The 72,089-nt window shown below is 38.6% G+C and overlaps 1 protein-coding gene, 1 long non-coding RNA gene, 1 other non-coding gene and 1 pseudogene across 5 annotated transcripts in view; 1 reads left to right on the plus strand and 3 right to left on the minus strand.

Moving 5' to 3' along the window:
• Positions 1 to 14,754, minus strand: part of ASB12 (ankyrin repeat and SOCS box containing 12) — a 103,159-nt gene extending 88,405 nt beyond the window's left edge. For 2 of the 3 annotated variants that reach the window (XM_049644648.1, XM_049644651.1), the window contains exon 1: positions 13,236 to 13,324. The gene's annotated coding sequence lies outside the window, so the exon portion shown is untranslated. Of the gene's footprint in view, positions 1 to 13,235; positions 13,325 to 14,664 lie in introns of those variants that run through there. The other variant, XM_049644649.1, reaches the window with a different exon arrangement.
• LOC125932505 (U4 spliceosomal RNA) lies at positions 783 to 922 on the plus strand. Its single transcript, XR_007460650.1, has one exon. It is a non-coding gene; the product is annotated as a U4 spliceosomal RNA (small nuclear RNA).
• LOC125932181 (protein kish-A-like) lies at positions 4,733 to 13,240 on the minus strand (annotated as a pseudogene).
• A 29,508-nt stretch (positions 14,755 to 44,262) lies between the features above and the next one.
• LOC125932187 (uncharacterized) lies at positions 44,263 to 53,807 on the minus strand. Its single transcript, XR_007460546.1, has 2 exons — positions 53,668 to 53,807; positions 44,263 to 46,260 (listed from the first exon to the last, which is right to left on the minus strand). It is a non-coding gene; the product is annotated as an uncharacterized LOC125932187 (long non-coding RNA).
• Positions 53,808 to 72,089: the final 18,282 nt, after the last annotated feature.

The following is a 72,089-nucleotide window of genomic DNA, read 5'->3' on the forward strand; positions in this document are numbered from 1 at the left end:
ACACCTCAATATATTACAGGCAATATGTGAAAAACCCACAGGTAAAATCATAATAGTAAAAAAAAAAAGTGAGAACTTTCCTTCTAAAGTCAGGAATAAGATAAGGATCTCCACTCTAAACATTTTTATTCATTGTAGTACTGGAAGTCCTAGCCACAGCAATCAGACAACAAAAAGAAATAAAAGGAAGCCAAATTGCTAAGGAAGGAGTAAAACTGTCACTATTTGAATATGACATGATACTATATATAGAAAACCTGAAACACTTCAACAAAAAAGTCCTAGAACTGATAAATGAATTCAGTAACATCTCAGAATACAAAATTAATATACAGAAATCTGTTGCGTTTCTACATACTAATGAAAGAGCAGAAAGAGAAATTAAGAAAACAATCCTATGTACAACTGCACCAATAAAATAATAAAATACCTAGGAATAAACTTAACAAAGAAGATAAAAGAACTGTACTCAAAAGAAACTGAAGATGACACAAATGGAAAGATATTCCATGAACATGGATTTAAAGAACCAATATTGTTAAAATGTCTATACTACCCAAAGTCATCTATAGATTTAATCCAATCCCTATCAAAATGCCAACAACATTTTCCACAGAACTAGAATAAATCATTCTAAACTTTTATGGAACCACAAAAGACCTCGAATAGTCAAAACAATCTTGAGAAAGTAGAAAATAGCTGAAGATACCACAATTCCAGCTTTCAAGATATACTACAAAGCTGTAGTAATTCCAACACACATTTATAGAAAAATTAACATCAGCTTTGTACAGTGGCAGTATCATAGCCAATGAGGTTTATCTGAGGTGCGATTATTGCTAATAGAAGAATTAACATCAGTACTTTTGAAACTCTTCAAAAAAATCGAAGAAGAGGAAACATTTCCTATCTCATTATTGAGGTCATCATTAGCCTAATATCAAAGCCAATCAGAGACACTCCAATAAAACTACAGCCATGGCACCTGGGTGGTTCAGTCAGTTAAGCGTCTGACTTGATTTTGGCTCAGGTCATGGTCTCATGCCCCTAAGGTCAAACCCCACATCAGGCTCCATGCCCGGCATGGATTCTTTTTCTCCCCCTGCCCCTACCCTAATCTCTCTCTCAAAAAATATATAAAACTACAAGTGGATTTTTAAAATATTTTTTTAATTTGAATTTTAGTCACCTATCATAAATTGCACTATTGGTTTCAGGAGAACAATTCAGTGATTCACACTTACATACAACACCTAGTACACATCACAACATGTGCCCTCCTTAATATCCATCACCATCTAGCCCCTCTCCCACCCACCTCCTTCCATCAATCCTTAGTTTGTTTTCTATTATTAAGAGTCTCTTGTCTTCTCTTTCCCCCACCTTCCCATATGTTCCTAAATTCCACATATGAGTGAAATCATATGGTATTTGCCTTTCTCTGATTGAGTTATTTCACTTAGCCTAATACATTCTAGTTCCATCCATGTCGTTGCAAATGGAAAGATTTCATTTCTTTCATGGCTGAGTAATATTCCAGTGTGTGTGTGTGTGTGTGTGTACACAAACACACATATATACCACATCTTCTTTATCCATTCATTAGTCAATGGACATTTGGGCACTCTCCATAGTTTGGCTACTGTTGATAAAGTTGTTATAAACATTGGGGTGCATGTACCACTTCAAATCTCTATTTTTGTATCCTTTGGATAAATACCTAATAGTTAAATTGCTGGGTCATGGGGTAGTCCTATTTTTAGTTTTTTGAGGGACCTCCATACTGTTCTCCAGAGTGGCTGAACCAGTTAGCATTCCCTTCAAAAGGGCAAGAGGGTTTTCTTTTCTCCACATTCTTTCCAACACCAGTTGTTTCTTGTATTGTTAATTTTAGCCATTCTGACAAGTGTGAGGTGTTTTCTCATCCAAGTTTGGATTTGTATTTCCCTGATGATGAGTGATATTGAGCATCTTTTTCTATGTCTGTTAGCCACCTGGATGTCTTCTATGGAAAAGTGTCTATTCATGTCTTCTGCCCATTTCTTAACTGGGTTGTTTTTTGAGTGTTGAGTTTGGTAAGTTCTTTCTAGATTTTGGATACTATCCTTTATCAGATATGTCACTTGCAAATATCTTCTCCCATTTTGCAGGCTGCCTTTTAGTTTTGTTGATTGTTTCCTTCACTGTGCAAAAGCTTTTTATCTTGATAAATACCTAAAAGTTCATGTTTGCTTTTGTTTCCCTTGCCTCCAGAAATGTGTCTAGTAAAAAGTTGCTCCAGCCGAGGTAAAAGAGGTTGCTGTGTTCTTGTCTATGATTTTGATGATTTCCTGTCTCACATTTAAGCCTTTCAATCATTTTGAATTTATATTTGTGTATGGTATAAGAAAGTGGTCCAGTTTCATTCTGCATGTCGCCATCCAATTTTCCCAACACCATTTATTGAAGAGAGAGTCTTTTTTTCCATTTGATATTCTTTCCTGCTTTGTAGAACTTTAGTTGACCATATAGTTGTGGGTCTATTTCTGGGTTTTCTATTCCATTCTATTGATCTATGTGTCTGTTTTTGTGACAGTGCCATACTGTCTTGATGACTATAGCTTTGTTATAATATAGCTTGAAATCCAGAATTGTGATGCCTTCATGTTTCTTTCTCTTTTTCAGGATTGCTTTGGCTATCTGGAGTCTTTTGTGGTTTCATACAAATTTTAAGATTGTTTGTTCTAGCTCTGCGAAAAATACTGGTGTTATTTTGATAGGGATTGCATTGAATGTATAGATTGCTTTGAGTAGTATTGATTGACATTTTAACAACATTTGTACTTCCAATCCATAAGCATAGAATGTTTTCCCATTTCTTTGTGTCCTCTTTAATTTCTCTCATATGTGTTTTAGTTTCCAGTGTACAGATCTTTTGCCTCTTTGGTTAGGTTCATTCCTAGGTATCTTATGGATTTTGGTTCAATTGTAAATGGAATCAATTGATTTCTTTTTCTGCTGCTTCATTATTGGTGGATAGAAATGCAACAGATTTCTCTATGTCGGGTGTGTCATGTAACTTTGCTGAATTCATGCATTAGTTGTAGCAGTTTTTTGGTGGAGTCATTGGGTTCTCCATGCAGAGTATCATGCTATCTATGAAGAGTGAAAGTTTCACTTCTTCCTTCCTGATTTGGATGCATTTTATTTCTTTTTGTTGTCAGATTGCCGAGGCTAGGGCTTTCAGTATTATGTTGAACAACAGTGGTGGAAGCAGACATCACTGCATGTTCCTGACCTTAGAGTAAAAGGTCTCAGTTTTTCTGCATTGAGTATGATATTAGCTGCGGGTCTTTGGTATGTGGCTTTTATGATGTTGATGTACTTTCCCTCTCTCCCTAGTTTGCTGAGTGTTTTTTTCTCAAGAGTGGATGCTGTACATTGTGAAATGCTTTTTTTGCATCTATTGAGAGGACTGTATGGTTCTTATCATTTATTTCTATGATATATCACGTTGATAGATTTGTGAATATTGAACCACCCTTGCAACCCAGGAATAAATCACCATTGATTGTGGTGAATAATTGTTTTAATGTAGTGCTGGGTTTGATTTGCTAGTATTTTCTTGAGGATTTTTGCATCCATATTGATAAGGGATATTGGCCTGTAATTAGACCCACTAAAATTGGAGTTTTTGGTTTTTGAATCAAGGTAATGGTGGCTTTGTAGAATAAGTTTAGAAGTTTTCCTTCCATTTCTATTTTTTTGGAAGTTTCAGAAGAGTAGGTATTAATTCCTTTTAAATACATGTTAGAATTCCCCTGTGAAGCCATCAGGCCCTGGACTCGTTTGTTGTGAGATTTTTGATTATGGATTAAATTTCTTTGCTGGTATGGGTCCATTAAAATTTTATATTTCTTCCTGTTTCAGTTTTGTGGTTTATATATTTCTAAGAATTGATCCATTACTTCCACATTGCCCAATTTGTTGGCATATAATTGCTCATAATATTCTCTTATAAATGTTTGTATTTTGGTGTTGTTGGTTATTATCTCTACTTTTTCATTCATGATTTTATTTATTGGGTTCTTTCTCATTTCTTTTTGATAAGTGTGGCTAAGGCTTTATAAATTTTTTTTAAAATTCTTTCAAAGAATCAGCTCCTAGTTTCATGGATCTGTTCTACTAATTGACTTTTTTTCTATTGTTTTGTATTCTCTATTTTGTTCAAAAATGCTCTGAACTTTATTATTCCTTCTGCTTGATTTGATTTTAGTATGTTCTTTTTTTATTTTACTCTTAAGGTGAAAAGTTAAATTGTTGATTTGTAGTGTTGTTTCTTTTTAAATGTAAGTATTTATACCTAACATATTACTGCTAAGCACTGCTTTTGCTGCATAAGTTTTGATATCTTGTGTTTTTGTTTCCATTTATATCCATGTATTTTCTAATTTCTGTTAACATTTTTGTTCATTAAACTTAATAAAAGTGGTTAGAAGACTGTTCATTTCAAGATATCTTGAGAAGGAATATGAATATCATATCTTGGTCTTTAGACTCTCACTTCTCTAATGTATTACCATACAGTGAGAATAAAAATAAAACAAAACCCAAAGAAATAGATCAGTAGATTTGCTTTCTCAGTGAGGCATGAAATGTAAAAGTTATTAGCCCCTAACTTCTTTTCTCTGAAGTTTTTTTTAAACATTTTTGTCTCATAATGGAATTTTTCAGGTTTTTATTTTTATCTTATTTGTTATTCAAACATAATCAACATACAGTGTTATATTACTTTTAGGAGTACAATAAAATGATTTGACAATTCTATAAACTGCTCAGTGCTCATCAAGATGAGTGCATTTTTAATCTCCTTTATCTATTTCACCCATCCCCTGCTTCCCCTTTGATAACCACCAGTATTTTCTCTGTATTTAAGAGACAGGTTTTGTTGTTGTTGTATCTTTTTTTTCCTTTATTTGTATGTTGTTTCTTAAATTGCACATATAAGTGAAATCATATGGTATTTTTCTTTCTCTGACTGACATATTTCACTTAGTATGACACCGTCTGGGCCTATCCATATTGGTACAAATGACAAGATTTCATTCCTTTCATGCCCGAGTAATATCCCATTCTGTATGTGTGTGTGTGTGTGTGTGTGTGTGTGTACCACATCTCATTTATCCATTCATCTATAGATACACACTTGATTTTATCGGTATTTGGGCTATTGTAAATGACACTGCAGTACACATATCTTATTGAATTAGTGTACTGTTTTCCTTGGGTAAATACCCAATAGTGAGATTACTTGATGATGTTAATTCTCATTTTAACTTTTTGAGGAAACTCCATGTTTTCCAAAGTGGCCACACTAATTTGCATTGGTTGATTTTGTGTATTTGAACCGTTCTGTCATTCTAGAACTAAATTCCACTTGGTCATGGTGCATAATCCTTGTATTATGCTGTTGAATATTTTTTGCTAGTACCGTATTGAGGAAATTTGCATCAGTAGTCATAAGAGATATTGGAGACAGCAGTTAAGATGGCAGTGGAGTAGGGAGATCCTAAGTGTGGGGAATAAGCTTAGGAATCCCCCGGGTTTACACCAATGTGTTAACAAGGCATAAAAAGTACAAAGCCATAGGATGCTCACACCCGAGTTTGGGTAAACAAGATTAGCACCCCAAGAATAAGGAGATCAAAAGGCACCCCAGGATAGAGAGGGGATGCAAATGCACCCCATAATAGAGAGGGGGTGCAGAACCCCCACAATAGAGAGGGAGGGGCAAAGGCCCCAAAATAGAAAGGGGTGCAAGTGTACCCAATACAAAGATATGTGAGGTAAGCAAGATTAGGTGTTCAGTGCAGAAGCATCCCCCAATTTAGTACCACAGCAGAAAGCTGCTTTCACAGGAGGGAAGGACCAAGTTAGGCAAACAGGTAAACTGGATTATAGACCACTGCAATGCAGGTGAAGCAGCCCAGAGTGGAAATGGTTAACAAAAGAAAAGGTGCCTTGTTAACCCTGAGGTTATTTCCTCTCCTACCTTATCCCCTAGGCTAGCTAAGAAAAACAGACACAGCACCTCCTGTCTGCATTACCAACCATCTGCCCATCTGCTCAGTGCCAGGATTTTGTTTTATACTGAACCAAACCCCAAACACCATATATCTTCAAACCCCCCTTTTCCCTCACATCCCCAAGTTAATGTTCACAGTTTGTCTCTTTGTGCATGCCTATCACATTTGTAAGCCTTCTGACCCTAATAAATATGGGGCAAGGACCCTTATTCAGGGCTCTTGTCTTTTCCCAGGTATTCGCCATCTCTCACTTTTTATTCTGTGTCCAGCCCTCTTGCTAGACAAGACAGAACTTTAGACCTGGAGTCTATGATACCTAAGCTTGTCTTGTCCTTGAACACAGCTAGATAGTTATCAAATCATTCTGAACACCAAAGAAAAAAATTGGAATTTTGAGAGAAGTGCAAGACTACACGAGAAAAGCAATCACCTTTTGGAAGTAGGAGGTGCAAAGAATTTACTGCGGGAAATGTTGCTTAGGGTAGGGCCACGGGGAGGGAGCCTACTTGCAGAGGCTACCACAAAGTAATATAAGCAGCAGAGTGCAAAATCTGAACTTTTAGCTTTCCACTGTGGGGCATGTGCCTGCCTTAAAGGTGCTCAGGTGGTGAAGTGGGGCAGAATCTCAGGAGTGACAGCATGGTATGAGGATCCCTTAGGTGACAAGAAAGACGTGTCCCACCAATATGCCGTGCTGCTTACAGGCTTAAGAGAGGGGACTTGCTCTAGCTGAGGACAGTAAGCAGGGATGCCAGTTTTCTCCTGTTTTGAAATAAATTCTAAACAGCTGTAAACATATGTCACTTTTTTTTCAGGGGCCAGAAAAGGCATGGCAAGACTCTCCCTCAGGAACAGTGCAGGTCCATGCCATAGGAATCCCTAAAATTTGGAATTTTGCAACTCAGTTGCATGCCTGAGATAAAGAAGCTTGGACACAGGCAGGATGAACATAGGGTTCTGACAGAAACCAATGACAAAAGAGGGGTGATTAATTAACCTTAAATGAGGCTTCCCTGAAGAGTGGGGGGCATGAACTTTCAGCTCTGGGGCTATAGAGCAGGGCACTGCCACATTCATTATGCCCTTCAGACTTGAAAGCATTCAGGGAGCAAACTGACCCCAACTAATGGTAGCCAGAGCCACTTAAACCAAGCCCTGCCCCCCTGCACCTTGTTTCCATGGAAACAAGTCAGCCTGAGAATTAGTGCAGCAGGCCCCTCACCCAGAAGACTAGCACAAACAACTTGCTTGCATGAATTCTAATGATCATAGACTTCAGCTCAAGGTGAAATACGATCTAACTTCCATTATACTCTTATTCTTTATTTTATATTATTATTTGTCTCACTTATTTTCTTATTTTTTCAACTCTTTTTTTAAATTTTGCAGTTATTATTTTTTTATGTGTGCATATATTATTTTATTTTATTTTATTTTATTTTATTATTTAATTTTTGGAATAATATTCTTTTAACAAGCAGGCCAAAACACACCCAGGTTGTAGTTTGTTTGTTTCTTTGTGTTTTTGGTTTTTGTTTTTTCTTTGTCTTTTTTTTGTTTTTTTTTTTTTCCTTTCTTCTTTTCTTTTCTGGAAAAAAAAGACAAGGAGAAACTCACCCCAAAAGAAAAAAACAGAAAGTTGAACTCATTGTCAGTGATTTAATCAACATGGATATAAGATGTCTGAGCTAGAATTTAAAACCATTTACAGGGATACTAGCTGGGGTTGAAAAAAGCATAGAAGACATCAAAGAATCCCTTTCTGCAGAGGTAAAAGAACTAAAATATAGTCAGAATGAAAGTGCTATAACTGAGATGTAATCTTGAATAGATGTCATGATGGTGAGGATGGACGAAGCAGAGCAGCACATCAGTGACAGAGATGATAAAATTATACAGAATAATGAGGGTGAGAAGAGGGGGAAAAGGCACAAGATCACGAAGGAAGACTTACAAAACTCTGTAACTTATTAAAAAGGAATAACATTCATATCATAGGAGTGAATGAGAGAGAAAAGAAGATGAGGAGAGGGAAAAAGGGGCTGAAGTTTAATGTGAGCAAATTATAGCTGAAAACTTCCCTAATCAGGGGAAGGGCACAGACATCAAAATCCAAGAAGCACAGAGAACTCCCATTAAATTCAATAAATGCTGACCATCACCAAGGCATATCATAGTCAAATTCACAAAATACACAGACAAGGAAAGAATTATGAAAGCAGCATGGGAAACAATCCTTAACCTACAAGGAAAGACAGATGAGTTTCACAGCAGAGCTGTCCACAGAAACTTGGCGGGCCAGAAAGGAGAGGCAGGATCTATTCAACACACTAAATGGGAAAAAACATGCAGCCAAGAATTCTTTATCCAGCAAGGATGTGATTCAGAATAGAAGGAGAGTTACAGTTTTCCAGACAAAAACCCTAAAGGAGTTTGTGACCACTAAAGTAGCCCTGCAAGAAATTTTAAGGGGGACTCTTTGGAGGAAAAACAAACAAAAGACCAAAAGCAAAGACTAGACATGACCAGAGAACATCACCAGAAACACCAACTATACAGGCAACATAATGGCACTAAATTCATGTCTTTCAATAACCACTCTGAATTCTACCAGACATGTAAATTTTTAAATGTTTTTATTTTATTTTATTTTTGAGACAGAGAAAGAGAGAGATAGAGAGGCAGAAAGAGAGGGAGACACAGAAACTGAAGCAGGCTCCATGTTCTGAGCTGTCAGCACAGAGCCTGACACAGGGCTCGAACCCATGAACCATGAGATCATGACCTGTGCCAAAGTCCACTGCATAAACAACTTAGTCACCCAGGTGCCCCTTCCAGACATTTAAAGAAAAATTAATACCTATTCTACTCAAATTGTTTCAAAAAATATAAATGGAAGGAAAACGTCCAAACTCATTCTACAAAGCCAGCATTAACTTGATTCCAAAACCAAAAAAAAAGTCCACACTGAAAGGGATATTGTTACAGAACAATATCCCTGATGAACTTTGATGCAAACTTTCTCAATGAGACACTAGCAAATCAAATTCAACAGTACATTAAAAGAATTATTTATCATGATCAGGTTGGATTTACTTCTGAGCTGCACGGCTGGTTCAATATTCACAAATCAGTCAATGTGATACACCACATTAATAAATGAAAGGATAAGAACCATATCATTCTTTCAATAGATTCAGAAAAAGCATTTGACAAAACATAGCGTCAATTCTTGATTTAAAAAAAACACACAAGAAAGTAGGAATAAAATGAACATACCTCAACATCATAAAGGTCATATATGAAAGACCCACAGCCAATATCATCCTCAAGGGGGAAAACCTGAAAGCCTTTCCCCTATGGTCAGGAACAAGACAAAGATGTTCACTCTCCCCATTACTATTTAACATAGTACTGGAAGTCAGAACCTCAACAATCAGAGAACAAAAATAAATAAATAAATAGCATACAAATTGGCATGAAAGAAGTCAAACTTTCACTATTTGCAGATGACATGATACTCTATGTAGAAAATCCAAAATACGTTTTTACTCTTTCTGATTCTTTTTTTTCCCTGACTAGATAATTGTCTTTGACTTATCTTTGTTTTAATTGACTCTTATTTTTAGTCTAGTCTGCTGTTGAAGCTCAGTTCAGTCACTATATTCTTTAGCTTTAGGATTTCTGTTTTCCTTTTTTTAATTTATTTTGAGATAAAAAGAGACAGTACAAGTGGGGGAGGGGCATAAAGAGTGGGAGAGAGACAGAATCCCAAGCAGGTTCTGTGCTGCCAGCACAGACATGGGGGTCAAACTCATGAAACTGTGAGATCATAATCTGAGCCGAAACCAAGAGTTGGATGTTTAACTGACTAAGCCACCCAGGTGCCCCTCTGTTTTTTTGTTTTGTTTTGTTTTGTTTTTGTTTTTTTGTTTTTTTATGATTTGTTTCTTTATTATATCTCTCATTTTCATGGATTGTTTTCCTATTTCCATACAGTTGTTTGTATGTTCTTTCTTGTTCATTGAGCTTCTTTAAGAGGGTTGGTTTCTTTTCTGTATTTCATGTCAGTTTATAGATCTCCATTTGTTCTTTAATTGAAATATAATTGACACCTAATATTATATTTGTTTCATCAATAGAACATAGTGATTTCACAAGTCTATACATTATGCTGTGCCTACCACAAATGTGCTATCATCTGTCATGATATAATGCTATTACAATACCATTGATTATATTCCCTATGCTGCCCCTTTTATACACATGGCATGCATTCCATAAGTGGAAGTCTCTATGTTTGACTCTCCTTCATCCATTTAGCCCATCCCCCATCCTTCTTCCTTGTGGCAACCTATAGTTTTTTTATTTTTCAAGATTGTTTTGGCTATTCAGAGTCCCTTGAGTTTCCAAGTGAATTTTAGGATGGAATTTTTCTTTCTGTAGAAACACCATTGAGATATTAAAGAGATTGTTTTATATCCATAGATCACTTAAGTAGTACTGCCATCTTAACAGCACAATTGGCCCTTGAACAAGGAGGTAGGGATGTCCTCCCTCCAATTAACAGTCAAATATCTGCATATAACTTGACTTCCCAAAAATTTAACTAGTAGTAGCCTACTATTGATTGGAAGCCTTATCAATAGGTATTTAGTTGATTAACATATTTTTGTGTCATAAATATTATATATTCTACTCTTAAAGAAAGCTAAACAAAAAAAATGCTATTAAGATAATCATAAGAAAGAGGAGACACATTTATAATACTGTAGATGTATTTATTGAAAAAATTGCATATAAATGGACCCATGCAGTTCAAATTCATGTTGTTAAAGGGTCAAGTGTATTGTCTCTCAATCTATGAATAGGAAACATCTTTCTGTTTATGTGTATCTTACTTAGTTTTAGCAACATTTTATAGTTTTCTGTGTCCAAGTTTATTGCCATCTTGGTTACATTTATTCCTAAGTATTTTATCCTTTTTGAAATATTGGAAATAGAATTGTTTTCTTATTTACATTTCTGGATGGTTTAGTGTTAGTACATAGAAATGCAACTGATTTTTTTTGTGTGTCATTTTGAATGCTGAAGCTTTGCTGAATTAATTAGTTCTAAAGTTTTTTTGTGGAATATTTAAGGTTTTCTACATATAAGATCATGTTGTATGCACCAAAGGTAATTTTACTTCTTTCTTTCAATTTAAAAGCCTCTAATTTATTTTTGCTACCTAATTGCTTTGACTAGGACCTCCAGTTTTATCTTTCCTTAAAGGGCCAAGAGTGGGAATCCTTGTCTTTCTCCTAAGAGAAAATGCTTTCAGACTTTTATCATTCATATAACACCTTGATTACATTGAGGTACTGTCCTTTTATTGCTATTAAGTTTAGTGTTCAATCGTGAAAGTGAGTTTAATTTTATCAAATGCTTTTCCTGATGACTGTGTGTTTTCCCCCCAATGACTCGGTCAATGTAGTGTATTACATTGATTGATTTTGTGTATGTTGAACCATTCTTGCATTCTAGAACTAAATCCTACTTGGCCATAGTAACTTAAACCTTTCTTTTCTTTTCTTTTTTTTGAAAATTATTGAAGGTCTTTCTTTATATCAAAACTCAAAGACCCTTACCATCATCTACTGAGTTATACAACAGATTCTAGTTCAAATTGACACACAAAAAGTAAACTAGATTTAAAGTGTTGTATTTAAAAACAAACAAAAAATACGGTTTGCCTTGTGAGGCAATTAAAATAAGTGGAGACCTGACACTATAAAGAATTAGAAACACATACAGGATAATTATTCTGTCTTATTTAGAGAATTACAGTTAGCTGGTCAGATTTATGTTTAAGATATTTATCCGTACTCATCCAGACTTTTCAGAGGCTACTATACTAGTCTACTATTCTAAATTCTTTTATGTTAAATATGAACACTTTCCAAATACTACTGTTAAGTCACATCTCATTTATCTTCCTCCTTATTAACTGCATAGGCTTGTCTTAAATAGTTGAAACATCTGTAATATACTACAGAGTTTGCTTAGAGGTACTCTGTTAATATACTCGTGTGGCCAGAGAAAAAACAAGCATTATTAAATATGAATGCAATCCTTAATAACACAATTGAACATTTTTTTCAATGAAAAAGTCCAGAAAGAAGGTCTCATTCTATAAAGATTTATCATTTATAAGTCACAGTGAAAGGAACTTGAGTGATTTACCAAGTTTTCTACTATATACATTAGAGATACCTCACTAAAAACTGGTATCTCACACAACAGAATAACATTTGCTGAATGTAATACTGTAGTGACAGTACTGAGGTTGATTGTTAGAGACATGGGTTCAATAACAAAAATCAAAAATAACAGCTGGAAATTTATCTCATTCAATGTTCAGAGATAAAAGGGTTAAACATTAATTCCATTATTTTCTGCAGATTTCTTTTTTTATACTGAAATCTGATTGCAATTAAATTCTGATATTTTTCCAAGCTACTGTATGAAGAAAATGCTGAAGGCCATCACTATACAGCATATTGCAACATAAAGACTCGTCCATTCACCAATTCTGGCACACTTGGAAAATATACCCAACAATCCAGTTTTATTTCTGTTCAGGGGGCTGTATGCCAAGGATAGGATATAAGCACAGGTACATATAAACAGGAATATTACTTACAGTCAAAAGACTCTGAAAATTGAAAATGGCAGACATAGTGAGACTGGCAAAGCTCAGACTCCACCAAAAAATTTGCTAGAACTAATACAGTAGTATGTGAATTCAGCAAAGTTGCAGGATATAAAATCAATGTGCAGAAATCTGTTGCATTTCTATACACATTCACCACTGAAAACACCAAATAATATCTATTCATATAACAATTTCACCTGAAGAACTGAGGGCCAGCTGAACAGCTTCTACATAATAAAAGACAGAACAAGCAAAAAAGAACACTAAGATAGATGGAGGCATGGTAACAAAGGGAACCCATACACCTGATACTGTATAAACTGCAGTGAAGAGGGATAGTACTGAGGGACTGGGAATAGATTCTTCTGTCCTTGGTCACACACACACACACACACACACACACACACAAACACACACAAGGATGAAGTTTAATAGATTAACTAGAATATAAAAGGGACAGCACTAGAACTCACCAAATGGCAGAGGACCTGTGAAAACGTTCTCCAGACCAAAGGGACTGTCTCGCTGCCTCAGGAGCCCTGGGTCTGCAAGCCCACACCATGCCCAGTCATTCTGGGGCACAGAAAAAAAAATCTATGCTTTAAACATGTGGAGAGCTGCAGGAATATTCTCTGGGTCAGAGGGACCAGTTTGTTGCCTCAGCAAGCCCTGGTCCACAAGCCCAGAGTTATCAGCAGCTCCGGTAACTATAGGGCACAGAAAAAAAAAGCCACATTTTTCTCTTCTCTTCTTTCTTTAAAAGCTATAGCTTCAAAGAGCAACTAGTGTATAAAAGAGCCAACCCTAGAACTCTGCCAAATGGCCAGGGGAGCTGCTGGAATGCTCTCTGGGTAGGAGATGACAGACACGGTCTACACTCCTTTTTTCATCTTGAAATCACACACAAGTGCACAGTTCCAGCACCCTAACTGGCCTGTCCCCTCAGTGAGCCTGGGGCTCATAGCGCATACAAGTCTCAGCCTTCTCACCAAGATGGCCACAGGGTAGTGCATACTGGGACACTTCTGGTTGGTGCTCACTATATCACCAACCTTCACACCAAAGTGACACAGGTGCAAAGCACCCCAGAATACTCCAGGCCACACCACTTTGGCTTCAGTTGGCTTGCTGAGGCACCCTTGGTGCAGAATGCTCCAAAACCACTTGGCTGACAGCTAATTTAGATCCAACAGCCCTGCCAGGTTGCCACTGTGCAGAGCAAAACCCAGAGCATACTTGCATCAGTTTCAGCCACCCTGCCAGGGTAACCCTATGTGGAGCACCCCAGAACACACTAGAGTTGGCTCCAGTTGCCCAGCCAGGGCAACCTCCTTGTTGAGCACGTTGTGACACACCAGCTTGCATCCAAGTCAGCTTCAGTTGTCCTGACAGTTCAACTTCACTGTGAAGAGCCCAGGGACTACTTGGCTTGCAACCGCTTCAGCTTCAGCTGTCCTTTCAGGACATATTTTTTGCAAGAGCCCAGGGACCACACCACCCCACACCCATTTTAGCTTTAGCTGTCCTGCCAGGGTACCCCTATGCAGAACACCCAGGACCACTCAGCTTTTACACTGCCTCAGCTACAGCTTCCCTCTCAGGGCAACCTCTGTGTAGAGAGCCCTGTAATACACTGGTTTATATCCATTTCTGCTAATTCTGTTAAGGTGACCTCTGCATATAGTTTCAGATATCTGGCCATGGTACCCTCTGTGCAAAGAGCTTGGGGACTTGCCCACACACTGCTGAGCTCCCAGACCACATATTTCTTCAGCTCTAGCTTCCCAGCCAGGACAACCCCTGCATGGAGCACCCAGGGGCATCCTGGCTTGCACCCACTTCAGCTTCAACTGTCCTGCCAGGGACAGAACATCAGAACACCTCAGCATACATTGACTTTACCTGTCCTGAGAGGGTGGTGGCTGTGTGGAAAGTCCCAGGACACCCAGACCATACCAGCCACAGTTCCAGCCAGCCAGCAAAAGTCACCAAGCACACACAGTCTACATAGGGGATGACCATACACAAGATTATTACTTCAAGTTTAGGAGAAGTAGCTGTTCCACATAATCTGTAGAAACAAACACAGAAACTCAATCAAAATGGAGAGACAGAAGAAGCTTCAAAAGAAAGAATAAAACAAAACCTCAGAAATATTATAAGTGAAAGAGAGATAAGCAATATATCTAATAAAGAATTTAAAGTAATGATCTTAAAGGTGCTCACCTGGCTGGAGAGAAGAGTAGATGAACTCAGTAAGACCTTCAATAAAAACATAGGAAATATAATTAAAAAAATAACCAATCAGAAGTGAAGAATACAATAACTAAAATAAGAAACACACTGGAGGGAATCAAGAGTAGACTAATGCATACAGAAAGATGTATCAATGATCTGGAAGACAGGGTAATGGAAAACACCCAGGCTGAACAGCAAGACAAGAAAATAATATTTAAGAATGAGGATAGGTTAAAGGATCTCTTGAACAACAAATGAACAAACATTTTCATTACACAGATTCCAGAAGAAGCAGAGAGAGTGAAAGGGGCAGAAAACTTATTTGAAGAAATAATAGCTGAAAATTTCCCTAACCTAAGGAGGTAAATAGTTATCCAGGTCCAAGAAGCACAGGGTTCCAAACAAGATCAACCAAGGAGGTTCACACTATGACACATAATAATTAAAATTTCAAAGTTTAAAGGAAAAGAGAATTCTTAAAGCAGCAAGAGAGAAGCAAAAAGTCAATAAATAACTAATGGGTCAATGAAAAAAGCATCAAATTAAAAAAATAGATGGAGATAAACGAAAATGGAAACATAATGGTGCAAAACCTTTGGGATGCTGAAAAGCAGTTCTAAGAGAAAAATATACAGCATTACAGGTCTACCTCAAGAAACAAGAAAGAGGTCAAATCAACAGCTACCTTTACACCTAAAGGAATTTTTTTAAAAAGGGCAAACAAAGCCCAAAGTGAGTGCAAGGAAGGAAATAATAAAAATTACAACAGAAATAAATGACATAAACAATTTAAAATAAAAAAAATCAATGAAACAAAGAACAGGTTCTAGAAAAACATAAACAAAATTGAAAAACCCACATCCAGACTCATAAAACAAAAGACAATAAGAGAAAAGAGGAGAAATGACCCAAGTAAATAAAGTCTGAAGAAAAAGAAATTAACAACTGACACCACAGTAATACAAAGAATTATGAGAATACTATGAAAAATTATATAGCAGCAAATTAGACAACCTAGAACATGTGGATAAATTCCTAAAAAACATAAAAAGCTTCCATAACTGAATTAGGAAGAAAAAGAAAATCATAACAGATTACTAGTAAAAAAAAAAATGAATTGGTAATTTTAAAAATATACTAAAAAATAAAAGTCCAGGACCAGATGAAGTCACAGGAGAATTCTACTGAACATTTAAAGAAGAGTTAATACCTATTCTCCCCAAACTATTCCAAGAAATAGGGTAAGAAGGAAAGCTTCCAGATACATTCCACAAGGCTAGCATTACCCTGATAACAAAACCAAAGACACCATAAAAAAAAAACAAAACTGCAGGCCAATATTCCTGATGAAAACAGACGCAAAAATCCTCAACAAAATATCAGAAAACTGCATTCAACAATATATTAAAAGGATCATTCACCATGATTGAGTGGGATTTATTCCAGGGATTCAAGGATGATTCAATATTCTCAAATCACTCAATGTGATAAATCACATCAACAAAATGAAGGATGAAAATAATATGATCATCTAAATAGATGCAGAAAAAAACCTGAAAAAATATAACATCCATTCATGATAAAAACTCTCAATAAAGTGGGTTTAGAAAGAACGTACCTCAATATAACAAAGGCCTTATTGAAAAACCCACAGCTAACATCTTACTGGTGGAAAAGTGACAGCTTTTCCTCTAACATCAGAAAAAAGACAAAGATGTCTACTCTCGCCACTTTTATTAAACATAGTACTGGAAGTTTTAGCTGCAGCAATCAAACAAGAAATTAGAGGCATCCATATTAAAAAAGAAGTTGTTAAATTGTCATTATTTGCAGATGACATGTAGTATACATTGAAAATCCTATAATACAAAATCAAATACTTACTAGAAGTAGTGAATTAATTCTATAAAATTTCAGGATACAAAATTAATACCCAGATATCAGTATCATTTCTATATACTAATAATGAAGTAGCAGAAAGAAAAAGAAAACAATTCCATTTACAATTGTATCAAAATAATAAAATAACTTTCTAGAAATAAACTAAATCAAAAGGTAAAAGAACTGTATCCTGAAAAACATAAACACTGATGAAAAATTGAATTTGACATAAACAATAGAAATATATTCCATGCTCATGTATTGGAAGAATATTGTTAAAATCTTACTACCACCCAACACAATCTACAGATTTAATGCAATCCCTATCAAAATACCAAAAGCATTTTTCACAAAACTAGAACAAATAATCCTGAAAATAGTATGCAACCCAAATTGACAACGCAATCTTGAGAAACAAGAGCAAAGCTGGAAGTATCACAATTCTGGGCCAAAATATATACCACAAAGGTATAGTAAATAAAACTGTATGGTATTGGCACAAAAACAGACACATACCTGAATAGAATAGAGAACTCAGAAAAAATCCCACACTTATAATGGTCAATTAATCTATGACAAAGAAGGCAATAGTATACAATGGGGAAGAACAGTGTCTTCAAAAAAAAGGTGCTGGGACTGTTGGTGGGAATGCAAACTGGTGCAGCCACTCTGGAAAACAGTGTGGAGGTTCCTCAAAAAATTAAAAATAGACCTACCCTATGACCCAGCAATAGCACTGCTAGGACTTTACCCAAGGGATACAGGAGTACTAATGCATAGGGGCACTTGTACCCCAATGTTTATAGCAGCACTCTCAACAATAGCCAAATTATGGAAAGAGCCTAAATGTCCATCAACTGATGAATGGATAAAGAAATTGTGGTTTATATACACAATGGAGTACTACAGGGCAATGAGAAAGAACGAAATATGGCCCTTTGTAGGAACGTGGATGGAACTGGAGAGTGTGATGCTAAGTGAAATAAGCCATACAGAGAAAGACAGATACCATATGGTTTCACTCATATGTGGATCCTGAGAAACTTAACAGAAACCCATGGGGGAGGGGAAGGAAAAAAAAAAGAGGTTAGAGTGGGAGAGAGCCAAAGCATAAGAGACTCTTAAAACCTGAGGACAAACTGAGGGTTGATGGGGGGTGGGAGAGAGGGGAAGGTAGGTGATGGGTATTGAAGAGGGCATCTTTTAGGATGAGCACTGGGTGTTGTATGGAAACCAATTTGACAATAAATTTCATGTATTAAAATAAATAAATAAATAAATAAATAAATAAATAAATGTTTTAAAAATAAATAAATAAATAAAGTCAATATTCTCAGAGTGCAGCACATTTGAAAAAGACCCATCCTCTTACCTGGACTTAGACTTTGGAGAAGTGGGTCATACAAACAGAAATAAATGGAACTTCCATTTCAACTCAGAAGCCTACATGTATCTAAGGTGCCAACGTAGATATTTCAGACCTAATTTGGGTAACTTAGACACATATTTGAATGGAAAGAATTCACCTCATCTCTACTTAGTCTTGTCAAGTGTGACACTAATAAGCCACCTCACCAATAGCCCTGCTAAGTGACAGCTTACCAATCTCCTTTCTACTAGATATTAAAAACTGTATTACCAGAAAGGCACAATTACTGTCTTTTTATGATAGTAAAATGCTGGAAATAAAGATCCAACAATTCATAGATAGCACTTAAACATCAATGACTCCCTATGCAGAAAATTATCACAAAAGGCCTAATTGCCATCCTTAGATAGTCCTGCTTGCAAGGCTAGACCTTTGCCTGGTGCCTGGGAACCTGGATTTTGGAAGTGTTCCCACCATTCCCTAACTGATAATAGTGATTCTCTGTGTAAACTGTACAAATAATGTGGTTTATTCTTTGCTGAACACTTGCTTTCCTTCTGGGCATCAGGAACTTTGGTACACACTAAACAGAGAGTGCCTATGTGACCAGGCCCCAATAAAAATCCTGGGCACTGATTCTCCAATAAGCTTCCTTAGTAAATGACAGTTTTCATATATTGTCACAATTTGGTGCTAGAGAAATTAGGCATGTGACTCCACTGGGAGAGGACTCTGAAGCTCATGCCTATTTTTTTTTTTTTCTGGACTTCACCTGTTTTCTCTTTGATGATTTTGTTTTATATTCTTTTGCTATAATAAATCACAGCCACAAGTGTAACTACACGTTGAGTCCTGTGAGCCTAGTGAATCACTAAACCTGAGGGATGGTCTTGGAAATCTCCAACACATAGAAGTCTCCTAGACTTCTATTTTGGCCCAGAGATCTTTCTTAATATCCAGAATCAAATGTTTGATATCAAATACTTGATATCTGTTAATCACCCTGAACTCAAGTCTAAAACTGAAGACACTGTGTTTCCCTCTTCTTAAGTTCCTTATCTTGGCTAACATATCCATTATCCACTTGGTCATTCAAGCCAGAAAGCAGGAAACCTGGGATGCATACTAAACTCCCTCTATCTCCCAGCCACATTAATCTGTCACCAGGTTCTTTCAATTCTACCACCTATCTCTTAAAACCATGTCATCCTCTCCATCTATAGTTATTGCCTTAGTTCAGGTTTTCATCACCTCTCATATCATTCTCCTGCATTCTTAGCTCAAGCAAATTCTCCACACCAATACCAAAGTTATCTTTCTAAAACACAAATATACTTACATGCCCTTCTAGCTTAAAATATTCTAGTGGCTCCTGTCTTCAGGATAATGTTCGAATTCCTTAATTAGGCCATGAAGCCCTTCATGACCTGGATTCACTTCCTGACTTTCTTCTTTCTCTCCGTATATAAATTAGGATAGATTTCCTTCTCCAGACTATTTCCCAAAGCATCAAGCTGTTTCTGGCTTCACAGTCTGAATTCCATATCCTTCATCTATGCTCCCATAGCACCCTATGCTTTAGACTATGAAAACTCTGATTCAGTGTCTTCAGTGAAGTAGGTACTTAATAAATGCTGGTTGAATGGCTTAATGTTAAATTAAAAGGAGAGATTATAAATGATTTTTCTCTTTTTTCAAAAAGTTGTTTATAGATTTGAATACTAGCCCTTTGTCTGATATGTCATTTGCAAATATCTTTTCCCATTCCATCGGTTGCCTTTTAGTTTTGTTGATTGTTTCCTTTGCAGTGCAGATTTTTATCTTCATGAGGTCCCAACAGTTCATTTTTGCTTTTAATTCCCTTGCCTTTGGGGATGTATCAACTAAGAAATTGCTGTGGCTGAGGTCAGAGAGGTTTTTTCCTGCTTTCTTCTCTAGGGTTTTGATGGTTTCCTGTCTCACATTCAGGTCCTTTATCCATTTTGAGTTTATTTTTGTAGCAACGTGGATGGAACTGGAGAGTGTTATGCTAAGTGAAATAAGGCATACAGAGAAAGACAGATACCACACGTTTTCACCTTATGTGGATCCTGAGAAACTTAACTGAAGACCATAGGGGAGGGGAAGGGGAAAAAAAAAGGTTAGAGAGGGAGAGAGCCAAAACATAAGAGACTTTTAAAAACTGAGAACAAACGGAGAATTTATGGGGGGTGGGAGGGAGGAGAGGGTGTGTGATGGGTATTGAGGAGGGCACCTGTTGGGATGAGCACTGGGTGTTGTATGGAAACCAATTTGACAATAAATTTCATATTAAAAAAAATTGTTTGCTGATATTCTTCTGGCTTAATTAAATGGATCAAAAGGAAAACAATGACAAAAATACCTCATAGTTTCTGTTGGTTTCTGTTATGATCCAGTACCTGTTGGGTATTCCCATACGCCCAAAGTCTGATATTGGGTCAATCAGTTTCCACCCATTTTCCTTCATCTATTTTGAGGATTTGGGATTATAAGAAAAAGCATACAGATCTTCAGGTAATGCTGGAGGAGATAAACATGAAAACAAAGTAATAATGAGTGAAACTTAAAGAACAAATAATGCTAAAAAAAAAGTCTAGATTTCCTATTCCTAAAGAGAATGTGTATGAAACAGGGCAATGACTTGTGTACAAGGTTGGCTTTATGTGAGGAATAAGAACTGGAATATTGCTTCAAAGCCTTATTTTAAAAATGTTTTAATTTTTTGTGATACTAATACAAAGCAGGAACATACTTCCTGGTTTCCTGTGAATTGCTGGATAATGGACTGAACCAAAACTTTAGGGTTTCACATGCTGGGAAAGTGGTCCTTACCAAAAGTTTTTAACTGAGCTTCAATGACTTAATTGCTTTGCTTATTGTAACATGTTGCAAAACATTTACAGTGTTCTTGTATTCCAACTGTTAGGCCAATACCTGCTTCTGGTTGATAAATGGCCATTTTTTCTCTTCTTCCTGTCAACCCCACTTCCTCCCTTCACAAGATTAAACATTCAATCAATAATGCATCTGACCAATTTATGTGGCAAGAACTTTTCCAGAAATGGATAGAGTCTGCCAATGCCTTATAAGGTGTTGAGTTGACTGACAGTTAACCTCTATCAATAAAATTCCAGCAAATTCTGAGGAAAGTGTGGAAGAAAATGGGAGGGAAGACACAAAAGCATGGAAATTCCACAGAATAAAATCAGAGGTAGCTTATGAGTTAGCCACATAGGCATAGGGCTGGGGGATGAGACTATGAGACTGGATGAAACAGGGATAGCTGCATTATTAAGGACTCTGAAAAACTGCCCTAGTCTTCTGAGTGGAACTGAATGGAGGGATAGGAACAGTGGGACAAACATAAAGCTTGCAAGACAATAGGAAACAAATTTTGATCCAAAGCAATCTTCCTGAATTGACAAATAATTTATAAGTTGATACTTAAAAGGAGGGAGGGAGAGAGAAGACAATAACATCTATTACACATCTATATACCAAGTAGAGAGTAAAATGCACAAATGCATCTAAACTTCCAAACAACCCCCATAGGGAGCTTACACTATCACTACTTTTTTTAAAGATTATCTGTGGTCAATAAAGAAAAAAACCTCCATATATTAAAAAAAAAGATTATAGAGTTACTAGGAAGATGGCGGCATAGGAGGACGCTGGGCTCACTGCGCGTCCTGCTGATCACTTAGATTCCACCTACACCTGCCTAAATAACCCAGAAAACCACCAGAAGACTAGCAGAACAGAGTCTCTGGAGTCAAGAGCAGAAGAGAGGCCCACGGAAGAGGGTAGGAAGGGCAGAGAGGCCGTGCGCGCTCCATGGACTGGTGGGAGGGAGCCGGGGCAGAGGGGCAGCCTGCCGGGAAGAAGAGCCCCTAGTCTGGCTTGCAGAAGCGGAGAGGCCAGATGGAGTGTGTTCCCACAGCAAGCAGGACTTAGAACCTGGGAGGTCATAAGTTAACAGCTCTGCTCCGAAAGCGGGAAGGCTGGAGGACAAAAGGAGGGAGAGTTCCTGAGCCCCGGGACAACAGAGCTCAGTTTGGCTGGGAACAAAGGCACTCGCCAGCACCATCTCCCTCACCCATCACCCAGCCAAAATCCCAAAGGGAACCAGTTCCTGCCAGGGAACATGCTCGCTCTGCCCAAACACCCAACACTGTGCTTCTGTGGAGCCACCCCTCTGGCAGCGGGTCTGACTCCCTCCTGCTGCCACAGGGCCCCTCCTGAAGTGGATCACCTAAGGAGAAGCAAGCTAAGCCTGCCTCTCCTACCCCCGAGCACCTTGCCTACCCACCCCAGCTAATACGCCAGATCCCCAGCACCACAAGCCTGGCAGTGTGCAAGTGGCCCAGACAGGCCACGCCACCCCACAGTGAATCCCACCCCTAGGAGAGGGGAAGAGAAGGCACACACCAGTCTGACTGTGGCCCCAGCGGTGGACTGGGGGCAGACATCAGGTCTGACTGCGGACCCGCCCACCAACTCCACTTATACACCACAGCACAGGGGAAGTGCCCTGCAGGTCCGCACCACTCCACGGACTATCCAAAATGACCAAACGGAAGAATTACCCTCAATAGAATCTCCAGGAAATAACAACAGCTAATGAACTGATCAAAAAGGATTTAAATGATATGACAGAAAGTGAATTTAGAATAATAGTCATAAAATGAATCACTGGGCTTGAAAAGAGTATAGAGGACGGCAGAGAATCTCTTGCTACAGTGACCAAGGGACTAAGGAACAGTCAGGAGGAGCTGAAAACTGCTTTAAACGAGATGCGAAATAAAATGGAAACGTCCACAGCTCGGATTGAAGAGGCAGAGGAGAGAATAGGTGAACTAGAAGATAAAACTATAGAAAAAGAGGAAGCTGAGAAAAAGAGAGATAAAAAAATCCAGGAGTATGAGGGGAAAATTAGAGAATTAAGTGATACAGTAAAAAGAAATAATATACGCATAATTGGTATCCCAGAGGAGGAAGAGAGAGGGAAAGGTGCTGAAGGGGTACTTGAAGAAATAAGGCTGAGAACTTCCCTGAACTGGGGAAGGAAAAAGGCATTTAAATCCAAGAGGCACAGAGAACTCCCTTCAGACGTAACTTGAATCGATCTTCTGTACGACATATCATAGTGAAACTGGCAAAATACAAGGACAAAGAGGAAATTCTGAAAGCAACAAGGGATAAATGTGCCCTAACATATAAAGGGAGACCATTAAGACTCGTGACTGATCTCTCTACTGAAACTTGGCAGGCCAGAAATGATTGGCATGAGATCTTCAATGTGATGAACAGAAAAAATATGCAGCCAAGAATCCTTTATCCAACAAGTCTGTCATTTAGAATATAAGGAGAGATAAAGGTCTTCCCAAGCAAACAAAAACTGAAGGAATTCGTCACCACTAAACCAGCCCTACAAGAGATCCTAAGGGGGATCCTGTGAGACAAAGTACCAGAGACATCGCTACAAGCATAAAACATACAGACATCACAATGACTCTAAACCCGTATCTTTCTATAATAACACTAAATGTAAATGGCTAAATGCACCAACCAAAAGACATAGGGTATCAGCATGGATAAAAAAACAAGACCCATCTATTTGCTGTCTACAAGAGACTCATTTTAGACCTGAGGACACCTTTAGATTGAGAGTGAAGGGATGGAGAATTATCATGCTACTGGAAGCCAAAAGAAAGCTGGAGTAGCCATACTTATATCAGACAAACTAGACTTTAAATTAAAGGCTGTAACAAGAGACCAAGAAGGGCATTATATAATAATTACAGGGTCTATCCATCAGGAAGAGCTAACAGTTATAAATGTCTATGCGCCGAATTCGGGAGCCCCTAAATGTATAAAACAATTACTCATAAATATAAGCAACCTTATTGATAAGAATGTGGTAATTGCAGGGGACTTTAACACTCCACTTACTGAAATGGATAGATCATCTAGACACACGGTCAATAAAGAAACAAGGGCCCTGAATGATACATTGGATCAGATGGACTTGACAGATATATTTAGAACTCTGCATCCCAAAGCAACACAATATACTTTCTTCTCGAGTGCACATGGAACATTCTCCAAGATAGATCATATACTGGGTCACAAAACAGCCCTTCATAAGTTTACAAGAATTGAAATTATACCATGCATACTTTCAGACCACAATGCTATGAAGCTTGAAATCAACCACAGGAAAAAGTCTGGAAAACCTCCAAAAGCATGGAGGTTAAAGAACACCCTACTAAAGAATGAGTGGGTGAACCAGGCAATTAGAGAAGAAATTAAAAAATATATGGAAACAAACGAAAATGAAAATACAACTATCCAAACACTTTGGGATGCAGCAAAGGCAGTCCTGAGAGGAAAATACATTGCAATTCAGGCCTATCTCAAGAAACAAGAAAAATCCCAAATACAAAATCTAACAGCACACCTCCAGGAAATAGAGGCAGAAGAGCAAAGGCAGCCTAAACCCAGCAGAAGAAGAGAAATAACAAAGATCAGAGCAGAAATAAACAATATATAGGAGAGTCCGGAAGATGGCGGCGTAGGAGGACGCTGGGCTCACCGCGCGTCCTGCTGATCACTTAGATTCCACCTACACCTACCTAAAGAACCCAGAAAACCGCCAGAGGATTAGCAGAACGGAGTCTCCGGAGCCAAGCGCAGACGAGAGGCCCACGGAAGAGGGTAGGAAGGGCTGCGAGGCGGTGCGCGCTCCACGGACTGGCGGGAGGGAGCCGGGCAGAGGGGCGGCTCGCCGGCCAAGCGGAGCCCCCGAGTCTGGCTGGCAAAAGCGGAGGGGCCGGACGGACTGTGTTCTGACAGCAAGCGCGACTTAGCGTCTGGGAGGTCATAAGTTAACAGCTCTGCTCAGAAAGCGGGAAGGCTGGAGGACAAAGGGAGGGAGAGCTGCTGAGCCCCCGGACGGACGGCAGAGCTCAGCTTGGCGGGGAACAAAGGCGCTCGCCAGCGCCATCTCCCCCGCCCATCCCCCAGCCAAAATCCCAAAGGGAACCAGTTCCTGCCAGGGAACTTGCTCGCGCAGCGCAAACACCAAACTCTGTGCATCTGCGGAGCCAAACCTCCGGCAGCGGATCTGACTCCCTCCCACTGCCACAGGGCCCCTCCTGAAGTGGATCACCTAAGGAGAAGCGAGCTAAGCCTGCCCCTCCTGCCCCCGTGCACCTTGCCTACCCACCCCAGCTAATACGCCAGATCCCCAGCACCACAAGCCTGGCAGTGTGCAAGTAGCCCAGACGGGCCACGCCACCCCACAGTGAATCCCGCCCCTAGGAGAGGGGAAGAGAAGGCACACACCAGTCTGACTGTGGCCCCAGCGGTGGGCTGGGGGCAGACATCAGGTCGGACTGCGGCCCCGCCCACCAACTCCAGTTATACACCACAGCACAGGGGAAGTGCCCTGCAGGTCCTCACAACTCCAGGGACTATCCAAAATGACCAAACGGAAGAATTCCCCTCAGAAGAATCTCCAGGAAATAACAACAGCGAATGAACTGATCAAAAAGGATTTAAATAATATAACAGAAAGTGAATTTAGAATAATAGTCATAAAATTAATCGCTGGGCTTGAAAACAGTATACAGGACAGCAGAGAATCTCTTGCTACAGAGATCAAGGGACTAAGGACCAGTCACGAGGAGTTGAAAAACGCTTTAAAGGAAATGCAAAACAAAATGGAAACCACGACAGCTCGGCTTGAAGAGGCAGAGGAGAGAATAGGCGAACTAGAAGATAAAGTTATGGAGAAAGAGGAAGCTGAAAGAAAGAGAGATAAAAAAATCCAGGAGTATGAGGGGAAAATTAGAGAACTAAGTGATACACTAAAAAGAAATAATATACGCATAATTGGTATCCCAGAGGAGGAAGAGAGAGGGAAAGGTGCTGAAGGGGTACTTGAAGAAACTATAGCTGAGAACTTCCCTGAACTGGGGAAGGAAAAAGGCATTGAAATCCAAGAGGCACAGAGAACTCCCTTCAGACGTAACTTGAATCGATCTTCTGCACGACATATCATAGTGAAACTGGCAAAATACAAGGATAAAGAGAAAATTCTGAAAGCAGCAAGGGATAAACGTGCCCTCACATATAAAGGGAGACCTATAAGACTCGTGACTGATCTCTCCTTTGAAACTTGGCAGGCCAGAAAGGCTTGGCACGAATCTACAGTGTGCTAAACAGAAAAAATATGCAGCCGAGAATCCTTTATCCAGCAAGTCTGTCATTTAGAATAGAAGGAGAGATAAAGGTCTTCCCAAACAAACAAAAACTGAAGGAATTTGTCACCACGAAACCAGCCCTACAAGAGATCCTAAGGGGGATCCTGTGAGACAAAGTACCAGAGACATCACTACAAGCATAAAACATACAGACATCACAATGACTCTAAACCCGTATCTTTCTATAATAACACTGAATGTAAATGGATTAAATGCACCAACTAAAAGACACAGGGTATCAGAATGGATACAAAAACAAGACCCATCTATTTGCTGTCTACAAGAGACTCATTTTAGATCTGAGGACACCTTTAGATTGAGAGTGAGGGGATGGAGAACTATTTATCATGCTACTGGAAGCCAAAAGAAAGCTGGAGTAGCCATACTTCTATCAGACAAACTAGACTTTAAATTAAAGGCTGTAACAAGAGATGAAGAAGGGCATTATATAATAATCACAGGGTCTATCCATCAGGAAGAGCTAACAATTATAAATGTCTATGCGCCAAATACCGGAGCCCCCAGATATATAAAACAATTACTCATAAACATAAGCAACCTTATTGGTAAGAATGTGGTCATTGCAGGGGACTTTAACACCCCACTTACAGAAATGGATAGATCATCTAGACACACAGTCAATAAAGAAACAAGGGCCCTGAATGATACATTGGATCAGATGGACTTGACAGATATATTTAGAACTCTGCATCCCAAAGCAACAGAATATACTTTCTTCTCGAGTGCACATGGAACATTCTCCAAGATAGATCATATACTGGGTCACAAAACAGCCCTTCATAAGTTTACAAGAATTGAAATTATACCATGCATACTTTCAGACCACAATGCTATGAAGCTTGAAATCAACCACAGGAAAAAGTCTGGAAAACCTCCAAAAGCATGGAGGTTAAAGAACACCCTAGTAACGAATGAGTGGGTTAACCAGGCAATTAGAGAAGAAATTAAAAAATATATGGAAACAAACGAAAATGAAAATACAACAATCCAAACGCTTTGGGACGCAGCGAAGGCAGTCCTGAGAGGAAAATACATTGCAATCCAGGCCTATCTCAAGAAACAAGAAAAATCCCAAATACAAAATCTAACAGCACACCTAAAGGAAATAGAAGCAGAACAGCAAAGGCAGCCTAAACCCAGCAGAAGAAGAGAAATAATAAAGATCAGAGCAGAAATAAACAATATAGAATCTAAAAAAACTGTAGAGCAGATCAACGAAACCAAGAGTTGGTTTTTTGAAAAAATAAACAAAATTGACAAACCTCTAGCCAGGCTTCTCAAAAAGAAAAGGGAGATGACCCAAATAGATAAAATCATGAATGAAAATGGAATTATTACAACCAATCCCTCAGAGATACAAACAATTATCAGGGAATACTCTGAAAAATTATATGCCAACAAATTGGACAACCTGGAAGAAATGGACAAATTCCTAAACACCCACACTCTTCCAAAACTCAATCAGGAGGAAATAGAAAGCTTGAACAGACCCATAACCAGCGAAGAAATTGAATCGGTTATCAAAAATCTCCCAACAAACAAGAGTCCAGGACCAGATGGCTTCCCAGGGGAGTTCTACCAGACGTTTAAAGCAGAGATAATACCTATCCTTCTCAAGCTATTCCAAGAAATAGAAAGGGAAGGAAAACTTCCAGACTTATTCTATGAAGCCAGTATTACTTTGATTCCTAAACCAGACAGAGACCCAGTAAAAAAAGAGAACTACAGGCCAATATCTCTGATGAATATGGATGCAAAAATTCTCAATAAGATACTAGCAAATCGAATTCAACAGCATATAAAAAGAATTATTCACCATGATCAAGTGGGATTCATTCCTGGGATGCAGGGCTGGTTCAACATTCGCAAATCGATCAACGTGATACATCACATTAACAAAAAAAAAGAGAAGAACCATATGATCCTGTCAATCGATGCAGAAAAGGCCTTTGACAAAATCCAGCACCCTTTCTTAATAAAAACCCTTGAGAAAGTCGGGATAGAAGGAACATACTTAAAGATCATAAAGGCCATTTTTGAAAAGCCCACAGCTAACATCATCCTCAACGGGGAAAAACTGAGAGCTTTTTCCCTGAGATCAGGAACACGACAGGGATGCCCACTCTCACCACTGTTGTTTAATATAGTGCTGGAAGTTCTAGCATCAGCAATCAGACAACAAAAGGAAATCAAAGGCATCAAAATTGGCAAAGATGAAGTCAAGCTTTCGCTTTTTGCAGATGACATGATATTATACATGGAAAATCCGATAGACTCCACCAAAAGTCTGCTAGAACTGATACATGAATTCAGCAAAGTTGCAGGATACAAAATCAATGTGCAGAAATCAGTTGCATTCTTATACACTAACAATGAAGCAACAGAAAGACAAATGAAGAAACTGATCCCATTCACAATTGCACCAAGAAGCATAAAATACCTAGGAATAAATCTAACCAAAGATGTAAAAGATCTGTATGCTGAAAACTATAGAAAGCTTATGCAGGTAATTGAAGAAGATATAAAGAAATGGAAAGACATTCCGTGCTCATGGATTGGAAGAATAAATATTGTCAAAATGTCAATACTACCCAAAGCTATCTACACATTCAATGCAATCCCAATCAAAATTGCACCAGCATTCTTCTCGAAACTAGAACGAGCAATCCTAAAATTCATATGGAACCACAAAAGGCCCCGAATAGCCAAAGTCATTTTGAAGAAGAAGACCAAAGCAGGAGGCATCACAATCCCAGACTTTAGCCTCTACTACAAAGCTGTAATCATCAAGACAGCATGGTATTGGCATAAAAACAGACACATAGACCAATGGAATAGAATAGAAACCCCAGAACTAGACCCACAAACGTATGGCCAACTCATCTTTGACAAAGCAGGAAAGAACATCCAATGGAAAAAAGACAGTCTCTTTAACAAATGGTGCTGGGAAAACTGGACAGCAACATGCAGAAGGTTGAAACTAGACCACTTTCTCACACCATTCACAAAAATAAACTCAAAATGGATAAAGGACCTGAATGTGAGACAGGAAACCATCAAAACCTTAGAGGAGAAAGCAGGAAAAGACCTCTCTGACCTCAGCCGTAGCAATCTCTTACTCGGCACATCCCCAAAGGCAAGGGAATTAAAAGCAAAAGTGAATTACTGGGACCTTATGAAGATAAAAAGCTTCTGCAAAGCAAAGGAAACAACCAACAAAACTAAAAGGCAACCAACGGAATGGGAAAAGATATTTGCAAATGACACATCGGACAAAGGGCTAGTATCCAAAATCTATAAAGAGCTCATCAAACTCCACACCCGAAAAACAAATAACCCAGTGAAGAAATGGGCAGAAAACATGAATAGACACTTCTCTAAAGAAGACATCCGGATGGCCAACAGGCACATGAAAAGATGTTCAATGTCGCTCCTTATCAGGGAAATACAAATCAAAACCACACTCAGATACCACCTCACGCCAGTCAGAGTGGCCAAAATGAAGAAATCAGGGGACTATAGATGCTGGAGAGGATGTGGAGAAACAGGAACCCTCTTGCACTGTTGGTGGGAATGCAAATTGGTGCAGCCGCTCTGGAAAGCGGTGTGGAGGTTCCTCAGAAAATTAAAAATAGACCTACCCTATGACCCAGCAATAGCACTGCTAGGAATTTATCCAAGGGATACAGGAGTACTGATGCATAGGGGCACTTGTACCCCAATGTTTATAGCAGCACTCTCAACAATAGCCAAATTATGGAAAGAGCCTAAATGTCCATCAACTGATGAATGGATAAAGAAATTGTGGTTTATATACACAATGGAGTACTACATGGCAATGAGAAAGAACGAAATATGGCCCTTTGTAGCAACGTGGATGGAACTGGAGAGTGTGATGCTAAGTGAAATAAGCCATACAGAGAAAGACAGATACCATATGGTTTCACTCTTATGTGGATCCTAAAAAACTTAACAGAAGACCATGGGGGAGGGGAAGGAAAAAAAAAGGAGGTTAGAGTGGGAGAGAGCCAAAGCATAAGAGACTGTTAAAAACTGAGAACAAACTGAGGGTTGATGGGGAGTGGGAGGGAGGGGAGGGTGGGTGATGGGTATTGAGGAGGGCACCTTTTGGGATGAGCACTGGGTGTTGTATGGAAACCATTTTGACAATAATTTTCATATATTGAAAAAAAAAAGATTATATGTGTTTTTTTGATTTTTCAGTTTGAGAGAGAGTGCATGTATGTGCAAGTGGGGGAGGGGCAGAGATAGAGGGAGAGTGAATCCCAAGCAGGCATCACACTGTCAGTGCAGAACCCCACGCAGGGCTCAAACTCACCAACCATGAGATCACGACTCAAGCCTAAATCAAGAATCGAATGCTCAACCAACTTAGCTACCCAGGCACCCCAAGATTATATGTGCTTTTATTTTTTTAAGTTTTTATTTGAATTCCATTTAGTTAACATACAGTGCTTTATTAGTTTCAGGTATACAAAATAGTAATTCAATACTCCTATACAACACCCAGTGTTCATCACAACTGTACTCCTTAATTCTCATCACCTATTTAACCCATCCCCCCACCCCTCTCCCCTCTGGTAACCATCAGTTTGTTCTCTATAATTAAGAGTCTGTTTCTTGATTGTCTCTCTCCCTCTCTTATTTTTCCCTTTCTTTGTTTTGTCTCTTATATTCCACATGAATGAAATCATATGATATTTGCCTTTCTAAGGCTGACTTACTTCATTAAGCCTCATACCCTTTCAGTCCATCCATGTTGTTGCAAATGGAAAGATCTCATCCATTTTTATGACTGAATAACATTCTATTACTACTTTTACAGATGAAGAAGCTGAGTTCAGAGGTTATATATCTTGCCCAAATACCATGAGGCTGGTAAGTAGCAGAGCCCAGATCCAAACTCTGTTCTGTTAACTCCATAGCTCATGATCTATTATACCATTCTAGGGAAAAACAATTAAAATGATTTAGGCTAAAAATACTGTCATACCTACCTGGCTGAGAAAGCTTGAGCAGCAAATTATAAACATCATGCCACACAATGTCAGAGTCTAAAACAAAGTGGGCCACCCAGAAGTTCTTGCAGCGGAGGGTAAGGGGACAGCCCAGGCTAGTGATAGGCAATTTCTCTACATTGGCAATGTGATGCAGTACAATCTACAAAACAGAAAAGAACCAAAATAAATTCACAGACATGCACTAGGTCTATGACTATCAGTGTGGCTTACTTTCAGCAATGGTAACAGCATAGCCAGAGATGTGATCATATCTATAGCCTACAACCATCCTTTGTAAATCACAACTGGGTTTCTCACAAACAGAAGTAAACAGTGGTAAATCAATACGAAGCAAGTTGCAGTGTTATAAAACTTCTCTTCTTCTTAGGATTATAAGGCTAACAGGTTTGTGGGTCAACTGAGGTGAACTGGCTCACAGCAGATGGCTTCTAGCATACTATGATGAAGCTTATAATTGTAGAATCATTGACACAGATGAAAAGAGAATTTTTGTTTATTCTACCAAATCTAATTAAAATGATTAATAATTGGTATTGTGCTTTATCACTTACAAGATAGTCCATGGCCGCAGGACTTAGCTATTTAAGTCCTGTAATAACTCTGAGGTATAATCACCCCATTTCAAGAATGAAAGAAACCAGGGCTCTGAGAAGTGAATTCCTTATCACAGGTCACACAGTTAATAAGTGGCACAAATAGGATTTAAGTCACGGCAGTCTAACTCCAAGTCCAGTATTCCTTCTCAAGGAATTCTAAAAAGTCTAGTCTAGGAATTCTAAAAAGTCTAATACCAGGAGAAAATTTTCTCTTCCACATTTTAGATTCTAGTAACAGGAAACAAAGAATGAAGTGGGCAAAAATTTACCTAAGTAACTTAGGAAATTTAGGTAACTTAGGAAATGAGTAGAGAATATAACACTAAGAACTAAAGGAACTATACATAAGTACTGTACTATACAGTTAATAAAGTTATTTCCCATGGGAGTACAGGTTAACTGCTCTGATTAAAAAAGGAGGATGATTAAGTCTTCATTCTAGTCACTCCTACCCCTGCTGATGCCAGTAGAAAAGAAATAAATACATGGTAAAAGAAACTGCATCTAAATAATAAAATTCTTTCTTTATACATTCCAAAAGCCATGGAATCATGGTTTTATGCTTTAGTCTTTGATATTCTCCTATCTGTGCCTTTGATGTTTCCTGTAACTAAAAGCCTAGATGCACTCTATTCATTCTCTGTACTCCTTGTCCTGTGACTAGAATGACCTTCTGATCATCATTCACTGTTTTTTATTTTGCTCCACCCCACACACTCCATGCCTCAGCCCCAATTTATTTAGAAATGACATCTCTTCCAGGAAATCTTTCAATCATATGCACCATCTAAGAATGGACCAGGTGGGCGGGGGCATTAATATATTCCTCACAGGTATTTTCCATCTTAATTTCTATCTCAATTGTTTTTTCAAACTCAGTTTCTGCAATGACAGTTTTGGAGGAGTCACAAAAACTACTTATAAGGTAGTAAGAATTAATAGATCAAATTTCAATAAAATCAGATAAAAAAGGAAGATCTATGTTTGGCTAGTAAAACACTGATCATGAAGATTAGGCACCAAGCACAAAACTGATAAATTGGAAAGTCAATCAGACAAAGTCTGGGAAGAACTACATTAATAGTTCTAATTTAGTAATTATGCCTTCTTTGACATATATAAATAATTACCATAAGTCCTCACTTCCAGATCTAGTCCACGGGTTTGAAATAACACCCAGTAGGAGCAAATCTGGGGATATGTGTGCTGTCTATGAATGCAGGTAGAAAGAAGAAAGGTTCACAGCACAGTATTAAAGAACTGGTTTCCAAAGTTTTAGAAATGGAAGATTCCTTAATAATTACATTAGCTAGCCACCTTATATTACAAATGAAAAATTGAAGCCCACAGACCAAGAGTCACTTGCTTAAGGCCATACAGCCAGTTAATGGACAGCTGACTCTAGCTAAAACTAGCTCTCCTGATTCTTCTTTTGGCATTCCTTTCATCACAACCAAAGGGAGAAAATTACAACCTCATATGGGGAAAGTTAATGGTATTTTAAAAAGCGAGTGTTAAAATACTTCTTTCATACGTATATTCATATTTTATACTTATATAATACAGCAGTACCCCCCCCCTTAACTATAGTTTTGTTTTCCATGGTTTTCATTACCCATGGTCAACTGTAGCCCAGAAGTAGATGATCCTCCTTATGATATATCAGAAGGTCAATAGTAGCCTAACATTATGTCACAATGTCTACATCATTCACCTCACTTCATCTTATCACATAAGCATGTTATTATCCCACATCATCACAAGAAGGGTGAGTACAGTATAAGAAGATATTCTGAGAGAGAAACCACATAAACAAAACTATATTGTTATAATTATTCTATTATTAGTTATTGCTATTAATTTCTTACTGTGCCTAATTTATAAATTAAACTTTACCATAGGTATGTATGTATATGAAAAATCATAGTATACATGGGGCTTGGTACTTTCTGCAGTTTCAGGCATCCACTGGGGGTCTTGGAATATATCCCATGTAGATAAGTGGGGGGGGACTACTGTTGTATGTATCATGTGCAAGTCACTGTTTTAAACACTTATTAAGTTTTTTATTCCCATAACAAGGTATTATTATTATCCCTATTTTACACGTGAGAGAAGTGAGACACTAAGAAATTAAATAAGTTGCCTAAGGTTACAAAGGTAATAAATGTTGAAGTTGGGATTTCACCCTGAGCAGACTGGTTCTCAAGTTGGTGATCTTAATCACTATGCTATGCCATATACCAAGTATGTTATACTTGTTATAAACAAGGAGGTCTAAGCATAAATCTGGCTAATGATTAAGATTCAATGATGCTACTTCAGGATGGGGAAGACATAAAGTAATGTTAGGGGTATTTATCTAATTAGAAAACTTTGTTTAAAGGTGCAAAAAGAAACATACATATACACACATGAAAACATAACCTGTCTTAGATCAGAAAGATGGTCAAATAATTGATACCGAAGGTATAGTCAATGGGGCATCTACACCACCTAAGAGCTTTTTAGAAATTTAGAATCTCAGAACTGAGATTCTGCATTTTTAACAAGCACCCAGGTGACACAGATACTGATGGTTCTTGGACCACACTTTATGAGTAGCAAGGTTTTAAATTGTTTCAGGATGCTCACCAACTAGGCTCAGAAAATGAACAGAGAGCACACTACCTAAAAATATTGAGGAAAAATCCCATGTAGCTTTAAATGACTAAGATGACCATAGTCAATAACATCAGGGACAAAGAGTCATGTGATCCAATCTATGAAAAAAAAAACATAAAACAGTTTATTTGAAGAAAAGTTTTTATAGCAATTTAACTGTTACTTGAAATTTCAAGAAACTACCATATTAGAAAGCAAGTAAACACAACTCTTTAGACCCTCTGATACTTCTTCTTGTGAACATACCCATGTTTCTTTCTGGGCTACACCAGAAACCTCTATATATATCAGGTGGGTTGTGGTAAGATATAGAATCCCATCAACAGGTTTCTTACACACATAACAATCCAGTAATTTCACATTTTCTACCTGTTATTTGGGGGGGAAATACTGATTGAATTATCAACTCACTGCCACCTATGATTAAAGTTGGATAATTAAAAGCAGGATAAATGCTCTTAATTTGCTACAAAACTTCTTTCAGGCTTTCTAATTCCCGCCAAGGTAGCAAACTACTATGGTCTGTGTTTCCTAAATCAGCTGTGGAGAAACAAAACTAACACGAAAACATGGATTCTAGGAAGGGTTAAAATTTTAGATGATGTTACCTGATGGGGAAGGTGTGGAAGGAAGATAAATAAAACATAATAGCCTGCTACGGTACTTATCTTACTGAGAGAGGTTTCAGTTGTTGTATGCGTAAAAATCAACAGGGGTGAATAACATGATGTTGGATCTTAAGTTAAAGGGTAAGAAAATATGTAACTTTCTATAAAGCAAGAGAAAACAATCTATCCACTGGAAAACAAAAAAGGAAAAAAAATACAAAAAAGAGAGTACCATAAATGAAAAGTAAAAAATGAAATGCCACCTACACTAGTGGTGAGCATAGCATAACATACAGAGTTGTTGAATCACTAAGTCATATACCTTGAACTAATGTAACATTGTGTGTCAACAATAATAAAATTTAAAAAATAATAAAAGTATAATTAATTACAACAAATGTACATGAATTAAACTTACCATTTTTTTTAAACTTCCCAATTAAAAGACAAACTTACATACTGGATTAAAACAAAAGATTCAAACAATATTCAGTCTAAAAAAGACACACTTAAAGAGACATAAACAAACAAACAAAAAGAATGGAAAAGATATATTAAAAAAATAGGAACCAAAACAAAGCTGGAGTAGCATTTTCAACATCTGACAAAATAGAATTAAGTGACAAAGAACAAAAGATGATATACACATCATAAACATATGCATTGTATAATACAGTTTTGAAATCTTGCTTGATGTACTTTGCTTGAAGCAGAACATAAGAGAAAAAAAGAACACTTGGATATTTTAACACTCTACTTAGAAAATAGTAGATCAAAAATACAAAAAAAAATTAAGAGACATAGAGCACTTGCAGAATACAACTAAAAAGCTCAAGCTATTAGATATACACAGTAGAATTCTATATCCAAAAGAGAACAAAGAATCACTCAAGATAACAAAAAAATTCCAAGAAGGCAACATGATTATGGCTTTAAAGAAAGCCTCAATAAAATCAAAAGTCTCAGTTACACACACTCTATGTTCTCCAAACATAATACAATGACATCACAAATTAACAAAAAAATAAAGGCCAAAAATTACCATGTGATAGCATATTATTGAATTAACCATGGCTTAAAAGAAAATTGTAAACAGAGGCCCCTGGGTGGCTCAATAAGTTAAGTGTTCGACTTTGGGTCAGGTCATGAACTTACGGTTCGTGGGTTCAAGCCCCGCATTGGGTTCTGTGCTGACACCTCAGAGGCTGGAGGCTGGTTCGGATTCTGTGTCTCCCTCTTTCTTCCCCTCCCCCACTCATGCTCTGTCTCTCTCTCTCTCTCTCTCTCTCAAAAATAAATAAACATTAAAAGAACAAAAGAAGGCCAACACCAAGACATATTTAAATTTGTAAAATACACAGATAAGGAAATCATCCTGAGAGCAGCAAGGGAAAAAAAGGCCTTAACCAACAAGGGCGGACAAATAAGTTTCACAGATCTCCCAACAGGAACTTGGCAGGCCAGGAGTGAGTGGCATAATACATTCAACATGCCAAATGGCAAAAATATGGACCCAAGAATACTTTATCCAGCAAGGTTGTCATTCATGATAGAAGGAGAGATCAAGAGTTTCCCAGACAAACAAAATTTAAAGGAGTTTGTGACCACTAAATCAGTCCTGGAAGAAATATTAAAGGAGACCCTTTGAGTGGGAAAGTAAGGCCAAAAGCAACAAAGACTTCAAAGGAACAAAGAAAATCTCCAGAAACACCAACTTTACAGGTAATACAATGACACTAAATTCATATCTATGAATAATCACGCTGAATGTAAATGGACTAAATGCTCCACTCAAAAGACATAGGGTGTCAGAATGGGTTTTTAAAAAAAAAAAAAAAGACCAATTTAAAGAGAGAGACTCATTTTTGAACTAAGAAGACACCTGCCAATTGAAAGTGAGAGGATGGAGAAGCATTTATCATACTAAAGGACATCAAAAGAAAGCCAGAGTAGCCATACCTATATCAGACAAACTAGATTTTAAAACAAAGACAAGAGATGAAGAAGGGCACTATATCATAATAAAGGGGTATATTAAACAAGAAAAATCTAACAATTGCAAATATTTATGCCCCCAGTATTGAAGAACCCAAATGTATAAATCAATTGCAAGCATAAAGGAACTCATAGATAATAATACAAAAACAGCAGGGAACTTTAACACCCCACTTACAACATTGGACATATCAACAAGGAAATAATAGCTTTGACTGACACACTGGACCAGATGGATTTCACAGATACACACAAAACATTTCATCCTAAAGTGGCATGATACACATTCTTTTTAAGTGTACATGGAACATTCTCCAGAATAGATCACATACTGGGGTTACAAATCCACCCTCAACAACTACAAAAAGACTGGGATCATACCATGCATATTTCCAATCACAATGCTATGAAACTTGAAGTCAACCACAAGAAAAACTCAGAAAGACCACAAGTACATGGAGGTTAAAGAGCATTCTACTAATGGGTTAACCAGGAAGAATTAATGGGTTAACCAGGAATTTAAAGACAAAATTTTAAAATACATGGAAGGAAATGAAAATGAAAATGTGACAGTCCAAACCTTTGGGATATAGAAAAGACAGTCACAAGAGGGAAGTATATAGCAATATAGACCTACCTCAAGAAGCAAAAAAAGTCTTAAATACACAACCTAACCTTACATTTAATGGAGCTAGAAAAAAATAGTAAATAAAGTGTAAAGCCAGCAGAAGAAGGGAAATAATAAAGATTAGAGCAGAATTAAAATATACAGAAGCAACAACAACAACAAATGAACAGGTTAATGAAACTAAGAGATAGTTCTTTGAAAGAGTTAATAAAATTGATAAACCCCTAACTAGACTTATCAAAATGAAGAGAAAGGACCCAAATAAATATAATCACAAATGAAAGAGGAGCGATCACAACCAACACCACAGAAACATAAACAATTATAAGAGAATATTATGAAAAAGTATATGCCAACAAATTGGGCAATCTGGAAACAATGGATAAAATCCTAGAAACATATAAACTACCAAAATTGAAACAAGAAGAAACAGAAAAGTTGAACAAATAACCAACCATGAAATTGAATTGGTATTCAAAATCTCCCAACTAACAAAAGTGCAAGGTTAGATGGTTTCCCAAGGGACTTCTACCAGACATTTCAAGAAGAGTTAATACTTATTCTTCTCAAACTCTTTCAAAAATATATAAATGGAAGGAAAATTTAGAAGCTCATTTTATGAGACCATAATTGCCTTGATTGTAAAACCAGACAAAGATCTCACTAAAAAGGAAAATTACAGTCCATCCTGAAAATTACAGTTCATCCCTGATGAACATGGATACAAAAATTCTGAACAAGATACTACCAAATCAAATAGAACAGTACATTAAAAGAATCATTCACCAAGATCGAGTGGGATTTATTCCTGAAAGGCAGGGGTGATTCAATATTTCCAAATCAATTAACAGGATACACCACATTAATAAAAGAAAAGAATCATAAGATCTCTCAACAGATGCAGAAAAAGCATTTGACAAAATACAGCATCCATTCTTGTTAAAAACCTTCAACAAAGTAGGGATAGAAGGAACATACCTCAACATCATAAAGGCCATATACAAAAGACCACAGTTATCATCCTCAGTGGGGAAAAACCGAGAGCTTTTTCTCTACAGTCAGGAACAAGACAGCATGTCGACTCTCATCATTGCTATTGAACACAGTACTGGATTCATAGCATCAGCAATTAGACAACAAAAAGAAATATGGTAAAACCTTGGTTTGCAAACATAATTAATTCATTCCTGAAACATGCTTGTAATCCAAAGCACTTGTATATCAAAGTGAATTTCTCCATAAGAAATAATGGAAACTCAAACGATTTGTTCCACAATCCAAAAATATTCATATAAAAATGATTACAATACTGGGTGCCTGGGTGGCTCAGTTGGTTAAGCGGACGACTCTTGATTTCAGCTCAGGTCATGATCTTGCAGTTTGTGGGTTTGAGCCCCACATCAGGCTCTGCACTGACAGTGTGGAGCTGCTTCGGATCCTGTCTGTCTCCTCTGATCCTCCCCTGCTCATTCTCTCTCTCTCAAAAATAAAAAAAATAAACATTTAAAAATTATTACAAAAATGTAATATAATACAGAATAATAAAGAAAATACAAAATATAAAGAAAAATAAACAAATTAACCTGCACTTACCTTTGGAAATCTTTGTGGCTGGTGTGGGAGAGACAAGAAAGAGAAAGGCAGGTTATTGTGTAGGACTATTTTCACTATCACTAATAGAACCACTGCTATCTATTGGCTCAACGGAATCTTTTTCTGCATGGGGCCCACTGAATACACTCACACGGATGTTGACTACAGTACAGTATTAATAAACTTGTCATATACTGTATTTAGTGTATGTGGCAATAAGACAGCAGAAGAAAGGGTCTATAACTATACTTAGCCTGACCTAGAATGAAGCAATGCATTCCTAAGCTTACTCTTATATGGAAAAGCAAAGGACTGTTCACAGGTGCTTTGAAGTGACAAAAAAAAAACAACAAATACAGTAGTGCCAGTTGCGGGCACCTTCCAATATTCTGAAAAATCACTGATTTTTGCCAAACACCATGGCCTGAGACTGAGAATCCAAGCATGGGAGACAATCACCCACAATCCTGCAGCAAGAGAGAGAAAGAGAAGAACCATTGGCTCAGTTGTGATCCCATGATGTTCAGCATCACATACCACTCGTATTGCAAGACATCATTCATTTATCAAGTTAAAATTTGTTATAAATGTTTGCTGGTCTTGCAGAATACTTGCAAAACAAGTTACTTGCAATCCAAGGTTTTACTGTAAAAGCAATCAAACTGGCAAGGAAGAAGTAAAATTTTTGCTATTCGTAGACAACATGATACTCTATGTAGAACACTGAAAAGACTCCACCAAAAAGTTGCTAGAACTGATACATGAATTTAGTAAAGTTGCAGGATACAACGTTAACATACAGAAATCTGTCACATATCTATCTATACACCAATAATGAAGCAGCAGAAAGAGAAACCAAGGAATCTATCCCTTTTACAATTGCACCAAAAACCAAGATACTTAGGAATAAACCTAGTGAAAAAGGTAAAAGATCTGTATTCTGAAAATTACACAACACTTATGACAGAAATTGAAGCGGACACAAAAAAAATGGAAAATTATTCCATGTTCATGGCCTGGGAGAATATTGTTAAAATGTCTACATTACACAAAGCAATCTACACATTTAATGCAATCAGTATCAAAATATCACCAGAACTTTTCACAGAGCTAGAACAAGCAATCCTAAAATTTGTATGGAAACACAAAAGATCCTGAATAGCCAAAGAAATTCTGAAAAAGAAAAACAAAGCTGGAGGCATCACAATTCTGAACTTCATACTATATTACAAAGGTATAGTCATCAAGACAGTAAGGTACTGGCACAAAAACAGGCAAATAGATCCATGAAACAGAATAGAAAACCCAGAAATTGACCCATTACTATATGGTCAAGTATTTTCAACAAAGCAGGAGAGAATATCCAGTGAGAAAAAAAAGACAGTCTCTTGAACAAGTGGTGTTGGGAAAACTGGAAAGCAACATGCAAAAGAATGAAACTCGATCACTGTTTTACACCATACACAAAAATAAATTCAAAATGGATGAAAGACCTAAATATGAGACAGAAAATCCACCAATATCCTAGAGGAGAACCGAGGCAGCAACCTCTTTGACATCAGCCACAGCAAATTCTTACCAGACATGTCCCCAGAAACAAGGGAAACAAAAGCAAAAATGAACTATTGGGATTTCATCAAGATAAGAAGCTTCTGCACAGCAAAGGAAACAATCAACAAAAATAAAAGGCCGCCTATGGAATGGGAGAAGGTAACAAGATATGCAAATGACATATCTGATAAAGGGTTAGTATCCAGAATCTATAAAGAACTTATCAAACTCAACACCCAAAAAACAAATAACCCAGTTAAGAAATGGGCAGAAGACATGAATAGACATTTTTACAAAGACATCCCGATGGCTAACAGACGCATGAAAAGATGTTCAACACGACTCATCATCAGGGAAATACAAATCAAAACCAGGATGAGACACCACCTCACACCTGTCAGAATGGCTAAAATTAAAAACACAAGAAACAACAGGTGTTGATGAGGATGCAGAGAAACTGGAACCCCTTTGCACTGCTGGTGGGAAATGCAAACTAGTGCAGCCACTCTGAAGAACAGTATGGAGGTTCCTCGAAAAACTGAAAATAGAACTATGCTGTCATCTAGCAATTACATTATCAGTTATTTATCCAAAGGATACAAAACTACAGATTTGAAGGGGTACATGCACTCCAATGTTTATAGAACATTATCAACAATAGCCACACTATGGAGAAAGACAAAATGTCTACCAAATGATGGATGGATAAAGATGTGGTTTAGATATACAATGTAGTATTACTCATTGTATGTATATGTATATATATATATATATATATATATATACTTACTCATATATATATAATTATATATTATATATTATAATATATATTATATTATATATTATATATATTATTATTGTATTATATAATATATAATATATATTATATATTATATCTAATATAAATATTATATAATATATATAGTATTTAAATTATATAATTATAATAATATAATAATATAATATTATATATATATAATAATATGTATATAATTACTCATTACTCAGCCATCAAAAAGAATGATCTGGCATTGCAAAAGCATTGCTAAAAAGTTGTCATTTGCAATGATGTAGATGGAGCTAGAATGTATTATGCTAAGCGAAATAAGTCAACCAGAGAAATACAAATACCATATGATTTCACACATATGTGGAATTTAGGCAACAAAACAGATGAACATATGGGAAGGGAGGAGGAAGATTAAGAGAGGGTAATAAACCACAAGAGACTCTTAATGATAGAGAACAAACTAAGGGTTGACGGTGGGAGGAGGGTGAGTGATGGGCTAAATAGATGATGGCTTTTAAGGAGGGCACTTGTGAGAAGCACTGGTTGTTGTATGTAAATGATGAATCACTGAATTCTACTCCTGAAATCAATACTGCACTGTGTGTTAACAATTAATTTAAAAAATAAGAAGTTGTGGTATACAACGGAGTATTACTCAGCTAATATAAAAGAATGAAATCTTGCCATTTGCAAAGATGTGTGTGGAGCTAGAGAATATTATTCTAAGAGAGGTAAGTCAGTCAGAGAAAGACAAATACCATATGATTTCACTCATATGTGGAATTAAAAAAAAAACAGATGAACATGGGGGGAAAAGAGAGGCAAAGTAGGAAACAGACTCTTAACTATAGAGAACAAAATTAGGGTTACTGGAGGGGAGGTGGGCATGGGAATAAGTTAAATAGATGATGGGTATTAAGTAGGGCACCTGTTGTGATGAGCACTGGCTGTTGTATATAGCTGATGAATCACTGAATTCTACACTTCAAACTGATAATACACTGTATGTTAACTAACAAATTTAAATAAAAACGTGAAAAAGAAAAAAAAATGGTGTGGGGGGAAACTGGATATTCACATGCAAAGGAAAAATGGTGGGCCTATACATACACAAAAATTAATTCAAAATGGATTACAAACTTAAATGTAAGACCAAAAAGTATAAAACTCCCAGAATAAAATATAAGGAAATAGCTTTAAGACACTGGATTTGGCAATTATTTCTTAGATATGAATCCAAAAGCACAGGCAATGAAAGTAAAAACAGAAAAATACGACTACATCAAACTTAAAAACTTCTGTGCATCAGAAGAAACACCAGAGTGAAAAAGTAACCTACAGAATAGAAAATATTTGCAAATCATATATCTGAAAAATGGTTACTATGCAGAACATATTAAAGAACTCAACCACAAAAATAACTTGATTTTAAAAATCAGCAAAGGACCTGAATAGACAATTCTCCATAGAAGATACACAAGTGACCACAAAGCATATAAAATATGCTCAAAATCACTAACCATAAGAGAAATTCAAATCAAAACCATGAGATAGCACCTCACACCCATTAGGATGGGCACTATAAAGAGAACATAAAATAACAATTGTTGATAAGGATACAAAGAAGGTGGAACCTTCTAAAATATTGGAAATGTAAAATAGTGCAGCCATTATGAAAAATGGTGTAGAAGTTTCTCAAAAAATAATAATAGAATTATCATTTAATCTAGCAATCCCACTTCTGGATTTATATCCAAAATAATTCAATCAGGATCTTGAAGACACAATTGCACACCCATGTTCACTGCAGCATTATTCACAATAGACAAAACATACAAACAAGATCAATGTTCACAGATAGATGAACAAAGAAAATGTGGTATTTACATACAGTATTATGTAGCCTTAAAAAAGGACATCTTGCCACATGCCACAATATGGATGACATTATGCTAAGTGAAATAAGCCAGTCATAAAAGGACAAATACTGTTATCATTCTACTCACATGAAAGACCTATAGTAATCAAATTCTAAAGAAACAGAAAGTAGAAAGATTGATGACATTAGTTGGGAGGAGCTGGGAGAGGAAATTAGTGTTTAGTAAATATACAGTTTGTGTTGTGAGATGAAAAAGTTCTAGAGATCTGTTGCACAATGTGAATATATTTAATACTACCAAACTGTACACTTAAATATTGTTAAAATGATAAATTTTAAAGTTATGTTTTTTAACACACACACACACACACACAATCTCTTTTCCAATCCCAAGAAAATCTAGTCTTATTACTTTCCTGTATAGGCTAGGAAGGCATTTATTTCCAGCACAGAGTCACTCTTGCTAGAGGTACAGATATAGAAGTTGGCTAAAGGGTGGCTGGAGAAAAAGGAGGAAGGGAAAGACAGCAAGAAATATCCAACTACAAAAGAGATAGAGGGAGGAAAGACAAGGCTAGAGAAGGAATAAGTGAAAAGCCAGACTTTGAAGGCCCAGTGTAAGATAAAAGAAAAAGAATTATTAAAACCCAGAACACATTTTAAGGCCAAAAACCCAAGTGGAGAAGCTGCTATGGTCTGAATGTTTGTGTCCTCCCTCAAAATTCATACATTGAAATTATAATGCCCAATGTGATGGTATTTGCAGGTGAGGCCTTTGGGAGGTAATTTAGGTCATGAGAGCAGACTCCTCATAAATAGGATTAGTGGAATTACTGCCTTTGTAAGAGAGGCTCCAGAGAGATTCCTTGCCCTCTTCTCCCATGTGAAGGGGGAAGTAGGCAGTCTGCAACCCAGAAGAGGAACTTTACCAGAACCCAGCTATACTAGCAACCTAATCTTAGACTTCCAGCCTCTAACACTAAAAGAAATAAACTCATATTTATAAGCCACCCAGTCTCTGGGACTATATTATAGCAGTCCAAAAGGACTAAGAAGAAAAACAAAGAATCCACAGTAATATTCAGACACAGAACAAGAAGGGTAGAACAGAGGGGTAGAAAATGTTTATGGAAAAACTGCAAAGTAATGGTGTAAGAGAAACATGAGTGCATACTATTTCCTTTCCTGAGGGGAAGTCTGAGGTAGGTACTTGGTAATCTGTATACAGGAGGCTATGTAAACTTGATGATAATAGTTTGTTAAAATCATGTGATGACTTTAGCCAATTGAACTTGTTAAATGCAAAGTAGGCTTTCTATTGCCACAGGAACATACTTATGTTTAGGTTAATGGAAGAAATCAGTGCCAATTATAATAGGAGTTCATTCTTTCACACTGAGTGGTCAAGAGGTGAGGAGTAGAAATTGAAACTATAAAGCATCTTTAGCTTAAATGGCAGAAGATCTCAACAAGAGAAAAAAGCCACTCAAGAAGTTCCTGCTAAGGCCCAAGTCACTACTTAACAGAAGGTTACAATGCCATGTATGAAGGATACTATATGCCTCTTAGAGGATAGTTCCTGAGGAATCCTTGGAGGAGAGGGAAACTGTTGATATGGAAACCATTGATATGGACTTCCTATATGCTCCATGCTGCAGGGAATCTGTGTCTATTAGCATGTAGAAACTTCTAGAAGACCTGCAATTATTCAGACCTTCCCCCTTTCTCTACTCATGGGCACCAGTGTCCCCTCTGGTTCTGAGACAGCGTGGTAAGATGGCTCCTCTGCCTAACATGGTTTTATACCACAGAAACCTAGGTCCCATATCATGTGTATGTGTGTGTGCATGTATGTGCATGTGTAGAGTGGGGGAAAGAGGGAAGAAGAGAGTTGGGGGAAAGAGAAAAAAAGGGGGGAAGGGAGAGGAAAAAAGAGAAAGGGGAGAAAAAAAAGGAAGAAGGAGAGAGAGAAAGAAAAAAGGAAAAGGGGAGAGGGAGAGCAAAGAGAAGGTGAGAGATGAGGAGGAGATAGAGAAAGGGTTAGAAAAGACAGTAACCATCACTAGGTACTAAATAGACTCTATTTCCCAGGCAGGCCACCCAATTGTTTTGTTGGTTTTGTACTCCTGGGCTATAGACAGAGCACCCTGACATTTATAAGATCTTTGCTTTTGGAGAAGCTGTGGACCATAAACCATATTGTTTTGTTGTTGTTGTTGCTGCTGCTGTTGTTGTTGTTGTTGTTGTTGTTGTTTCACTTCTCTTCTAGAAAGGGAGGAAATCAGGTACACTTCAGAGGTCTCTGAATCCATTTACTTTCTTAGTTTCCACAACTATTGGTAATAATTGGATATGCTGCAAAAATAAATAAATAAAAGATGAGACATCTGGTTCCAGGAGGACCAACAATGTGATGATATGCATCAGTTTTACACATGTCCCACATAAGCTCTGCCCTGTGTGGCATCACCTCTGACAGCAGACAGCATTCATCATTGAAACAACTGTTGCACCCTGCATATATTAAAAAAGCTTTCTCCTACTTTCATAACAAGCACCTCTGATTTAAATCTCTTCTTTAAGTAAATAAGTAAGAAAATATATAACGGGTCAAGAGGGAGAAAAGGAAAAAGTGAAGGGTAAATTAAGTCTTTTGTGTCAACACTCACAAGGTCTTTGAAGCAAATGATTAAAATGCAATGTAGGGGGCACCTGGGTGGCTCAGTCAATCAAGTGTCTGACTTTAGCTCAGGTCATAATCTTGTGGTTTGTGAATTTGAGCCCCACATCAGGCTCTGTGCTAACAGCTTGGAGCCTGGAGCTTGCTTCAAATTCTGTGTGTCTCCCTCTCTGCCCCACTCCCCACTCACACTGTCTCTCTCTCTCTCAAAAATAAACATTAAAAAAATAATAAAATAAATTGCAACCCAGACTAGCCTTGAATTATGCCTCCTCACACCCTATTTTTCAGCACCTCTCCAATTAAAGCAAATTCAAGACTCAGAAAGGAATGCTGCATTTCACAGTCTACATTATTAAGTGCTGGAAGCACTTAAGAGTTAGAATGAACCTTTCAGATTGACACCAGCACTTCTCAAAGTATGTTCTATAAACTCTAGTCCACAGGATGTTAATAGGCATACACGCATGCACACACATACACAGTTCCATGGTCAGTTTAGGGAAATACTGGGTTTAACAAATATAAACAAGTTTCTTTATTGGAAGGTTTCTTAGAGACTTTAACAGGTGAAAATTAACTATGAATCGCCACATATTCTACCTTAGATCTCTTTTTTATTTTTTTAAACAACTTATCTTGTGGACCAGTGGTCAGCAGGAACAAAGTTTAGGACATGCTGGTATAATCCAATCTGCTCATTTTACAGTGCAGGGGTTAAGAGCACAGACTTTTAGGTCACAGACTATCTGCTTCATTTTCTGGCTTTCAGAAAGTTACTTAAGCTTCCTGGGTCTTGATTTCTTTTTCTTTAAAATGAGGATAGTAGTATTGTTGTGGGTGTTAAATGAACACACAAATATGTAATATTTATGTAAAACACTTAGAATAGTGTTGGGCACATAGTAATTGCTCAATAAAAGTTTTAATGTTATTATTTTACCCACTAGGATAATGAAGCCTAAGGTCACACAGCATGTGACCATATCACACAGCATGTGAGCATATAAGAACTGGGACCAGAACCCAGGTCTCTTGACTCCCTATCCATCCTGGGTTCCTCAAATAATAAAAAGGACTTTGAAGTTTATTGAAAAAAATCTTTCTAAAGCATATAAGTATTGTACCACAAAACCATAAAATGATATCTAAAAATATAAAAACCCTCCAAAAAAATCCCAGTGGTTTCTAGAGGTAATAGCTTAGTTGGGGTTTCCCAAGTATAAAGTGAGGTCAAAGGAGAAGGCTTTGGTGCTGAGGAAAACTATTCCAATGCCTATAAAATAGTGCCCAAAATGCCAGACCACTGCCATTCCTGGGTAGCCTCTCTCTTTGCACGGTAGTACCAGGATCCTTTCTGGATGCTCAGGAACATATCCCTCTTTGAGCCAGGCTGATCTCTGACACCTCCCAGGACTAACATATACTAAAGCCTCTACTATTGTTTGGCTCTGATGAAAGAGAAGGGAATACACAGTTATACAGTTACGAAGCACTTAATATTTGCCAGGCTCCTATCATACTTTATCTTAATCTTCATCATAGTCCCAAGAAGTAGATATTTCCCCCATTTTACAAATGAGGAAACTGAGACTCAGAACATTTGAGTGATCTTCCCAAGAACTCAGAGCTAAGAAATAATACATCTAGAATTCAAACCCAGCTCTGTGTTCACATTTTTCCACTACATTACACTATTTCCTAAATTGAAGGGATCAAAATGAAGACAACTAGATTTGGACTTTTGAGAAATGAAAGGGGACTACAATCCTTGCCTCTAGAAATCACATTTACTTGATAATGAAAAAGACTTTGCCCAGTTTTATCTTGATTTATTTTGACCTGCCTCTTTCCTAAATGAATTTGAAGTAGTATATAGTAAAAAACAGATCTACAATTAGGTTATTAGAACAGAAAATCAAAGTAATGAAGAGGAGGAGGAAGCAATTACACCAAGTGCAAGTGCTAATGTAGTTACTATGACAGAACACTAAATCTGGTTATCAGTCTCTTGGCAGTCAAGCCAAAAATTATCTGCTTTTAGGAAAGTTCCATATGAATTATAATCTTGAGAGCAGGTAAGGTAGCTTGAAAAGCACTTTGTAAACAATAAAGTACTATAAAGATTTATTATTATTATTATTATTATCCAGAATAGCATTATCTGGCACTTCCAATTATTTTGGCTATTGTTTCAAAGATAATTTCACACAATTTTTCATAGTCTGAACCTGCCATGTATACTAAACAACAAAAAGACAATTCTGGCTCTGCCACTAGTTCGATGATTGACCTTGAATGAGAAACTTCACAATCTGAGCCTCAGCTTCCACATTTGAGACATGAGAGGTTTGGAGTACCACCAGATGATCTTATTTATTTCCCTCTTCATTTATTTATTTGTTAGTAGTTTTATTGAACTTACCATAAAATTCACTTGTTTTAAGTGTAAAATTTACTGATTTTTTAGTAAATTTTAAGAGTTGTATAACCATCACCACAATATGTAAGTTTAGAACATTTACATCATGCCAGAAAGAAACTGTATCCCCATTCCTCATTAAGATCATTTAACAGTTCCTTCTAACTTTTATATTCTGTGTTTCTAGACTTACAAAGCTTTAGCAGCTCTTTGCTACCTATACACTTGACCCTTGAACAACATTGGGGGTTAGGGGCACCAAACCCCACACAGCTGAAAATCCACATACAATTTTTGACTCCCCCAAAGCTTTACTACTGGAAGCCTTACCAATAATATAAACAGTTAACACATATTTTGTATGCTACGTGCATTATACACTACATTGTTACAATAAAGTAAGCTAGAGAAAATAAAATGCTATTAAGAAAATCATAAGGAAGAGAAAATACATTTATAATACTGTATTGTATTTATCGGGAAGAAAATCAGCATGTAAGTGGACCCACACAATTCAAACCTATGTTGTTCAAGGGTCACTTGTAGAAGCTGGTTCAAGCTCCTCAGTATAACATTCAAGCCTCTACAGTCTACAACACCTATCTCTCTGTTCCTCTCACTCCCTTCCTTTGCCCTAATAAGTTACCTTCCTCTGAGTTTATGGCCCTGCAGTTCCCTCGGTAGGGAGTCCCTCTCACCTCCCCAGTCTCTCAAGAGTAAAATCCTATTTATTATTCAGACTCAGTCTAAATGCCGCTCTTGCATAAAACTTTTTTCATTGCATACTCCACACTCATCTGAAAGTAGACCTTATTTGCCTCTAAATTCCAATACCATTTCATTTGTCCGTCTCATGAAAGCTCTCACTTTCATTTGTGGATCTTATACTTAATATCTCATCATCTTATTTGATTAAGAGATCTTAGAAGGCAGTTAATTGTTGTATCTAAGATAGCTATGTATCCCTAACAACTCCCAATGTTACATTTTGTAAATAACAGCAATTAATGATGGTGATAATAATTGATAGCTAAATTAAGTAGCTAATTACAATGTGCCAGGCACTGTTCTAAGCATTTTTATAAATATTAACTCATTTAATTCCTATAAAAACCCTGTGAGATAGGTACTATTATTATTACCACCATTTTACAGATATAGAAATTGAGGCACAGAGAAGGTACTCACTTGCCAGGATTGCAAAATTAAGTAGCAGAGTTGACATTTGCATTCAGACACTCTGGCTTTAAAACATACCCTCTTAACCACTACAGTACATTTCCAAGCTCAATAAATAAATGAAACTCAATAAATGTTAACTGAAAAAATCCTAATTTATAAGGTTCCATCCTGGGAAGGAAAAGTAATTAAGAATTCTAAGTGCTAACTGACATAGAAGTAAAAAAGACAAATTCTGATTCAGATGGGAGAGTCACTGAACTTTTGGGTAGGCCCCAAGGTGCTACAAAAGCCACTGTTAAATCCTAAACTTAAAAAAAACTTAAAAATAGTTTCTCTCTCATGCATAGGTGGTGAGAGTGCAAAATTGGTAGTATCTACTCCAGGTGAATATCTGCATATCCTATGATCCAGAAATTTTATTCCTGTGTATATTCCAATAAAATTGCATGTAAGTATCCACCAAAAGAGTGTTATTACTTGTAACAGCCAAAACCAGAAATTCCCCAACAGAAAAATGGATAAATCACATGTGGCATGTGAACAAAATGAAATACTATATAGCAATGAGAATGATCTATAACTGTAAGGAATAATATGCATCAATCTTTCAAACATAATGTTGAGCAAAAGAGTATGTACTATATGAATCCATTTATATTAAGTATTTAAAAGGGCAAAACTAATCTATTCTGTTAGAAGCCAGGATAGTGGTTACCCTTGGAAGGAGTATGGAGTAGAAGAGGAATGAGGGAATTTCTAGTAATGTTCCGTTTCTTGATCTGGGGGCTGGTTACATGGGTGTGTGCCATTTGTGAACATGTATGGAGTATAAATTTATAAACTTTTCTGTATATGTTACATTTCAGTAGCTTTTGAAAAAGTCTTTCGAAGAGAAGAAAAAGACAAGAGCCAAAACTAAAAGTCACTTTTGCACTTGACATATAGAACTAATGACTGACATGCTCATGGTTATCTCTTTGTCCTAAAATGGACAAATGTCTCTCCCTTTTGTGGATATAATGAGTTAATTAGAGAGGCCTTCTTAATCCCTAGCCATTAGTGCAACCCTAATCTTTCCCAGACTCATAATAATAAAGAAAAAACACAGATTTGTGGCAGCATACCACTTGTGGGAACTCAGCTCTGCTGGATACCAAATGGAATGTCAGTTTTATTTAAAGAACTAAGTCTTCATTTGGAGTTTTTATTTGTATTCCAAGAGTCACAATACTATCTGCAGGACAAATGGAGTCTGGCAATGATGCCAACTAAAGTTTTCTCGAGCATTAACCCCATCTCCACAACAGTCTGAAACTGAGCACACCTATCTTTACCAGGCAACTCACTTCACCTCTATGGTTCTCAGTTTCCACATCTGTAACACAGGAATAATAATAGTACCTCCCATATAGGTTGATGTAAGGACTGAAGACCTATTTCATGTAAAGCATTTAACAAAGTACCTGCTACATAGTTAAATATTCAATGTATTACCTGCTATTATTATTTTGATACAGGTGGGATAATGGCATCTTCTCCCTTACCATACAGCTAGCCCAGTATATACTTTTAATCTCCCAACATGAAGATTTTAATATTTTAACACTCAAGCACAAGGGCAGTTCATTTAATATTTTAATATTTTAACACTCAAGCACAAAGGCAATTCTGCCTCCCTGCTCTCTCTCAGGTCGAATCAGAAAAAGGGAGTAATTTTCAACTAGGCAAGTAGGGTGGCCCAGGGTTAAGTGGGCTGGGAAAAGAGGGAGTTTGGATAGCAGAAACCCCTTTGCTTTGATGATGCTACCTTCCTATATCATGCCAGAGAATCTGGTGCAGATGACATGACCTGTAGAAGAAGGAACCCAGAAAAAGGTAGGGCTGGATACTATAAGGGATGTGATTATGTTCAACAGAGAAAGGACCTAAAGAAGGAAAGGAGAGGTTTGAAAGTTATATTTCCCATTTTGCCCATCAGACAACATAATAATCTTTTTTTTTTAATTTTTTTTAATGTTTATTTATTTTTGAGACAGAGGAAGACAGAGCGTGAACAGGGGAGGGTCAGAGAGAGGGAGACACAGAATCTGAAGCAGGCTCCAGGCTCCGAGCTATCAGCATAGAGCCCGATGCGGGGCTTGAACTCACGGAGTGTGAGATCATGACCTGAGCCGAAGTCGGATGCTTAACCAACTGAGCCACCCAGGCGCCCCCATAATAATTTTAAATTAACATTTTTCTAGTTACAAAAAGCTTTCACACACATCTTTTTATTTAATCCTCACAACCACCCTGTGAAGTGTGCAGAGAAAAATTTCATTATCCCCATGGGTACAGGAGGAAAGAAAGGCTCAGAGAACTTAAATGATTTGCCCAAAGTCATCAGCTGGTCGCTGGGGGGACAAGCATTCTAATTCAAGTGCTCTGGGTTAAAAAACCATGCCTTTTCAATTAAAACATAGGGGACTTTTTAGTTTTTTTAAGCTTTTATTTATTTTTGAAAGAGAGAGAGAGACAGAGCATGAACGGGGGAGGGTCAGACAGAGAGGGAGACAGAATCCGAAGCAGGCTCCAGGCTCTGAGCTGTCAGCACAAAGCCCGAACATAGTAGACTTTTATGTGAACTTCAGTTAGCCTGGACCAAGTCTGTTATGATTGATAGAAAAAAATAAACAGAGAATAATTGTGAACTCTTTCTTCCCTGACCCTCAGTCTCAAATAGCAGAAAAGAAAACTGACAGGAAGGAGATGGAGTTGGAATAGAAAGAGGCTAGCACTGGGGAGGGAAGAAGTGGGATCTAGAAAAAAAGTAGAAGCGGCTCTAACTGGAGATTGGCTGTAGGCCAAGCAGGTGCCAACAGGTCTGTTGATGCCACCTCTTGGGTTTTTCCTCCTGGTTGAGCAGGGCCAGGTCTACTCTGCTACACCTTCTTCCTTTACCTATAGCCCAGCTTGGGCTGGAGAGATACTGTATCTCCCAAAACCCACAAACGCATACCGGGGAGCTGGATCAGGGGCAGCGGTGGTGATCAACGCAACTGTTGGGACAGGTCAGGGACAGAAGTCAAGAGGAAGGTAGGAAAACGCCAGATAAAGGAAGTAACTATCCGGAAGGCGATGGCATGTGGGGTATTTAAGAAAGGCAGTTACAAGCATGGCGAGTGTGTTAAGAGGCGGGCATAAGGGGGTGTATGAAGTGACTGCTGGGGTGCCGAGAGGAAATGAGGCAGGCAGGCACGCACCCCGCGTCGCGTGAGGAGACGGTTGATGCAGACCACCTCTCCTCCGCGCCGCCGCCCAAAGGCCGGCCCTGAGAAGAATTCAATTTGGTTGAAAGGGGGGTGTGAACCGAGTAGGAGAACGCGGGTCCCAGCGCGGGAAGAGGGCGTCAAAGAACACCCAGAAAAGGTTTGAGAAGGCTCTAGGCTGGAAAGTTAAACAGAGCTCGCGGCCCCCAACCTCTCCTAAATCTCCTTACCTTGGGCACCGTGATATGTTCCACATTCCCACCACCTGAAACACTCAAGGCTCCCGTTGCCGCCACCATTCCTTGCCCAACCCGGGGTCCTGCTGGCGGTATCCCAGTCACGTGATTATCCTATCGCGACACTTCGTCTGTGGCCTCCCTCGCCATTTTGCTTCCTGGCAAATGCCCTTTGTTTAGGGAGCTGACCTTTTTCTTTGGGCTTCAAGTTTGGTCCAGCAGTTAAGTACCAGATTCGAGTACTGCCACCATTCTCACACCCCTTAATGCTATCAGGATCACAGGCACCGATATAATTCTACTATTCTCTAATGTTAACAGTGATGACACCCTGCAGAGATAGCAGGGACATTCCCATGCTGGCAACTGGGTTTCTAAAAAGCTGCCTAGCTATGAGACCTTGGACAAGTCACCACAGAACACTTTCTAAAATGATGTGTAAGTATATCCTCCTCCCACTCCCCTCTTTTACTAGTCTACTATCATTAAGTTAGTTAAGTCCTGGACTATTGCAGTAGCCTCATAACTTTCATCAGCACAGATGTGGGAAAAGGAAAAAAGGCCCACCAGACAGGTGCAGTCATTCAGTGGTATTCTCTGAATCAGACTTGTGATGGAAAAAAGAACAATCTGGGAGTTGGAAAACCTGATATATTATAAATGTTTATTAGTTGTCTCCCCATTTAGGATGTCAGCTTTATGTGGCAGGAATTTTGCTCACTGCTAGATCTCCAAAGTCAAGAAAAGACCTGGCATAGAGTAGGTATTTAATATTTGTTACATAAATAAATTTTCAAAGCCATCCCATATTTTATCTACCATTAACTTCAGCCATTCACCCTAACATTTCCTCTTTATGGCTAATTGATGTCATATCAGAGGAAATTAAGGCACAGACAGTAACTTCCCAAAGGTTGTAGAAAAGTCAAATTGGACCCCCACTAGAGTAGAGACAGCCTGGGGTAAGAGGGAAAACATGAGAAAAGAAAGTATTAGACTCAAAATATTTTCAGTGAAAGGATACTATTATCATCTATTTTCTGTTTGTCTCCCCCATTATGATGTTTTCCATGAGGTTTTTCTATGTTCACTACTGTATCCCAGTGCTTAGAAAAGTACTTGCACGTAGTGAATGCTTGATAAATACTTGCTGAATGGCAAGATAGGAATGAATAATTCTAGACTCACAGCTGGTGTGGACTGGAAGATAAACTTTCTGGAGGGAAAGAATCTGGAGGCAGGGAAACCATGAGGAGGCTATTGTGGTTTCCCAAATAGAACTGGTGAGTCTGTGGGATTTTTGACCTTGTACCTAAAGCTCAGGCCTCAGGGAGATCAACCAACATCTGAAATGCTAGTTGCTGCAGCAAATCTTACTTGTCCTGCTTTATAACCAAACGTCCAACTATATTTTTGTCATAGACTCTAAGTCCAAAGTTCTCTTTTGTCTAACAAAAGAGCGGATGCAGGATTAAAAAGAGATGGCTAATGTCTGGGGAAAAGACAAGAGCCCCGAATAAGGGTCCTTGCCCCATATTTATTCAGATCAGAAGGCTTGCAAATGTGATGGGCATGTACAAAGAGACAAAGAAACTAGGAACATTAACTTGTGGATGTGAGGGGAAAAGAGGGATTTTGAAGATATACAGTGTTTGGGGTTTGGGTCAATATAAAACAAATTCCAGGCACCGGACAGATGGGTATATGGATGTTAACAGCAGACAGGAGGTGAAATGCCTGTTTATCTTTGCCATCCTAGGGGATGAGACAGACAGGGGGAACAACCTCAGGGTTAACAAGACACCTTTTCTTTTTTTTAACCATCTCCGCTCTGGGCTGCTTTGCCTACAGCGCAGGGGTCCAAAGTCCAGTTCACCAATTTTTACATGCCCTGGCCCTATTCTCCTATGAAAGCAGCTTTCTGCGGTAGTACTAAACTTGGGGTGTTTTCACCCTAAATATCTAATCTTGTTATTCCTATGTATTGAGCACCTTTGCACCGATTCTATTTCAGGCCTTTGACTCTCTCTCTCTGTTTTTGGGGGTTCAGCACCCCTCCATATTTTGGGGTGCCTTTGCACCTCCATATTCTTGGCACCTTTGTGCCTCCCTATTCTTGGAGTTCCAATCTGGTTACCCAAACTCGGGTGTGAGCATTTCAGGACCTTGTGTTTCTTTGTGCCTTGTTAACCCATTGGTGTAGGCCCCAGGGGATTCCTAAGCTTATCCCCCACATATTTTTATTGTCCGCTTATGTTCTACTTTGAGTGATTTTCCACTCTTGGGGTTTGGTGTTATTCCCATGGTATCCCAGGGAAGTAGGTGTACTTTGCCCCACCATCTATCTCACTAGCTAGAGTTACAGCCTCAGAAAGCTGCTGCCAAAGGTCACCCATGATGTGATGGATGATGATTATTTAAAAAGTCACTCCTGCTCAAGAGGTAGCTTGATAAATCACAGCAGAGGGCAGGTAGGCCACAACTTCATTCAAGAACTCCTCCACTTTGCTGCTGGGGAGAGACCATCAGAAACAGACTGTATTTTTAGGTTATTTCTGTCTCAGCTTATCAGTCATCTTAAGCCAACTTCTAACAAACTTCTTTTACAGACCAAATTATTAGAAAGCACTTTATTCATCTTTTAGAGACAACTTACTTGAATCATGCAGTGCATAGAGGATATCAGCGAAGAGGTCTGGCAAGACTGCATCACTCTCTTCCTACAGACTGGGATGTGCTGTGATGCAGCGATTATCACCAATTCCCCACCTTGGTTGTTAGCTTCTTACCCTGAAGGCAACTTGTTCCAGTTGACCCAGGAAGAAATTCAGATCTTGCTGGCAAGAGAGGGGAGAGAGAAATTGTTTCTTCAAGGGATCACTCTTGCAGGGACCAAATGCTTGTTGATTCGGGACAACCTTTACACTGAGGGAAACAACACCATGGACCTCCGCACCAAAGGCCAGAGTCGGGGCAGCCAGGAAGTCACTGTAGTTCATATTGAGTCTGTATACCTTGTGATGATGGGACAAAAAGGAACAGAAGGAGAGCCTCTCAACCTTAAGGCTTTTGAGATGGCAAGTTACATCAGAGAGGCCATTCATCAACACATGGCCCATTTCTAACTAAATAAAAAGGAGTTGATGTTTGACCTGGAATTTGAATTCAGTTATCTGTGTTACCTACTAAGTTAACCTGGTCTTGAAGAAAAAGAAAGGGAGATCCCATATCAGGTTTGGAGATGTGTGTGTGTGTGTGTGTGTGTGTGTGTGTGTCAGGGAGGGGTGTTGGGAGGGGGAAGATTGGGAGTAAGTGCTCAGGCATTAGGGCTTCTGGGACTTTCTTACACCTAGAACACCATAACTCCTTTCTCAGAACCTGGAAAAAAATAATAGTAGACTGGGAACTAGGAAATTTTGGTTCTAATCCTAACTTTTTCCTTACTTACTATGATATCTTTCTCTCTCTCTGGGTCTCAGTTTCCTTATCTATATAATGAAGAGCACACTATGTCTCTGAGAATCATTTAATCTCCAAAAATCCGGGATTTTGTAACATCACAAAGATCCTTCAAGGTCCAGCTCAAGTACTACTTCCTTGAAGAAGCTTTTTCTACCTGCCTGGGCCCTTGGGGTTGACAGTGATTTGAATTCCTAACACATTAACTGACTGTGTCATTTGTTTGGCCCTTAATCACACTGCCTAACATTTCTTAGATGACTGTTTTGTGTTCTTGTTTAACTTTTCACATACACATTGGTTTTGTTTCCCACCTTCATTATAATCTTAAAGGGAAGATGGTGTGTCTTCTACTTCTCTATTTGCTTCCTGAGATAACCCAGCACGAGGCTCTGAGGCTCTGACAGAGAAATTGGTTACATGGCTAAAATTACTTATCAGGAAGGGAGAGACTTTCTAAAGTGGAAATTCTACTGGGTATAGTTGATCCAGGGTGTTTGTGGCTAGATTTTCCTCTTTGATTTGTAACTCACCTTTGGGCCACTTATCTGCTCATTGTTCTCACTGTCAGGGTAATTATGAGTGAGAAAGAGCTAAGAAAATACTAACCACTCAATATGGCATGTTGCTAGCAACTCTGGGGAATATGGGATGAGACAAGGCATGAATGAGAAAGATGAGGTTGTGTAATAAACTATAGTGTTTATTTGAAGCTGGTACTTACTTGATCCTACTGTCATCAGTTGCCCAGGAGCAGTGATTATGGATAATCCTCTTCTGTGTTAATTACAAGAACCCACCTCTAAAACACCCCCAACACATACCCTCACAAGCTTGTAAAGGTCAGGGTTTAAACATGGAAGTTGTCAAAATCTCTAAAGCAGTGTTATTCAATACAAATATAATGCTAGTCACATATGTAATTTAAATTTTTTTGGGTAGCCACATTAAAGAAGAAGACAGGTGAACTTAATTTTATGAATATATTTTATTAAACCCAGTATATCCAAAATATTATTATTTAAACATGTAATCAATGAAAATATCACTGATATTTTTTATGTTTTTATACCAAGGCTTGAAAATCTGGTGTGTATTTTACATTTGCAACACATCTCAATTCAGAGAAGCTTCATTTCAAGTGCCCCATAGTCACATGTATCAAGTGGCTACCAAATTTGGCAGCGTGGATTTAGGCCAACCCCCTCCAATGTTTGAAACGCCTCTGCAACATCCTTCACAGTACATCCATCCATTCATTCAACACACTCCATACCAGGCATTGGCTAGGTAATTAAAGGTAAAAAAAAAAAAGAAAAGAAAAAAGAAAAACAGGTTTCTTAGATAAGATGTTAGTGGGGACAAGATAAGTGCAAAGATAAACTATAGTACCATGAAGTAAATGCTATGAAAAATTTTATTCAAATATGTATTGAGCTGCCACTATGTGTCAGGCACAAAAAAATTATGCCCATGGAGCTCACATTCCAATGGGAGAAATGGATGTATGTATCAGGAGATGATAAATGTTACAAAGACAAAGAAGTATAAAGGGGGCTATAGAATGATGGGAGAAACTATTTTAAGCAAGGATGTCAGAGGCAGCTTCTATGGAGAGAAGATATCCGTGCAGAGGCCTAACGAAGTGAAAGAGCGAGTCATGTCGAGAACTGAAGGCAGTGTTTCAGGTGGAGAGAAGAGCTGGTTTTTTTTTGTTTTTTTTTTTTTAAATATATGAAATTTACTGTCAAATTGATTTCCATACAACACCCAGTGCTCATCCCAAAAGGTGCCCTCCTCAATACCCATCACCCACCCTGCCCTCCCTCCCACCCCCCATCAACCCTCAGTTTGTTCTCAGTTTTTAACAGTCTCTTATGCTTTGGCTCTCTCCCACTCTAACCTCTTTTTTTTTTTCCTTCCCCTCCCCCATGATGGATGGATAAAGAAATTGTGGTTTATATACACAATGGAATACTACGTGGCAATGAGAAAAAATGGAATATGGCCTTTTGTAGCAACGTGGAGAAGAGCTGTTTAAAAGCCCTGAGGAAGGAATGTGCCTGATTTGCCGAGGAGCTATCAGGACGCCAATGTGATTGTAGCCTCTCAGGACAATGGCCCTTTCCCTCTCCATCTACAGCATCCTTAAGCGTGGCAGTGAGGCAGCAGATGCTGCCTCCCAGGGTATAACAGAAAATCAGAGCAAAAGCCTTCATCACCCTTCTGGCCCCTCTCTAATGAAATTGCCTTAACTGTTTGGCAGCCACATCATACTGCTGAGTCACATCGAACTTCTAGTTAACTAAACCCCCTAGTACTTATTCATACTGGCTGCTATTAAGAAAAGAGCTTCAAATAGTGGCAAGACAATAAACCAAGGAAAAAATTAAATATGGAAATGGTTTCACTAGAGCCTTAATCTTGGACAAAGCCTCAATGTGGCATGATTTATAGGTGAATTCTTAAGGTAATTGAGCCTTCTACATCATTCTTTGCAGCCTGGATTTCTGAAGCAAAGAGATGTGTGTTCAGGAAACAAGACCTCTGAGGAAAAATGGCATTGCCAGTTAGAGGGTCCCAGACAAATCCTTCATTAGAAGACAAGCTAAAGTATCCAGATGCCCCATTGAAAAAGAAACTTCAGCCCATTGGCGGGTTTTTGCACTAAGAAGTTCTCAGTGAATATACATCTTCCTGGATGATTAAATGAATAACAGACATAACAAATGAATGGATAAAGAAATGATTTTCTAGCCAAGCCCCTTCCTTGGTTGCCTATGGTTTAAATGAGTGGAGAATGAGGGGAGGTTGTTAATGATTCTTCCTTGTCCCTCCTTTTCTCTATTCCCCAGTACCAGTCACTAATTCCCTTGCCTCTAGGCAGTGAAGCAGTTCACTCTGGGAAAACTTTAGCTCTGGCTTTGAGGCTTTAGGTGATTATTATGTTCCTTGCATAAGGTGAGCTCCTTGCCAAATGAATAGTAAACACAATTAATGGTATAGGAATTGAGTGGAAAAAGTCCATTTGGGTGCTATCCTTCCTCATTACCGCATGGAATGTGCATAGTCTCTACCAATTAAGAGTTATACATGCATTATATTCATTTATTCAGATATTCATTTATTTTCTTGTTGGATTGTTTATAAAGGCATTTACAATGAGTTGACAAGCCTTAAATCTGAGAGCCTGAATTCCAGCCCTGAGCTATCATTTATTAGGTATATGAGCCTGGCCTAATCACTTACTTCTATGGGCCTCTGGTTCTTCACCTAGAAAATGGAGATGTTGATAATTGCAGGGTTGGTGTGGAGATCAAATGAAAAACTGAGAACAAAGTGATTTGAAAAGGATAAAATGCTTTAGCTATCAGGTCAGCCATAGGAATGGGTGTGGGGATTTAGAGTCCTCTGTCTCCAGGCAGGTATAGGTATCCCCTACTTTTCAAATTTTCGTGTTATGTAACTCATTTTTATGAAATACCTATATTAGTACCCATTTTTGCTAACCAATGAAAATCTGAAGATGATTTTCACTTTTACAAAAAAAAGATGAAAAACAAAAGTAGTGTTCAACGTTTGTTTTGCAGCAAGCCATTACAGAGAAAGCATGCACCCTGTGTATCAAGAGTAGCGTCGCCAAGCTCTTTCCCTGGAAACTACACTCAGCATCTCAGCATCAAGCTGCCATAGCTTTGAACTGTGTCTGTGTTTCATCTCTATTTATTTTGTGCATCCATTAGCAAGATGTGTCCTAAGGTATCAGAAAAGTCTAAGAGAGAATACTTTTGGGGCGTGGGAATGCTCAGAACTTTTTCTGTATAAATTAATGGTAATTTCTTCTTTGCTTTATGCTATTTTGGCTTATAAAAAGGTTTCCTAGTAATACTGTACTCTCAGATAGCAGGGGAAGCCTGTACTTGGAAATGGGGTGTGAGCTGAGCTCCTATGTGTTAACAGCATAGTCTGAAAACTTTGGGTTTAAAGTACCAGTTACAGCAGAGACTTTAACTGATTTTAAAGTGGCCAGGTGTGGGGGTGGAGTAAGAATAAAGTGCTGCCTCTTGTGGAAAGGGTAGAGGCAGTTCTTAAGAACAGCAGCAAGCAGCCTCATTCTTGTGGCCTAGAGGGGAACAGGGTGGCCATTTCATAATAATATAGCACTGAGTGCTTTAGCGTTTATAAAAGGCTTTTGTATTTAATTCATTTATCAAATGTTTACTGAGTGTCTACTATGTACTTACTGTGAACAAGTAAATTATAATACAATGCAAAGTGGAATTAGAGAGTATATTCATTTATTCATTCAAATATTTACTTAGTGCCCACTATGTTTCAGGCACTGTTCTAGGCACGGACAGCACAACAGGTAACAAAATAGAGAAAAACCCATGCTTTCATGGAGTTTTTATTCTAGTCTGGGAGACAGACAATACACAAAATTAAGTAAAATACATAGTGCATCAGATGATAATAAGTGCCAAGAAAGAAAAAAATAATAATAAAGAAAGCAGACAGGAAGCCAGAAAATGCTGGAGCAAAGTATGGAGCTTTATAATTTTAAGTAAGGTAGTTAACGAGTAATGTCTTAGTCCTGTTTGAGCTGCTATAAAAAATACCACAGACTGGGTAGCTTATAAACAGCATAAATATATTTCTTATAGTTCTGGACTCTAGAAAATCCAAAATCAAGGCAGCAGCATGATTGTGTTTTAGTGAGGACCCTTGCCCTGCTTCATATCCTACATCTTCTTTTGTTCTCAAATGGTGGAGGGTCATAGGTAGTTCTGTGGGATATTTTTTATAAGAGTACTAATTCTATTAATGAGTGCTCCACCCTCATGACCCAATCACCTCCTAAAGGCCCACCTACTGGGATGGAGGATCTAAGATGACAGCATAGTAGGAGGACCCTATACTCCTCTCCTCCCTCAAATAGAACTAGATAACCATCAAATCATTCTGAATACTCAAGAAATCAACCTGAGGACTGACAGAACAAACGCCACAACTAGAGGAAGAGGAGAGGCCACATTGAGGAAGATAGGAAGTACAGAGATGTGGCTTGGGGGAGAAATGGATTGAAGGTGCTGCAGCAAGGAGGGAGTGGTGGTCATGGAGAAAAGCAAGAGGAGCATACAGGGGAACACACAAGGAAAACACTTCCTCAAATCTATTGGCTGAGAAAACAAGATGGGCTGATTTCTCTGAGTTCTTGCAATCAGTGGAGCTTAAAGACTACAGTTTTAAAGGTCAGTGAGCTTGGCTGGGATAGAACCCTGAGGGTGCTGCCCTATTTCTGGAGAAAAGGCAGACAAACAATCCTGAGAGAGACTGCACAATCTGAAGAACTTCTGGGGCACACTGTGGGGAGATTATTCGCCCTTCTTTGAGAATGTCCCTGAGAAGTATCTTTCATGGAGAAGCCTCTCTGGGGATACAGGGGTTACCAGGCACCATTTCCCTCCCCACACCCCTCAGCATACATGCAGAAGTACCTACCCAGGACAGCTTGGCCCCAATATTGGCTACATAGCCTGCTTGCTCCAAATCTCATGACTCTGAGCTCTGGCATGACTACCCTTCTCAGTCAAACCACCATCAGTCCCAGTGCAGCAAGACCCTCCTCTAGAAGACCAGCATAGGCCCATTCACACTAGGTCCCTAAAGACTAGAGTTTTAAAAGTCAACAAGCATGGCTGGAATAGAGCCTGGAGGGCACTGTGCTGCTCCTGGAGAAAAGGCAGGCAAACAACCCAGAGAGAGAGAATGTGTGTGAAAACAGTGATCACACTGAGGACACTGGACACACGAGGACATACTGAAGTGAGACTATTTGCTCCTCTCAAAGTGCTTTCCTGAGAGCAATAAGCTCAGAGAACCCCCTCCAGGGACAAAGGAGCTTGGTGGCACCATTTCCCTCCCTTGCCCCTCAGCGTAAACCACCTTCAGCACAACAGCAACCAAACTGCCTGCCGAACCTGCTTACAACAGGTACCACACCCCTGCACTCTCCCAGTACTGCCCTTCATTGTCAAGTTTGCCTCAGTCCCAACATAGTGGATGCCTTCCTTAGAAAACCAGCAGAAACCCGTGCTCACACTGTCTCCCAACCAGAGAGCTCTGTAAGGCTTCAGTCCTAGTGGAAATGGCATCAGGTTTCATTTAACAAGAAGACCAGAGCACAACTAGTTAAAACTCTCTGCACTCTGGCCAAGGTCAAAACATTGCCCACAGCAGGCAAGGAAAGCCTCTGGAGACAATTGGCCTGAAAGATACAGCACCCAAAACCTAGCAGCAGAGTGCACTCAGCACACACCAGAGACACTCCATGAAGCACCAGGCCTTGGACACTGTATGATTCTTCTTTACAAAGCCATTACTTTTAGGAGCAGGAAACTCAACAGACTTTCCTAACAGAGAATAAGACAGAGACTTATATAAAAATGCCAAGATGGAAAAATTCATCCCAAATGAAAGAACAAGATAAGGTCACAGCCAACGATCCAAATGAAACAGATATAAGTAATATGCCTGATGGAGATTTTAAAGCAACAGTAATAAGGATACTTACTGGGATTAAGAAAAGAATGGAAGAATTCAGAGAGGCTCTTGACACAGAGACAAAAGAGTTAAAAAATCAGTTAGAAATAAAAAATACAGGGGTGCCTAGGTGCCTTAGTCAGTTGAGGGTCCCACTTTGGCTCAGGTCATGATCTCACGGTTCATTACTTCAAGCCCTGCGTTGGGATCTGTGATGACAGCTCAGAGCCTGGAACTTGCTTTGTGTTTTGTGTCTCCATCTCTCTCTGCCATTTCCTGGCTCATGCTCTATCTCTTTTTCTCTCTCTCTCTCTCTCTTTCAAAAGTAAATAAAAATTAATTTAAAAAAAGAAAAAATGCAATAACTGAGACTCAAAACAGATTGGATGCAGGGGGCACAAGGATGAAAGAAGTAGAGCAACAAATAAGTGATATAGAAGACAAAATAATGGAAAATAATGAGGCTGAACAAAAGAGAGAAAGAAGAATTATGCGACATGAGAATAGACTTAGGGAAATCATTGACTCCATCACACATAATAGCATTCATATTATAGTATTCCCAAAAGAAGAGAGAGAAAAGGGGACAGAAAAATTATTTGAGGAAATAGTAACTGATAAACTTCCCTAATCTGGGGAAGAAAACAGACATCCAGATCCAGGAGGCAGACAGAACTCCTGTCAAAATCAACAAAAACAAGCCAAAACCAAGATATATTTTAATTAAAATTGCAAAATATAGCAATAAAGAAAAAATCCAGAAACCAAGACAAAATAAGTAACTAACTTACAGGGGAAGACCCATAAGGCTAGCTGCAGATCTCTCCAGAGACACTTGGGAAACCAGAAGAGACTGGCATAATATATTCAACATGCTAAATGGGAAAAGTCTGCAGCCAAGAATACTCTATCCAACAAGGATATCATTCAGGATACGAGAGATAGGGGTACCTGAGTAGCTCATTAGGTTAAGAGTACAACTCTTGATTTTGACTCAGGTCATGGTCTCACATGGTCTCTTACTTGGGATTCTCTCTCTCTCCCTCGTTCTCTGCCCCTCCTCCACTCATTCTCAGATACTCTCTCTCTTTCAATAAATAAATAAATAAATAAATAAATATTAAGAAACAAGCAATATAAGACATAAAGAGTTCACAGACAAAAACTAAAGGAGTTCATGACCACTAAACAAACCCTCAAAGAAATATTAAAGGGGATTCTTTGAGTGGAAAGTAAAGACAAAAGTAACAAAGAAACAAAGGAACATAGAAAATCTCCAGAAACAATGAAAAAACAAGTAATAAAATGACACTAAATACATATTTATAAATAGTCTGAATGTAAATGGACTAAATGTTCCAATCAAAAGACATAGGATGTCAAATGGATAAAAAAAAATACCCATCTGTATGTTGTCTCCAAAAGACTCATTTTAGACCTAAAGACACCTGAATATTGAAACTGAGACAATGGAGAAGTATTGATCATGCAAATGGATGTCAAAAGAAAGCTTGACTAGCAATACTTATATCAGACAAACTAAATTTTATTTTTTCTAATTAATTTATTTATTTGGAGAGAATCAGAGAAAGAGTGCAAGTGGGTGGGGGAGGCAGATAGAGAGGGAGGGAGAGAGAATCCCAAGTAAGCTCTGCAGAGCCCAACGTGGGACTTGAACTCATGAACTGTGAGATGATGACGTGAGCTGAGATCAAGAGTTGGATGCTTAACCTACTGAGCCACCCAGGCACCCCAGAAAAACTAAATTCTAAACCAAATACTAACAAGAGATGAAGAAGGGCACTATATCATAATAAAGGGGATTATCCAACAAAAGGATCTTACAGTTGTGTACATTTATGCTTCCAACTTGTAAGCACCCAAGTATAGAAATCAATTATTAACAAACATGAAGGACATCACACTAGGAAGAGTTAAGATGGTGGAGTAGTATAGGGACCCTAACCTTGTCTCATCCCTGTAACACAACTAGATCAAGGTCAAACCATTTTTAATACCTAAGAGATTTACCTGAGGATTAACACAACAACCTGCATAATGTGACCTAGAGAAATTGGCAGGTACACTGTGCAGAGAGGTGAACTGGGGGAGAAAAACCATAGAAGCACAGAGGGTATGGAGTCCTTTTCAAAGAGAGAGGACAGAGGGTGAAAGAAAAAGGGGGATTTCTTGCACATCACGATTGGGCAAGAAAAACACTCCCCCCAAAAATGTAGCTGGAGAGAAAGAAAGAGACAAAACACTCGCGGAGGACTGGACAAGAAATCTGTTTTCCAAAACCATTGACAGTGAGAAAGAAGAGGGTTTCAATATTGCTAGGATTCTATAAAGAATGGAGTGCAGAGTCTGAAGTTTTGGAGCTCAGTGCCTGGCAGTGCTCAGATGAGGAAGTAGGGTGAATCCTCAGGAGCAGGTATAGGGATCTGAGGGATCCATGTGCCACACAGAGAGAAGTTGTTTCCCTGCTTAGAGTGCATTTGGTGAAGGCCATATGGCCTCCCCACAGGCAAAAATCCCGGCTGACACTAGAGAGCTGCCACATTTACTGATATTGGAACAAAGACAACAGAGTGCAACAGAACCTGATGCTGGCTGTGTGTTGGGATTTACCATAACTCTGAGCCTCTGTCACTGTGCAATTGCGTGAACATTTTCTGGGACAAGCTGGCACCTGTCCACTGTTCTGTGAGACCCTCCCTGAGATAATCAGCATGGGTACAAACCGCGGTGGTCTCTGAGGTATGGGGTTTTGAAACACAGATCCATCAGAGATAAAACTCTGGAGGTAGGTGCGACCTGGCAGGCAGACAGCTTGGACACAGACAAGGTAAAACTTGGGAGTGGACAGAAGCCTAAGACAAAGGAAAAGTGCTTGATTGCATGTCTGTGAAGGCATGAAATTCCCATGCCAGAGACAAGAGAGCTAGGTGAAGCCATTTTCAACTCCAGCGCATGCACCAGCGCACATACACACATGCATTGACTCCAGTGAACTAAGCAGTGCCACCAAATGGAGAACAGAGTCACTACACCAAGCCCCGCCCACCTGCACTCTCCAGGCACATCCCCAACAAAACCAGCACAAATCCTTCCACCTGCTTAGTCTACAGACTATAGTATGCCACAAAGTTTTAGTTCTAGAAGAAACTAGATGTAACTTCATTCCCGTTTCATTCATTTTGCATGTTTGCTTGTTTTTGCTTATGTTATTGCTTATGTTTTCTTTTTTCTTTCTTTTTCAATATATGAAGATTATTGTCAAATTGGTTTCCATACAGCACCCAGTGCTCATCCCAAAAGGTACCTTCATCAATACCCATCACCCACCCTCCCCCCCCTCCCAACCCCATGAAAACACAGTGTGTTCTCACTCTTGAGTCTCTTATGCTTTGGCTTTCTTCCACTCTAACCTCTTTTTTTTTCTTCCCCTCCCCCATGGGTTTCTGCCAAGTTTCTCAGGATCCACATAAGAGTGAAACCATATGGTATCTGTCTTTCTCTGTATGGCTTATTTCACTTAGCATCACACTCTCCAGTTCCATCCACGTTCCTACAAAGGGCCATATTTCGTTCTTTCTCATTGCCACATAGTACTCCGTTGTGTATATAAACCACAATTTCTTTATCCATTCATCAGTTGATGGACATTTATGCTCTTTCCATAATTTGGCTATTGTTGAGAGTGCTGCTCTAAACATTGGGGTACAAGTGCCCCTATGCATCAGTACTCCTGTATCCCTTGAGTAACTTCCTAGCAGTGCTATTGCTGGGTCATAGGGTAGGTCCATTTTTAATTTTCTGAGAAACCTCCACACTGTTTTCCAGAGTGGCTGCAAAAATTTGCATTCCCACCAACAGTGCAAGAGGGTTCTGATTTCTCCACATCCTCTCCTGCATCTATAGTCTCCTGATTTGTTCATTTTGGCCACTCTGACTGGCGTGAGGTGATATCTGAGTGTGGTTTTGATTTGTATTTCCCTGATGAGGAGCGACGTTGAGCATCTTTTCATGTGCCTATTGGCCATCCAGATGTCTTCTTTAGAGAAGTGTCTATTTGTGCTTTCTGCCCATTTCTTCACTGGGTTATTTGTTTTCGGGTGTGGAGTTTGGTGAGCTCTTTATAGATTTTGGATACTAGCCCTTTTTCCTATATGTCATTTGCAAATATCTTTTCCCATTCTGTTAGTTGCCTTTTAGTTTTGTTGTTTGTTTCCCTTGCTGTGCAGAAGCTTTTTATCTTCATAAGGTCCCAGTAATTCACTTTTGCTTTTAATTCCCTTGCCTTTGGGGATGTGTCAAGTAAGAGATTGCTACGGCTGAGGTCAGAGAGGTCTTTTCCTGCTTTCTCCTCTAGGGTTTTGATGGTTTCCTGTCTCACATGCAGGTCCTTTATCCATTTTGAGTTTATTTTTGTGAATGGTGTGAGAAAGTGGTCTAGTTTCAACCTTCTGCATGTTGCTGTCCAGTTTTCCCAGCACCATTTGTTAAAGAGACTGTCTTTTTTCCATTGGATGTTCTTTCTTGCTTGTTCAAAGATGAGTTGGCCATACGTTTGTGGGTCTAGTTCTGGGGTTTCTATTCTATTCCATTGGTCTATGTGTCTATTTTCGTGCCAATACCATGCTCTCTTGATGATGACAGCTTTGTAGTAGAGGCTAAAGTCTGGGATTGTGATGCCTCCTGCTTTGGTCTTCTTCTTCAAAATTACTTTGGCTATTTGGGGCCTTTTGTGGTTCCATGTGAATTTTAGGATTGCTTGTTCTAGTTTCGAGAAGAATGCTGGTGCAAGTTTGATTGGGATTGCATTGAATGTGTAGATAGCCTTGTGTAGTATTGACATTTTGACAATATTTATTCTTCCAATCCATGAGCAGGGAATGTTTTTCCATTTCTTTATATCTTCTTCAATTTCCTTCATAAGCTTTCTATAGTTTTCAGCATACAGATCTTTGACATCTTTGGTTAGATTTATTCCTAGGTATTTTATGCTTCTTGGTGCAATTGTGAATGGGATCAGTTTCTTTATTTGTCTTTCTGTTGCTTCATTGTTAAGTGTATAAGAATGCAACGGGTTTCTGTACATTGATTTTGTATCCTGCAACTTTGCTGAATTCATGTATCAGTTCTAGCAGACTTTTGGTGGAGTCTGTCGGATTTTCCATGTATAATATCATGTCATCTGCAAAAAGCGAAAGCTTGACTTCATCTTTGCCAATTTGGATGCCTTTGATTTCCTTTTGTTGCCTGATTGCTGATGCTAGAACTTCCAACACTATGTGAAACAACAGCGGTGAGAGTGGGCATCCCTGTCGTGTTCCTGATCTTGGGGGAAAAGCTCTCAGTTTTTCCCCATTGAGGATGATGTTAGCTGTGGGCTTTTCATAAATGGCTTTTATGATCTTTAAGTATGTTCCTTCTATACCGACTTTCTCGAGGGTTTTTATTAAGAAATGTTGCTGAATGCTGTCAAATGCCTTTTCTGCATCGATTGACAGGATCATATGGTTCTTATCTTTTCTTTTATTAATGTGATGTATCACGTTGATTGATTTGCAAATGTTGAACCAGCCCTGCATCCCAGGAATGAATCCCACTTGATCATGGTGAATAATTCTTTTTATATGCTGTTGAATTCGATTTGCTAGTATCTTATTGAGAATTTTTGCATCCATATTTATCAGGGATATTGTCCTGTAGTTCTCTTTTTTTACTGGGTCTCTGTCTGGTTTAGGAATCAAAGTAATACTGGCTTCATAGAATGAGTCTGGAAGTTTTCCTTCCCTTTCTATTGTTTGGAATAGCTTGAGAAGGATAGGTATTATCTCTGCTTTAAACGTCTGGTAGAACTCCCCTGGGAAGCCATCTGGTCCTGGACTCTTATTTGTTGGGATATTTTTGATGACTGATTCAATTTCTTCGCTGGTTATGGGCCTGTTCAACCTTCCTTTTCCTCCTGATTGGGTTTTGGAGGCGTGTGGGTGTTTAGGAATTTGTCCATTTCTTCCAGGTTGTCCAGTTTGTTGGCATATAAGTTTTCATAGTATCCCCTGATAATTGCTTGTATCTCTGAGGGATTGGTGGTGATAATTCCATTTTCATTCATGATTTTATCTATTTGGCTCCTCTCCCTTTTCTTTTTGAGAAGCTTGGCTAGAGGTTTATCAAGTTTGTTTGTTTTTTCAAAAAACCAACTCTTGGTTTCGTTGATCTGCTCTACAGTTTTTTGGATTCTATATTGTTTATTTCTGCTCTGATCTTTATTATTTCTCTTCTTCTGCTGGGTTTAGGCTGCCTTTGCTGTTCTGCTTCTATTTCCTGGAGGTGTGCTGTTAGATTTTGTATTTGGGATTTTTCTTGTTTCTTGAGATAGGCCTGGATTGCAATGTATTTTCCTCTCAGGACTGCCTTCGCTGCATCCCAAAGCGTTTGGATTGTTGTCTTTTCATTTTCATTTGTTTCCATATATTTTTTAATTTCTTCTCTAATTGCCTGGTTGACCCACTCATTCTTTAGTAGGGTGTTCTTTAACCCCCATGCTTTTGGAGGCTTTCCAAAACCTGATCCAATCTGATCCAATGTTTCATTCAGGGCCCTTGTTTCTTTATTGACCGTGTGTCTAGATGATCTATCCATTGTTGTAAGTGGAGTGTTAAAGTCCCCTGCAATTACCACATTCTTATCAATAAGGTTGCTTATGTTTGTGAGTAATTGTTTTATATATTTGGGGGCTCCTGTATTCGGCGCATAGATATTTATAATTGTTAGCTCTTCCTGATGGATAGACCCTGTGATTATCATACAATGCCCTTCTTCATCTCTTGTTACAGCCTTTAATTTAAAGTCTATTTTGTCTGATAGAAGTATGGCTACTCCAGCTTTCTTTTGACTTCCAGTGGCATGATAAATAGTTCTCCATCCCCTCACTCTCAATCTGAAGGTGTCCTCCGGTCTAAAATGAGTCTCTTGTAGACAGCAAATAGATGGGTCTTGTTTTTTTTATCCATTCTGATACCCTATGTCTTTTGGTTGTCGCATTTAGTCCATTTACGTTCAGTGTTATGATAGAAAGATATGGGTTTAGAGTCATTGTGATGTCCGTAGGTTTCATGCTTGTAGCGATGTCTCTGGTACTTTGCCTCACAGGATCCCCCTTAGGATCTCTTGTAGGGCTGGTTTAGTGGTGACGAATTCCTTCAGTTTTTGTTTGCTTGGGAAGACCTTTATCTCTCCTTCTATTCTAAATGACAGACTTGCTGGATAAAGGATTCTCAGCTGCATTTTTTCCTGTTCATCACATTGAAGATCTCCTGCCATTCCTTTCTGGCCTGCCAAGTTTCAGTAGAGAGATCGGTCACGAGTCTTATAGGTCTCCCTTTATATGTTAGAGCACGTTTATCTCTAGCTGCTTTCAGAATTTTCTCTTTATCCTTGTATTTTGCCAGTTTCACTATGATATGTCGTGCAGAAGATTGATTCAAGTTACGTCTGAAGGGAGTTCTCTGTGCCTCTTGGATTTCAATGCCTTTTTCCTTCCCCAGATCCGGGAAGTTCTCAGCTATTATTTCTTCAAGTACACCTTCAGCACCTTTCCCTCTCTCTTCCTCCTCTGGAATACCAGTTATGCGTAGATTATTTGTCTTTAGTGCATCACTTAGTTCTCTAATTTTCCCCTCATACTCCTGGATTTTTTTCTCTCTCTTTTTCTCAGCTTCTTCTTTTTCCATAATTTTATCCTCTAGTTCACCTATTCTCTCCTCTGCCTCTTCAATCTGAGCCGTAGTTGTCTCCATTTTATTTTGCAGCTCATTGATAGCCTTTTTTAGCTCCTCCTGACTGTTCCTTAGTCCCTTGATCACTGTAGCGAGAGATTCTCTGCTGTCCTTTATACTGTTTTCAAGCCCAGCGATTAATGTTATGACTATTATTCTAAATTCACTTTCTGTTATATTGTTTAAATCATTTTTGATCAGTTTGTTAGCTGTTGTTATTTCCTGGTCGTTTTTCTGAGGGGAATTCTTCCGTTTCATCATTTTGGATAGTCCCTGGAGTGGTGCGGGACTGCGGGGCCCTTCCCCTGTGCTGTCTTGAATAACTTGCATTGGTGGGCGGGGCCGCAGTCAGACCTGATGTCTGCCCCCAGCCCACCGCTGGGGCCACAGTCAGACTGGTGTGTGCCCTCTCTTCCCCTCTCCTAGGGGCGGGTTTCACTGTGGGGTGGTGTGGCCCATCTGGGCTACTTGCACACTGCCAGGCTTGTGGTGCTGGGGATCTGGCGTATTAGCTGGGGTGGGTAGGCAAGGTGCACAGGGCCGGGAGGGGCAGGCTCAGCTCGCTTTTCCTTCGGAGATCTGCTTTGGGAGGGGCCCTGTGGCACCAGGAGGGAGTCAGACCAG

This window comes from Panthera uncia, chromosome X (assembly GCF_023721935.1).
Source record: "Panthera uncia isolate 11264 chromosome X, Puncia_PCG_1.0, whole genome shotgun sequence".
Classification (NCBI taxonomy): Eukaryota; Metazoa; Chordata; class Mammalia; order Carnivora; family Felidae; genus Panthera; species Panthera uncia.